Here is a 71,545-nt window from a genome sequence, read left to right as displayed (position 1 = left end):
GGGCAGCAATTACCTGAAATCTAAAACCATTCCTTTGTAGAGTTCTCCACCCTCCCACACAGCAGAAATTGACAGACTAATCCAAGACACACCCTATCTCCACCCATATCTAATCATTTCTTTAGTGGTGCTCCCTCCAGAGAAAATTCCATCTGCTAAACTCTTCCCTGTTTCCTGACACATGGGTAATTTTTCCTTTGTTATTTTTCTGTCCATGTAAATGTCATTTTCTCAGAATCAACTTTATCATGAGCCCCATATTTAATATAAAGACAATCTCTTTTTGTCTAAGAGCTCTCTCTATTCTTCCAACGTAGCCCTTGGCACAGTTTGTAATCATATATTTGTTCTTTGCTTGCTTACATTCTTTCTCTTCCACTAGATCTAATGTCCAAGAGTGTATGCAGGCATGCTCAGTTGAGTCTGAATCTTTGCAACCCCATGGACTGTAGCCCGCCAGGCTTCTCTGTCCATGGACTTCTCAGGCAAGAATAATGGAGTGGGTTGCCCTTTCCTGCTTCAGGGGATCTTCCTGACCCAGGGATCGAATTTCATCACCTGTATCTTCTGCCTTGACAGGTGGATTCTTTACCACTTTGCTACCTGGGAAGCCCAATGTCCAACAGAGTGGCCTTATTAAAACCATATACCTGAGGACTTCCCTGGTGGCACAGTGGCTAAGACCCTGAGCTCCCAATGCAGGGGGCCTCGGTTTGATCCCTGGTGAGGGAACTAGATCTCATAAGCCACAACTAAGAGTTCGCATGCTTCAGCTAAAGATATCACATGTCACAACAAAGACTGAAGATCCTGAAGGCCATAGCTAAGATGCAGTGCAGCCAAATAATAAATAGAAATAAATATAAACATATATTTAAAAAACCATCTATATCCAGTCACTAGCTCATCACATTGCAAAGCATTCTGAGTGTGAAGAAATTAATGAGTATGGATTCCACCCTTCATCTCTTCCCCAAGTCATCACTTTTTTCTACTTTGCAACCATCAAGAGTCTAGATTACTGTCACTCATTCCTAAAATCTACTACTAATCCTTCGTCTTTTCTCTGACGGTCAAGCTTGCCCTTTTGTACTCCATCCTCACCACACAGCTAGCTCTGCTAAACACAAGTCTATAATCATTGTGCCCCTGCTCATAATGGCTTTCCACCTGTCTTAAATTAAACCCTGAATTTGCTTTCAAGACTACAAGTCATGTGGCTGGGGCTCCTGCAATCTAATTTGATTTCCTCCCCTCTTGCTTCTTTTTCAGCCATGTCCTGTCTTGCTCACTTCTTGGTACAATCCAGAGTTTTTAGCTGCTACAGGGATTTTGCATGTGCAGAGTCCTCAGGCTAAAATGTTCACCTCCCCCCTCCACCCACCCCCAGGCTTAGCCCATTGTCTGCTGGTATCCTAGTCATTTTCTAGATTGTGCATTGAGGCTTCAGTAACTTTTTTTCAAGAGGCTTAATGAACCCTTAGATTGAGTCCTCCACTGACGGGCTCTCATTTAGGAAGGGGCTTCCCTGGTGGTCCAGTGGCTAAGACTCTGTTCTCAATGCAGGGGGTCCAGGTTCGATCCTTGGTCAGGGATCTAGATCCCCACATGCTGCAACTAAGACTTGGTGCAGCCAAATAAAAAATTTTAAAAACAAACCCAGGGGACTTCCCTGGTGGTTCAGAGGTTAAGAATCTGCCTGCTAATGCAGCAGACATGGGTTTGATCCCCAGTTCAGGAAGATTCCACATGCCACAGAGGAACTAAACCCATGGGCCACAACTACTGAATCCAGAGCCCATGCTCCACAAAAGAAGCCACTGCAACAAGAAGCCCATGGACCACTAGAGAGTAGCCGACTTGCAGCAAAGAAGACCCACCCAGTGCAGCCGAAAAGAAGTAATAGAATAATAAAAAGTTTTTAAAATAAAAAAAAAATGCAGGAAGCCCAGCCTCACACTCTGCGATAACCTAGAGGGGTGGGGTTGGGAGGGGAATGGGAGGAAGACCCAAGAGGGAGGAGATATACATACAGTTAAGACTGATTCAAGTTGTGTGGCAGAAACCAACACAACAAAGCAAGTATCCTCCAATCACACTAAAATTCAGTGACTAAATGATAAGAATTACTAAAATGTATGTAATAAATAATAACAAGAAGCTTGTGAGTTGTTTAAATAATGTGAATTCTATTTAAGTAAAGGAAGCATCAGATTCTATAAGAGGGGCTTTCCTGGTGGTCCAGTGGTTAAGACTCCACACAAACGCTGCATGGTCACGAAAAAAGAAAAAGAAAGAAATTCTGTAAGGCAATGCTATTTTATAACCAAATCCCTTGTATTTAAAGCCAAAGCAGATGCCTAATTTGCCTTTATTATGTTTTATCTCCTTTGGGGGATAACAAATACTTAATGAACACAACACTAGGTCAAAACTCCTTCCATATAGAGTCAACTGAACTCCAATTCCAGGTAGAACCTTAGTGAAATCTGCATCACTTTTTCATGGACCTCTTGACTTTCGAGTGTTGGGGGCTGTCATGTGAGCTGAGCTCTCTTGAAAAGAACAATGTGTATGCTCACTCAGTTGTGTCTGACTCTTTGAGACCCCCCTGGACTGTCTGCAGCCCTTCAGACTCCTCTGATGGGATTTTCCAGGCAAGAATACTGGAGTGGGTTGCCATTTCCTTCTCCAGGGGAACTATTTGACTCAGGGATTGAACCCGCATCTCCTCCGTTCTTTTGGCAGGCGGATTCTTTACCACTGTGCCACCCGGGAGCATACAGCTGACCTTAACAGGAGAACTTATGGTTAAAAGGTAATAAAATTGCCCATTCTGACACCCTGTGAACAAAACCTATGTGGTTGAAAAACTACCATCTGCCTCTGTATGGATGAAGTCACTGGTCACTGCAGTGGCTGACCTTCAACACACCCTGAAAGGAGTTCAGAGCAGAGTTCAGGAACGAGGAGCTCCATGCTCCTGGAAAAACTGGCAGAACAGGACTTTAGATATTCTTTAGGAGAAGATTTTATAAGCCCAATATCTTGTATTATCTTTTTTTTTGGCCATACCACAGTGGCATGTGGGATCTTAGTTCCCTGACCAGTGATCAAACACACACACCCTGCAATAGAAGGGAAGTCCCCTTGCATTTTCTTTTATCTAAAAAGGACTAAAATAATTAACAGAGACATCTGCTCCTCATGAGTAGTAGCAACCCTCTGCCAAAATGTTGCTTGATGGCAGGTATATCCCTTCACCAAAATCACGCTGACCTCCCCCCTACCTTTTGGGAGTAGTTCTTTAGAGATATCTGAGAGGCGGTCTCCTAGGCTATAGTCCTCACTTTGTCCCAAATAAAACTTAAAAACTCACAACTCTCACATTGTGCGCTTCTTTCAGCGGATGCTTATGCAACATAAATAACTGAACAATTTCATTTCACAAGATATCTCAACCTCAAACGCACCCGGATGCCCACCATCAAGAGAAAAATATTCTGCAGGTTAGAAATTATCTTACAAAGTGAAGGGTAGTGGGGAGCCCGTGCTGCAAGTTCTTATTCATTACTCACCAAAAGACACAGAAATCCACAGGTCAGCGAGGTAAGGGCTTGGGCCTGGCTGTACTTCTCAGTTACCGCAAGCTTTCTGTCTGGAGAAATGCACAAGGTCACCGAACTTTATCTATTATACAGCTAAAAGGGCTAAAGGATTAGAAGACACACCTTGTTCTCTTTGACCAGGTTTACACAGTGAACTTTATATTGGATTATTGTTAAACCAAAAAGTAGGCCCCCGTTTACCCTAATGGTGGTAGTTTAGTCGCTAAGTCGTGAGTCCGACTCTTTCGACCCCATAGATTGTAGCCTACCAGGCTCCTCTGTCCGTGGGATTCTCCAGGCAAGAATATTGGAATGGATTGCCATTTCCTTCTCCAGGGTTATCTTCTCAACCCAGGAATCAAACCCGGGTCTCCTGCCTAGCAGGCAGATTCTTTACCAACTGAGGTAAGGAAAGCCTGTTTACCCTAAATATTCCTTTTAATTGTCAAGTAAAGATGCAAGTTCAGCCTTCCCTGGGTATCTGCGGAGCACTAATTCCAAGACCACCACTCCACCCATACCAAAAGCCAGGGATATTCGAGGCCCTCCTGGAACACGGTGTAATTTACATCCTGCCCTCGGATTCAGCGAGTTCCGCATCTGCAGGGGTCCGCATCTGCGGTTCCGGAACTGCGGGTTCCGCAATTGCAGATTCGACCAAACGCCAACCACTCTGATTCTGAGGATTCCGCAACTGCAGATTCGACCGATTGCGGATCCGCAGATCCCAGGGTCGATTGCATTCAGTAAATTCTATAGAATGGTTCGCAGCCTACGGAAGTCTAAATTGTTGCGTATTTTAAATATAAATTGTGTATTTTTACAGGATAATTTTCATTCATTGAATTAATGTTTATTGAGTATTACTATATACCATGCACTATTCTGAATACCAGGAATGTAAAAAAAAAAAAAAAAAACACAAACAAACGCGACATACACACAGGAAAATCAAATAAGTAAGACGGCTTTTGTAGACAGTGAATGCTAGAAGAAAAGTAAATGGTAATGGGATACCTGAATGACTCGTAGAAGTTGAACAGGGACACTCTGGGAAGATGAAGTTCCTGGGGAGACCTTGACACAACCTAGGCTGGATTGACTTAAGACAGTGAGAACCTTTATTTATGAGAAATTCCACTCAATTCTTCCATACAGAGAGTTTAAAGTGAAAGTCGCCCAGTCGACCAGGATACTAGAGTGGGTAGCAGTTCCTTCTCCAGGGGATCTTCCCAACCTAGGGATGGAACCCAGGTCTCCTGCATTGCAGGCAGATTTGTTACCAGCTGAGCTACAAGGGAAGCCCCATATAGAGAGTTTGCCTTTCTCCTAAATTCAGCTCCCTGAATGCAGGTTGGTTTGGCAGAAAAGAATATGGTTTAGGTGTCTTGTGAATGGAGTTTCACTTAATGCATTCAAATCTGACTTTACTCTCTCTAGCCCTGGGCCTGATAAAAATTATGTTAAAGTCATGTGTTCCTGTCCTCAAGTGTAAAATAATAATAAAGCAGGTTGTTTTCTGTTGGAGGGTGATAATGCAGATAAAGGGCTTTCCTGGTGACTCAGACTATGCGAGAGACCTGGATTCAGTCCCTGAGTTGGGGAAGATACTCGGGAGAAGGAAATGGCAACCCATCCCAGTATTCTTGCCTGGGAAATCCCATAGACAGAGGAGCCTGGCGAGCTACAGTCTATGGCGTCTCAAGAGTCGGATGCGACTTAGCTACTAAATCCCCACTACCACCACCACCAGTCCACCACGGCCAGTACTGTAACTTGTTTGCTCTACTGTCAATCCCACCCCTCCTCAATGTTCCTGATGACAAACGTTTCCTGCCTCATCTTTTCCTGTTATTGCAATCTTTTTTTCTAAATTTATATTGCAGTTGTTTAAAGCAGTTTGTTAAGTTTCCAGACACTCCCCTACTTCATCTTGCACTTACTCTCCCCGCCCTACCCTCATTCCCAGCCCCACCCAGCCCCGCCCACAAACTAGTTTTCAACGAGCCCCTCCCTCTCTCCTTCCCTCTCCAGTCCTGTGTGTTAGTTGCTGTTATTTTCGACTCTTTGCAACCTCATGGATTGTAGCCCGCCAGGCTCCTCTGTAAAGAGATTCTCCAGGCGAGAATACTCGAGTGGGCTGCCATTACCTTCTCCAAGAGATCTTCCTGACCCAGGGATTGAACCCAGGTCTCCTACATTTCAGGCAGATTCTTTACCATCTGAGCCACCAGGGAAGCCTCAATTCAGTTCAGTTCAGTGGCTCAGTCATGTCCGACTCTTTGCGACCCCATCAACCGCAGCAGGCCAGGCCTCCCTGTCCATTACCAACTCCCAGAGTTCACCCAAACCCATGTCCATTGAGTCGGTGATGCCATCCAACCATCTCATCCTCTGTCGTCCCCTTCTCCTCCTGCCCTAAATCTTTCCCAGCATCAGGGTCTTTTCAAATGAGTCAGCTCTCCGCATCGCCAGGGAAGCCTGCTGCTGCTGCTGCTAAGTCGCTTCAGTCGTGTCCGACTCTGTGTGACCCCATAGACCGCAGCCCACCAGGCTCCTCTGTCCCTGGGATTCTCCAGGCAAGAACACTGGAGTGGGGTGCCATTTCCCTCTCCAATGCATGAAAGTGAAAAGTGAAAGTGAAGTCGCTCAGTCGTGTTGGACTCCTAGCGACCCCATGGACTGCAGCCTACCAGGCTCCTCCATAGGATTTTCCAGGCAAGAGTGCTGGAGTGGGTTGCCATCGCCCTCTCCGCAGGGAAGCCTAGGCGTCTGCAAATTAAAGCTTTGTTGCTCCCCTCCTTCCCTGAGACATTTTAGGTTAACTAAGCATTTCTTCCTGTTGCAGTTGTCTGCTTTAGTAAAGGCATTTAGTAATCACTAACATTTGAAGTAGTGGCTTTTTTTGAAATTTGACAATCTGAATTACAAAAGCCACCTGTGGGAAGATCTGGGAGAAGACATTTCAAAAGAGAGAAATACCAGAAATCCTGATACAAAAGCCTTCAGGCATGAATAAGCTTGGAGTTTGAAGATGAAGGAATCCTCAGTAGTGAAGTCCACCCCTCAGAGTGGATCACATAGCTCTTTCCAACTCTGCCTTCCGGGACTGGTAGCTCGAATTTATCATGTGAGAATTAACACCTTTGAAATTGACCAAGGTTGGGATTTCCCTGCTGGTCCAGTGGTTAGGTGTCTGTGCTCCCAATGCAGAGGGCATGAGTTCCATCCCTGGTGGGGGAACTAAGATCACTACATGCTCCAATACTCCACCATGGCCTCCACCTACCCCGCCCCCAGCCCCCCCACCCCCACCCCCACCCCCACCCCCACCCCCGGTCCCCGCCGGAAATTGATCAGTGGTACAAATCAGGTCTTTTACTGACTTCCCAGCAAATCATTGCCTCTAATCACTGGCTGTATGTGAAAGTGTTAGTCGCTCTCTTGTGTTCGACTTTTTGCCACCCCATGGACTGTAACCTGCCAGGCTCCTCTGTCCATGGGATTTCCGAGGCAAGAATACTGGTGTGGGTAGCCATTGCCTTCTCCAGGGGATCATCCCAACCCAGAGATCGAACCCAGGTCTCCTACACTGCAGACAGATTCTTTACCGTCTGAGCCACCAGGGAAGACCATCTCACCTCTTTTGTGGTTATAAATCATTGCTGCTGCTGCTGCTGCTAAGTTGCTTCAGTCGTGTCCGACTCTGTGTGACCCCATAGAGAGCATCCTACCAGGCTCCTCTGTCCCTGGGATTCTCCAGGCAAGAACACTGGAGTGGGTTGCCATTTCCTTCTCCAATGCATGAAAGTGAAAAGTGAAAGTGAAGTCGCTCAGTCGTGTCCGACTCTTAGTGACCCCATGGACTGCAGCCTACCAGGCTCCTCCATCCATGGGAGTTTCCAGGCAAGAGTACTGGAGTGGGGTGCCATTGCCTTCTCATTATGGCACCTAATTTATGGGTTGGAACAGTTTCTTGACTCACATCAGTAATACATTATCAGCTCCTATTAGAGTCTGGCACTGTGTTAAGTTATGCTCAGTAAAAATTGTTCTCTTGTAATTGCATTTTTCAGGGCAAAATGGCCTTTCATCATCAAAATAATCAAAAGAGTCTTGGATCTCAGTACAGTCATAGGTGAGTGTCACCAATGAGTAGAACCCCAAATCAAGAACCCTGGCCCTGACAGGGGTGTTGGAGGAAGTCACCTGAGCAGGTACTCCTAATGCAAAAATCTAGAAACTGTAGAGATGTACTTATTAGTGTTTCCAAAACAGGATGCAGACAGTATGTTAAAAACTGTATGTTTTGCTTGGCCAAAAAGTTCATTTGGGTTTTTCTGTAAGATGTTATGGAAAAACCCAAATGAACTTTAAAATATGTGTGTGTGTGTGTGTGTGTGTGTGTGTATATATATATATTTTAAATTTATTTGACTGCATTGAGTCTTAGTCATGTCATGTGTGATCTAGTTCCTGACCGTGGATGGAACTTGGACCCCTTGCATTGGGAGCTCTGAGTCTTAGCCACTAGTCCACCAGGGAAGTCCCTTGAATGAACTTTTTGGCCAAGCCAAATATTTTAACATATATTATAAAATATTCCTTGATAGCTCAGTTGGTAAAGAATCTGCCTGCAATGCAGGAGACCCCAGTTTGACTCTTGGGTCAGGAAGATCTGCTAGAGAAGGGATAGGCTACTCACTCCAGTATTCTTGGGCTTCCCTGGTGGCTCAGCTAGTAAAGAATCTGCCTGCAATACAGAAGATCTGGGTTCGATCCTTGAGTTCGGAAGATCCCCTGGAGAAGGGAAAGGCTACCCACTCCAGTATTCTGGCCTGGAGAATTCCATGGACTAAAGTCCATGGGGTCACAAAGAGTTGGACACGACTGAGTGACTTTCACTTTCACAGGTGGCTCAGTGGTGAAAAAATTCACCTGCCAATGCAGGAAATCTAGGACATACAGGTTTGATCCCTGAGTCAGGAAGATTCCCTGGAGAAGGAAATGGCAAACCACTCCAGTGTTCTTGCCTGGAAAATCCCATGGACAGAGAAGCCTGGCAGGCTACAACCCGTGGGGTCAAAAAGAGTCGGACACGACTGAGCAACTGAACACACACACACTTTACAAAATACATCGCGCACACACACACAAAAACAACTTTGCTGAGTTTAACAAAAGAGCCAATTAAGAGTCACTTCCAAGTCAACAGGAGTATTAGCAACAACCATGAAGATGAACGGGAATGGCTCATTTTGGGAGACTGCTTCCTTGATAAGGGAGTGATATTTGGTAAAGGACGACTATCTCTGCTGTCGGGCATCTGGACCAACCTGGGCTGTGAACTTTGATACCCAAAAGAGGTAGGAAGAAAGATCACATGCTTATCCCCACTCAGAGACTTAGCAAGCCAGTAGTTTTCTTCTTCCTGCTGCAGGACTTAAGTGATGAGAGAGCAATTTGGCTAATGAGAAACTTTGGAGATAACACTCCAAGGGCCAGAAAAAAACAAAACAAAACAAAACACAAAACTGTAAATTTGCCCCCTGTCCCATATCAGTACAATCTTACACTTACAAGACCGGATAGGAAGATACCTTGTTACTTCTTAGAGAATGTGTCTTATCTGGAAACTGCACACATGACTGTCTCCTTGAAATTTTCAAACATCTATTTGTCTTCAACATCTACCTCCTGGGGAGAAACTCACCCCCTGTAGTCTTCTATAGGGCCATCCTGGAGATACGGAAACCCTTGTAATTTCTAGAGGAAAGGGAAAACATTATTATTATTATCATTATCAGTATTATTCTCATTTGGATGTGGTCTTGGGTTAATTAAGCAGGAAATCTAAACCAATGGTTCTCAAAATGTATCCCTAGGACTGCCCTGGTGGTCCAGGAGTTAAGACTCTATGCCTCCACTTCAGGGGCCTCAGGTTCAATCCCTAGTCAGGGAGCTAAGATCTTGCATGCTGTGCCAAAAAATTAAATAATAAAAAAAGAAAAAGAAATGTGTCGGGACTTCCCTGCTGATCCAGTGGCTAAGACTTCATGCTCCCAATGCAGGGGGCCCAGGTTCAATCCCTGGTCAGGGAACTAGGTCCCACAAGCTCCAATTAAAGATCTCACACTAAGACCTGGTGCAGCCAAATAAATAAATAAATGTGTATGTTTGTATTAGTCGCTCAGTTGTGTCTGACTCTTTTGCAAACCTATGGACTGTATCCCACCAGGCTCCTCTGTCCATGGGATTCTCCAGGCAAGAAGACTGGAGTGGGTTGCCATTTCCTTCTCCAGGGGATCTTCCCCACCCAGGGTTTGAGCCCAGGTCTCTTACACTGCAGGCAGATTCTTTACATCTGAGCCACCAGGGAATCCCAAAGAAATACCTAGAAATAAATAAATATTAGAAAGATAATGTATCCCTTAAATAATGTGACCAGCAGCCAGAGCTGGGTTTGTGGGTGTGCAATGAGAAGGGCCACAGAGGACCCTGCTCTTGGTTGAATGCTCTGCTATCACTGTCTTGACATTTTCACAACTTGGGGTTCCAAATTTTCATTTTGCGCTGGGACCTGAAAATTATGTAGCAGGTTCTACCAGTTGTATCAGCATTACCTGGGGAATTCTTTGAAATGCAGTTTCTTGGACTTCACCTAGAGATGCTGAAACTGGGGTGGCGCCCAGCAATCTCTGTTTTAAGAAACCCTCCAGGTGACTCTGACACATGGTCAAGACTGAGAGTCACTGTCTAATGGGCCTCTCGATTTTTCTGGCCTATTCCCAAGTCCCTTGGCACCAGGTTTGCCATTGCTCCTGGCTCTGCTGAGCCCATTCTCTCGCCCTGAAATTTTATGGACCAATTTGCTATTTGAAGGAAATCAATACTTCTTAATATTTTCTGAGAATTTCAGATTGCTCCAATGCATCCCTTTATTTCAGGAAGGGAAGGAGGAGACCTGTGGTATTGACTCTGATGTGATTCTACCAAGAACAGGAGGAGGTAAGATCTGAGTCTCCATGAATGGTGTTAAATATTCCCTGATCTGCAGAATTCCCTGACTGAGGGAGAAGCCTGAAACAGAAGTGGGGGTGGGGCTGTGTTCCTAAGAACATCCATGAAGTTCAAGAAATGAGGGGGCAGCTGGCTGATTTCTCAAAGCATAGAGGACAAGCGCATGAGTAAGCAAAACAGAAAGAGTTTCTTCAGTCCTTCTTATAAATTCATTTATTTTCTAATAGTGACAAAATATAGAAAATAAAATGTACCCTTTTAACTATTTTAAGTATGCAGTTCAGTGGCATTGAGTTCAATTCCATTTTTTTTTTAATTTTTTTTTTTTCAATTCCATTTTTGTGTAACCATTACCACTGTTCATCTCCAGAACAGTTTTCATTTTTCAAAAGTGGGAAACACATGTATACCTGTGGCGGATTCATTTTGATATATGGCAAAACCAATACAATATTGTAAAGTTAAAATAAAATAAAATAAATTAAAAAAAAAAAGTGATTCTTGGTCCCCTTGAAACACTAAACACCTCCCCTCCATACTGCCATCCTCCCATCCCCTGACAACTACCCTTCTTCTTTTTTAAATTTATGAATCGAAACCTTTCATTTTGTTAGGTTGTTGTTCTTTGGTTGCTGAGTCACGTCTGACTCTGCGACCCCATGGACTGTAGCCCACAAGGCTCCATGGGATTTCCCAGGCAAGAATACTGGGATGGGTTGCCATTCCTTTTCCCAGGGATCTCCCTGACCCAAGGGATCGATCTTAGATCTCCTGTGTTGGTAGGCAGATTCTTTACTGCTGAGCCACCAGGAATCACATTTGTTGGGGAGGTACAAATCATTTTTATAATGAAAAAGATAAATCATAGTACCTTCCTCTAAAAGAAAGGAAAATTACCAAATATTAGAGAATAACCACAATGGTTTCAGATTTATGATACCAAGAGTTAGAAAATATCATTAGGCCTTTGAGAAATCTTGGTCAAGGAAAATCAAACAAAAAGAAAGTTAATTTTTTGAAGAGATTGGTTTATGTGGCTCAAAATTCAAAAGGTACCAAAAACAGTGAAAAATGTCCCTTTTATTCCTATTTCTTAGCAGTAAAGTCCTCTTTTTGAGGCTAACATTGCACTAATTTTGTATGGATTCTTGAAGAGAAATTTTATGCACAGATAGACATCTATGTTACTTCCTCAACTCTTGTCTGCACACTAGTAATCATACTGTTTTTTTTAACCTAGCAAAATAGCTTGCAAATTGTTCCCCACAGTGCAATAGTGTTAGAATATTTAAAGGAATGGATTAATGATATTATTTTTTACCTTGAGATAGAAGAGAATCTGAGCTTATAATTTTCAGCAATACCTGAGATTTGCAAATCTGAGCAGGCTCAGTATAAGGTTAACCACAGAGTTAAAAATCCTCTGAGAAAATAAAGTCATCCAACTAAGCTTGAGAGCTTCCCTGTTAGCTCAGCTGGTAAAGAATCTGCCTGCTATGCAGAACTGGGGGAGACCCTGGTTCAATTCTGGGTCAAGAAGATCCTCTGGAGAAGGGATAGGCTACCCACTCCAGTATTCTGGCCTGGAGAATTCCATGGACTGTATAGTCCATGGGGTCTCAAAGAGTCAGACATGACTGAGCCACTTTCATTTTCACTTCTTAACCAGGCTTGATGTGTATAAAGAACTGACTAGAATTTAATCATAGATTTTAAAACGCCTTGGGATTTCCCTGGTGGTGCAGTGACTAAAACTCTGTGCTCCCAATGCAGGGGGCCCAGGTTCGATTCCTAGTCTGGCAACTAGATCCCACATACTTCAACTAAGAGTTTGCATGTCACAGCTAAAGATCCCAAGTGCTGCAACTAAGACCAGGTGCAGCCAAATAAATAAAATAAATAAATTAATACTAAGAAAATAAAGTGCTGGAGGCATGATGCATGCATGTGTGCTAAGTTGCTTCAGTCGTGTCCGATTCTTTGTGTCCCTATGGACTGTAGCTTGCCAGGCTCCTTAGTCTATGAGATTCACTAGGCAAGAATACTGGAGTAGGTTGCCATGCCCTCCTCCAGGGGATCTTCCCGACCCAGGGATCACACCCACATCTCTGACATTTCCTGCATTGGTAAGCGGGTTCTTTACCACTAGCACCACCTGAGAAGCCCATGATGGTTCCTAGAAAAAAACAATAGCACTTGTTTTCATTTGTTAATTGTATTATTGGAAAAAAATGTACAGTATTTAGAAGTTATTCAAAAATTACTTGGAGAAGGAGGAAATGAGTAGAGGAACTTGAAGTGAAGAATTATTTACATTAAAAAAATTTTTTTTGGCTGCCTCACCCGGCATGCAGGTTCCTAGTTCCCCGACCAGGGGTCGAACCTGTGCCCCTTGCAGTGGAAGCATGGAGTCTTAATTCCTGGACCACCAGGGAAGTCCCTAAATATTTTTAGAATTTAAGGCATAGAAGAAAATTTCTCTCAAACAAATGATGTCTGTGTATCCACTTCATAGTAACTCATGTCTATATTTTCCAGTACACTTATCAACAACATAGAATCAGAAAACCAGACAGACGTCTCAGAATTCCTCCTCCTGGGCCTCTCTGATAATGCAGACCTGCAGCCCCTCCTGTGTGGGCTCTTCCTGTCCATGTACCTGGTCACCATGCTCGGGAATCTGCTCATCATCCTGGCCGTCAGCTCTGACCTCCACTTCCACACTCCCATGTACTTCTTCCTCTCCCACGTCCTTTGCTGACATCTCTTTCATCTCCACTATAGTCCCCAAGATGCTGTCGAGCATCCAGACAGAGAACAAAGCCATCACCTATGCAGGCTGCCTCACTCAGATGTATTTTTTCATGGTTTTCATTTGTACAGACAATTTACTCCTGACCATCATGGCCATCTGCCACCCACTGTATTATGTGATCATCATGAACCCCTGTCTCTGTGGTCTGCGGCTGCTTCTCTCTTTGTTCGTTAGCATTCTGAATGCCCTGATCCACAGTCTGATGGTGTTGCAGCTGTCCTGCACAGACTTGAAAATCTCCCACTTCTATGAACTTGCTCAGATCCTCAAACTTGCCTGTTCTGATACTCTTATCAAGGACATCCTGGTGTATCTGGTGACTAAGCTGTTACATGTTGGTCCTCTCTCAGGCGTAATTTCCTCTTACATGCAGATTGTCTCCTTCATCCAGGGAATCCCATCCATTGGTGGGAGGTATAAAGCTTTTTCCACCTGTGGATCTCACCTCTCTGTCATTTTCTTAAATTATGAGACCTGTGTTGGGATCTACCGTAGTTCTGCAGCTACTCTCTCTCCCCCAGGAAGAGGGAAGTGTGATGTACACTGTGATTATTCCAATGATGAACCCCTTCATCTACAACCTAAGGAACAGAGACATAAAGGTAGCCTTGAGGAAATTCATCTCCAGAACGTTTTCTTTTTCATGATTCTGTCATCAACTTTTGGTGTGGGCTTCTAGAATGAGTCAAAGGGAATGAAATATTGGGTATGCCAGAATTTCTGTTTCTTTCAAAATTTAATTCTAGTAAAGTTTTCAAGTCACGTATTTTAAATCCTACTATCCTGGGAATTCCCTAGCAGTCCAGTGGTTAGGACTCCATGCTTCCACTTCAAGGGGAATGGGTTTGATCCCTGATCAGGGAACTAAGATCTCCCAGTTTGCTGAAATGCACACTCCCCAAAAAATCCTTCTATCTTGTGTTTTACTACCTGTCATTTATCAAGCAACTTAACTGAGTTCAGTTTGATATCTATAAAATAGGCAAAATATTACATACTTAATAGTGAAACAGGAAATATATGTGTACAGAAATTTATCTAGATTAAGCACTAGTAAAATCAAATGTGTAATTATCAGGTGCCAACAGAAGTCAATTAATCTCCATAAAGCTGGAGGAAAAAAATCATTATTATCAGGTGTGCAGTTCATGTGTTTGTATACTTGTGAACACGCATTTGCTTTAGCATTATACATTGATAAGCCAATTCTCATTTCATCCTCTTCCTTTTGAGTCATCTTCATTTTCCTCATTTATACAGATACATTGATTAGAATAAAGTGAATTGAGAGTTTTTTTTTCATCCATAAGTTATATAGAAATGCGTTTCTTCGTTTCCAAATATGTGGAGAGGATCTATTTTTATCCCTTTGTTAGTGGCTTTTAGTATCATTGCATTGTGGCTAGAGAACATACTCTGCACAATTTAAATTCTTTGAAATTTAAGTGTGGAATGCAGCACTTGTGCTCAAACTTAGTAGATGATCTGTTTGTGCTTAAAGATTATTTCAGCAGTGATCAAGTGCATTTTCTGTATATGCCCACCCATTAGGTCAATCATGTTGAAATCTGACTTTTTTGTCTCCTTGTTGTATCAATCATCAAGTCAGTTCAGTTCAGTTCAGTTCAGTCACTCAGTCGTGTCCAATTCTTTGTGACCCCATGAATCGCAGCACGCCAGGCCTCGCTGTCCATCACCAACTCCCGGAGTTCACTCAGACTCACGTCCATTGAGTCGATGATGCCATCCAGCCATCTCATCCTCTGTCTTCCCCTTCTCCTCCTGCCCCCAATCCCAGCCAGCATCAGAGTCTTTTCCAATGAGTCAACTCTTCGCATGAGGTGGCCAGAGTACTGGAGTTTCAGCTTTAGCATCATTCCTTCCAAAGAAATTCCAGGGCTGATCTCCTTCAGAATGGACTGGTTGTATCTCCTTGCAGTCCAAGGGACACTCAAGAGTCTTCTCCAACACCACAGTTCAAAAGCATCAATTCTTTGGTGCTCAGCTTTCTTCACAGTCCAACTCTCACATCCATACATGACCACAGGAAAAACCATAGCCTTGATTAGACGAACCTTTGTTGGCAAAGTAATGTCTCTGCTTTTGAATATGCTATTTAGGTTGGTCATAACTTTCCTTCCAAGGAGTAAGTGTCATTTAATTTCATGGCTGCAGTCACCATCTGCAGTAGATGATCTGTTTGTGCTTAAAGATCATTTTGGCAGTGATCAAGTACATTTTCTGTATATGCCCACCCATTAGGTCAATCAGCTATTTGTTGTTATTCAGTTGCTAAGTGGTGTCTGATGCTTTGCAACCCCATGGACTGCAGTGCCCCAGGATTCCCTGTCCTTTACTATCTCCCAGAGGCAGATATAAGTATACATGTATCCCCTCCTTCTTGAACCAAATCACCCCACCCACCCGACACATTGAATTTGACTATTTTTGCTCATAGTTCAATCATTAGATACTGAATACAAATTCAGAATTGTTATATCTTTCCTGTGCATTCAGTCTTTTATCTTTATGAAGCTGCCTTTGTTATCCCTGGGTGTATTATTGCATTAAAATCTACTTTGTCTGATAGTGAAAAGTGAAAGTGAAAAAGTTAGTTGCTCAGTAGTGTCTGACTCTTTGCAGCCCCATGGACTATAGACCACCAGGCTCTTTTGTCCATGGAATTCTCCAGGCAAGAATCCTGGAGTGGGTTGCCATTCCCTTCTCCAAGAGAAAAAATTTTAGAGAAAAAATTGTAGCCTTAAAAAGTGTGTTAAAGCTTGAAATTTTATTTAATAAACATAGTAAGGTATTAATAAGAATAAATGTAGCAAACTCAAAGAATAAAGCAGGAAACAATGATCACAAAAGAACAAATTAAATTAATTTTGAAGAAGTGGAGTAGTAGAGAGAAAAAAACTGAAATTTGGTTTCTTGAAAAAATACTAATAAAGCAATCTCTAGCAAGAATGATAAATTTAAAAGTTTACACAAATTAGTATTGGTATTAATTAGTATTAGTATTAATTGCCAGTCCAGAAGTTAATTCAGAAAGGTGAATTCTCCAGGCCAGAATACTGGGGTGGGTTGCTATGCCCTCCTCCAGGGGATTTTCCCAACCCAAGGATCAAACCCAGGTCTCTTATGTCTCCTGCATGAGCAGCTGGTCTCTTTACCATTAGCGCCACCTGGGAAGCCCAGAAAGGTGGGACATGGATGTTTATTATATTAGGGTCCTGCCCTCTTTGTGTTCAACATATTCCACAATATGGAGAAGGAAATGACAACCCACTCCTGTTTTCTTGCCTGGGAAATCATAAGAACAGAAGAGCCTGATGGGCTACAGTCCATGGGGTCACAAAGAGTCAGACAACTGAAGTGGCTTAGCACACACACATGCATGTCATAGTCCAGGCATTGCCTATCGCCCCTGTATTCTGTGTAGTGTGCTTGAACAGGTACCAGTTCTCTCCTCTTCTAGTGCATCTTGTTCCAAGTGACTCATACATTCTTGCTTTGAACAGGCTTGATACTTGAAATCCCAGCAGTTGAAGCAGTGGCAGGGTCAAAATGTGAAATCAACAGAATGAATGCCTTTAGCAGTGGTTGGAGAGAACAAGACTCCTACTCACACATGGTCAAAATAGATGGATGCACAATGGATCAAAGTCATGGCTGGTCTAGGGACAGTTTCCATGGAAGGCATGGGCTTCCTTGAGGCCTCGTATCCCCAGCCACCCCAAGATTCTCCAATTGCTTTTCCTTATCTGGTTGATGTTATTATTCCTCCCTTTGGCATTTCCTGGGCTTCCCTAGCGGCTCAGCTGGTAAAGAATCCGCCTGCAATGCGAGAGACCTGGATTCAATCCCTGGGTTGGGAAGATCTCTTGGAGAAGGAAAAGGCTACCCACTCCAGTATTCTGGCTTGGAGAATTCCATGGACTACAGTCCATGGGGTTGCAAAGAGTCGGACACGACAGAGTGACTTTCACTTCACTTCTCCAAGGGATCTTCCTGACGTGGGGTTTGAACCTGGGTCTACTATATTGCAGGCAGAGTCTTCACTATCTGAGATAGTAATGCACCATAGTTACCCAAGGTTTTTCTGGCATCTCCCAGGTGGTGAGCAACCTGGCTGTAGCCCACACTGGTTTGCTTTCAGTTCCTCCCTATTCCCCAGAGACATTCCTTTGGGCTGCTAGCCTAAAAGGAGATCCTTACCCTCACTGTTCACCCCTGATCCTGCAGCACTTAAAGCTCACACTGGTCCCTCAGCTTCCCTTGTAGACCACCTCAAGGGTGAAACCAGCACCAGCGTCTGACTCACCACACTCTGGAGCCCTTTCTTCTAGTATACATGCAGCATTTTCTTTTTTTGTGTAAGTTTAATGTGTACAAGGTACTAATTTGCAAAATGCTCATATCTTGCAAAACGGTTACATTCATAGTATTAGCCATCATCTCTACCATACCACATAATTACCACATTTTTTTGTAGTAAGAACATTTATGATTTACTTTCTTAGTAACTTTCAAGTATAAAATACATTTTTTTTGCTTTCCTTAATATTTTAATATAATTTGTTTCCTCTGTAATTCTATGTATTTTATTAAATGTGTAAAAATACTAAACTATTAAATGCATATAAATATAAATTACTCTAAGAAGGGGTTGATAAAGTTTTGCTTTTGTTGTTTTTTGTTGTTTTGGCCACACCCTGTAGCGTGTGGGTTTGCCAGGTTGCCTTAGAGGTAAAGAACCGCCTGCCAATGCAGGAGACATAGAGACACAGGTTTGATCCCTGGATTGGGAAGATCCCCTGGAGGAAGAAATGGCAACTCACTCCAATATTCTTGCCTGGAGAATCCCATGGACAGAGGAGCCTGGCAGGTTACAGTCCACGGGATCACAAAGGGTTGGACGTGACTGAGCAACTGAGCACACACACAATGGTATCTTATAGTAAACTAGGCATTTATATGCATGGCTCAAATATTAACATATAAAAGTGAGTGATAATAGCAAATTTTACCTGTGCTGCTGGAAAATGCTGAGAAGATGCTGTCATGCTGTACCATGTGGAATCTTAGTTCCCTGACCAGGGTGGAACCCTTTTGTCCCTCTGCATTGGAAGCACAGAGTCGTAACCATGGGACTAACAGGGAAATTCCACAAGTGAAGCCTTCTGGGAGGAGCAAGACTCATTATTGCCTGGAATTACCCTTTGACTTTTGAGTCCAAGGAGACTTTTTGCCATGTGTAGTGTCTCCCTTGGGAGAATGCAATGACACCCCACTCCAGTACTCTTGCCTGGAAAATCCCATGGACAGAGGAGCCTGGTAGGCTGCAGTCCGTGGGGTCACTAGGAGTCGGAGACGACTGAGTGACTTCACTTTCACTTTTCACTTTCACATACTGGAGAAGGAAATGGCAACCCACTCCAGTGTTCTTGGCTGGAGAATCCCAGGGACAGGGGAGCCTGGTGGGCTGCTGTCTATGGGGTCGCACAGAGTCAGACACGACTGAAGTGACTTAGCAGTAGCAGCAGTGTCTCCCTTATCCTTTACTCAGACAGGGTTTTTGCTTCTCTTTGTCCTTGTCATGGTTATTCCCTTGAGGTGTTTACGAGAGAAAAAAAATGGCTATTTACCCTGTTTCCATTGTTACTTGCATTTTTTAGATCAATCAGGGGGCTGTTTGTAAATTCCTCAACTGGAGCCCACCTATCTCTTGCCTCAGGAAATGCAAAGTGGAGGCTTGTTGTTCAGTTGCTCAGTCCTGTCCGACTTTGCAACCCCATGGACTGTAGCACACCAGGCTTCCCTGTCCTTCACTGTCTCCCGGAGCTTGCTCAAACTCATATCCATTGAGTTGGTGAAGCCATCCAACCATCTTGTCCTCTGTTATTCCCTTCTCCTCCTGCCTCCAATCCTTCTCAGCATTAGGGTCTTTTCTAATGAGTCAGTTCTTTGCATCAGGTGGCCAGAGTATTGGAACTTACTCAGCATCAGTCCTTCAAATGAATATTCAGGATTGATTTCTTTTAGGATTGACTGATTGGATCTCCTTGCAGTCCAAGGGATTCTCAAGAGTCTTCTCCAACACCACAGTTCAAAAGCATTAATTTTTTAGTGTTCAGCCTTCTTCATGGTCCAACTCTCACATCCGTACATGACTACTAGAAAAAGCATAGCTGTGACTATACAGCGCTTTGTTGGCAAAGTAATGTCTCTGCTTTTTAATATGCTGTCTGGGTTTGTCATACCTTTTTTTCCAAGGAGCAAGTGTCTTTTAATTTCATGGCTGCAGTTACCATCTGCAGTGATTTTGGAGCCCCCCAAAATAGTCTGTCATTGTTTCCATTGTTTCCCTATCTATTTGCCATGAAGTGTTGGGACTGGATGCCATGACCTTCATTTTTTGAACGTTGAGTTTTAAGCCAGCTTTTTCACTCTCTTCTTTGACCTTCATCAAGAGGCTCTTTAGTTCCTCTTTGCTTTCTTACATAAGGGTGGTTTCATCTGCATATCTGAGGTTAAAGAGGAGGCTGGCTAATTTTAAATGTCCAACTGGAGTCCATTTATTTCTTGCCTCAAACCTAATAGGTTGGGGTTCAGGGAGCTTCCAGGTTGGAACGAAAGAACTCATCTATGTGCTCGGACAGTGGAGCTCCCTAAACTCTCAGAGAACAGAATTTCCTGTGCTAAAGACCCTCTGGACCCTGACCTGTGTATATATCTATCTGATAGTACATTCGTATTCTTTAGTATCCTTTATAATAAAGCAGTGATCTAATAACTTATTTTCTTGAGTTCTGCGAGCTACTCTAGCAAATTGAGCAAATCAAGGATGGCTTTGCGGGAACTTGCAATGTATAACCAATTAGTCAGACTTATTCTCAAAAGGTGTGCTGCTATTTTACCATTACCCTATTGCCACACCCTGACTCTGCCTCCAATCGTCATTCTATTCACGTTTGGCACCAGATAAAGTCTTTTCTGGGAGATTATCCTGTGCATTTTGAGAAGTTTAGCTGCACCCCCAGATGACACCACTAGATGCCAGTAGCACTCCACCCAAAACCAGTTGTGCCATTTAACAAAAGTCTCCAGTTCAGTTCAGTCGCTCAGTCGTGTCCGACTTTTTGTGACTCCACTGACTGCAACACGCCAGGCTTCCCTGTCTATCATCAACTCCTGGACCTTACTCAAACTCATGTCCATTGAGTCGATGATGCCATCCAAACATGTCATCCTCTGTCGACCCCTTCTCTTCCCGCCTTCAATCTTTCCCAGCATCAGGATCTTTTCCAGTGAGTCAGCTCTTCGCATCAGGTGGCCAAAGTATTGGAGTTTCAGCATCAGTCCTTCCAATGAATATTCAGGATTGATTTCTTTTAGGATTGACTGGTTGGATTCCTTGCAATCCAAGGGACTCTCAAGAATCTTCTCCAAAACCACAGGTATACCTGTGGCGGATTCATTTCGATATTTGGCAAAACTAATACAATATTGTAAAGTTTAAAAAAAAAAAAAAAAAGCGTCAATTCTTTGGTGCTCAGCCTTTAAGCTCCAAATCTCACATCCATAAATGACTACTGGAAAAACCATAGCTTTGACTAGATGGACCTTTTTTGGCAAAGTAATGTCACTGCTTTTTAATATGCTGTCTAGGATTGTCAGGAAGCAACAGTTAGAACTGGACATGGAACAACAGACTGGTTCCAAATAGGAAAAGGAGTACGGTCAAGGCTGTATATTGTCACCCTGCTTATTTAACTTATGTGCAGAGTACATTTAGAGAAACGCTGGATGAAGCACAAGCTGGAATCAAGATTGCCGGGAGAAATATCAATAACCTCAGATATGCAGGTGACACTGCCTTTATGGCAGAAAGTGAAGAAGAACTAAAGAGCTTCTTGATGAAAGTGAAAGAGGAGAGTGAAAAAGTGGCCTTAAAGCTCAACATTCAGAAAACTAAGATCATGGCATCTGGCCCCATCACTTCATGGGAAATAGATGGGGAAACAGTGGAAACAGTGGAAACAGTGGCTGATTTTATTTTTGGGCTCCAAAATCACTGCAGATGGTGACTGCAGCCATGAAATTAAAAGACGCTTACTCCTTGGAAGGAAAGTTATGATCAACCTAGACAGCATATTCAAAAGCAGAGACATTACTTTGCCAACAAAGGTCCGTCTAGTCAAGGCTATGGTTTTTCCAGTAGTTATGTGTGGAAGGATGTGAGAGTTGGACTATAAAGAAAACTGAGCACCAAAGAATTGATGCTTTTGAACTGTGGTGTTGGAGAAGACTCTTGAGAGTCCCTTGGATTGCAAGGAGATCCAATCAGTCAATCCTAAAGGAAATCAATCCTGAATATTCATTGGAAGGACTGATGCTAAAGCTGAAACTCCAATACTTTGGCCACCTGAGGTGAAGAGCTGACTTATTTGAAAAGACCCTGATGCTGGGAAAGATTGAGGGCAGGAAGAGAAGGGGACGACAGAGGATGAGATGGTTGGATGGCATCACGAACTCAATAGACATGAGTTTCTGTAAGCTCCGGGAGTTGGTGATGGATAGGAGGCCTGGCGTGCTGCAGTCCATGGGGTCACAGAATCGGACATGACTGAATGACTGAACTAAGGCTTGTCATAGCTGTTCTTTAAAGGAGCAAGTGTCTTAATTTCATGGCTGCAGTCACAATCTTCATTTTGGAGCCTCCCAAAATAAGTCTGTCACTGTTTCCATTGTTTCCCCATCTATATGCCATGAAGTGATGGTACCAGGTGCCATGACCTTCATTTTTTGAATGTTGAGTTTTAAACCACTTTTTTCACTCTCCTCTTTGACTTTCATCAAGTGGCTCTTTAGTTCCTCTTTGCTTTCTGCCATAAGGGTGGTGTCATCTGCATATCTGAACTTATTGATATTTCTCCCTGATATCTTGATTCCAGCTTGTGCTTTATCCAGTCTGGCATTTTGCATGATGTACTCTGCATATAAGTTAAATAAACAGGGTGACAATACATAGCCTTTGCAAATTTGTAACCAGTCTGTTGTTCCATGTCTGGTTCTAACTGTTGCTTCTTGACCTGCATACAGGTTTCTCAGGAGGCAGGTAAGGTGGTCTGGTGTTCCCATCTCTTGAAGAATTTTCCATAGTCTGTTGTTGTGATTCACACAGTCAAAGGCTTTGGTGCAGTCAGTGAAATAAGACTTTTTTTTTTAATTCTCTTGCTTTTTTGATGATCCAGCAGATGTTGGCAATTTGATCTCTAGTTCCTCTGCCTTTTCTAAATCCAGCTTGAAGATCTGGAATTTCATGGTTCATGTGCTGTGAAGCCTGACTTGGAGAATTTTGAGCATTACTTTGCTAGTGTGTGAGATGAGTGCAATTGTTCAGTAGTTTGAGCATTCTGTGGCATTGCTTTTCTTTGAGATTGGAATGAAAACTGACTTTTTCCAGTCCTGTGGCCACTGCTGAGTTTTCCAAATTTGCTGGCATATTGAGTGAAGCACTTTCACAGCATCATCTTTCAAGATTTGAAATAGCTCAATTGGAATTCCATCGCCTTGTTCCTAGTAATGCTTCCTAAGGCCCACTTGACTTCATGCTCCAGAATGTCTGGTTCTAGGTGAGTGATCATACCATCATGACTATCTGGGTTGTGAAGATCTTTTTTATATATTTCTTCTGTGTATTCTTGCCACCTCTTCTTAATATCTTCTGCTTCTGGTAGGTCCATACCATTTCTGTCCTTTATTGAGCCCATCTTTGCATGAAATGTTCCCTTGGTATCTCTAATTTTCTTGAAGAGATCTCTAGTCTTTCCCATTCTATTGTTTTCCTCTATTTCTTTGCATTGATCACTGAGGTAGGCTTTCTTATCTCTCCTTGCTATTCTTTGGAATTCTGCATTCAAATGGGTATATCTTTCCTTTTATCCTTTGTTTTTCACTTCTCTTCTTTTTTCAGCTATTTGTAAGGCCTCCTCAGACAGCCATTTTGCTTTTTTGCATTTCTTTTTCTTGGGGATGGTCTTGATCCCTGTTTCCTGTACAATGTTATGAACCTCCATCCATAGTTTATCAGGTACTCTGTCTCCCACATTTTGGCCACCTGATGTGAAGAGCTGACTCATTTGAAAAGACCCTGATGTTGGGAAAGATTGAAGGCAGGAAGAAAAGGGGTGGATAGAGGATGAGATGGTTAGATGGCATCATCGACTCAATGGACATGAGTTTGGGTGAACTCTGGGTGTTGGTGATGGACAGGAAGGCCTGCTGTGCTGCATTCCATGGGGTCACAAAGAGTTGGACACGACTGAGTGACTGAACTGAACTGTCTATCAGATCTAGTCCCTTGAATCTGTTTCTTATTTCCACTGTATAATTGTAAAGGATTTGATTTAGGTCGTACCTGCATGGTCTGGTGGTTTTCCCCACTCTCTTCAATGTCAGTCTGAATTTGGTAATAAGGAGTTCATGATCTGAACCACAGTCAGTTCCTGGTCTTGTTTTTGCTGTCTGTATAGAGCTTCTCCATCTTTGACTGCAAAGAATATACTCAATCTGATTTCAGTATTGACCATCTGGTGACGTCCATGTGTAGAGTCTTCTCTTGTGTTGTTGGAAGAGGGTATTTGCTATGACCAGTGCATTCTCTTGGCAAAACTCTATTAGCCTTTGCCCTGTTTCATTCTGTACTCCAAGGCCAAATTTACCTGTTACTCCAGGTGTTTCTTGACTTCTTACTTTTGCATCCCAGTCCCATATAATGAAAAGGACATCTCTTTTGGGTGTTAGTTCTAGGAGATCTTGTAGGTCTTCATAGAATCATTCAACTTCAGCTTCTTCAGTATTACTGGTTGGGGGCATAGACTTGGATTACTGTGATATTAAATGGTTTGCCTTGGAAACGAACAGATATCATTCAGTCATTTTTGAGATTGCATCCAAGTACTGCATTTTGGACTCTTGTTTCTCCTCAATTTCTTCTAAGGGATTCTTGCCTACAACCTAGAGGGCATATTAAAAAGTAGAGCCATCACTTTGTCAACAAAGGTCCGTATAGTCAAATTTGTTTTTCCACTAGTCATGTAAGGATGTGAGAAAATGGGAGTGAAAGTGTTAGTTCCTCAGTCCTGTCTGACTCTCTGTGACCCCATGGACTGTAGCCCACCAGACTCCTCTGTCCATGTGCTTCTCCAGCCAAGTTCCAGAGTGGGTTCCCATTTCCTTCCCCAGAGTGTCTTTCTGACTGGGGTATTGAACCTGGGTCTCCTGCATTGCAGGCAGATTCTTTGCCCTCTGAACCATCATGGAAGCTGCACAGATGTGAGTGCTGAGGGCCAAAGAATTGATGCTCTCAAACTGTGGTGCTGGAGAAGACTCTTTTGAGTCCCTTGGACAGCAAGAAGATAAAATCTATCAATCCTAAAGGAAATCAACCGTGAACACTAATGGAAGGACTGACGCTGAAGCTGAAGCTCCAATAACTCTGGCCACCTGATTGGAAGAACCATCATTGGAAAAGACCCTGATTCTGGGAAAGACTAAAGGCAGGAGAAGAGGGCAACAGAGGATAAGATGGATCCTGCTCGGTTTCAAGAGCTGCTGTGACCTTTCTTGACTCAGAAAGAGGAAAAATATTTCTTGCAAAGCAGTAAGATTCATGGCTGATGGTCAAGGTAGAACTGAGCATTCCCTGTTGGAAGGAGAAGAGTCCAGCCTGTTGTCAAGTTTATAATGGAAATACGGAAAGATGGGGTTGCTATTATTTGATATCGGTAAGATGGAGTCAGGAGTTTGATTTGCAGCATTTTAATGTATCCATTAAAAGCACTGTTTACTTAAAACGGTAAGATTCAGTGCTAACATAGACATAGGACGAAAAGAGGCCTGAAAACTGATTACCGAGGGACTTGAACAATTATAAGTTGGAGAAAATGTGCCTGGTTCGGAGATCACATCTAGGCAACCCGCTCAGGCCCGCTTTAATTCCAAAACTACATTTCCCAGAATCCTTTCCGCTCTGTGCTTCCTTGTTCGCGTCCAGTTTTGAAGTCCCGCGACACTTAGAAGGCGGAAGTGAAGCGGAAGCCATTACTCTTGGGAGGAGAGTGCTGCTATACACATGGGAAGAGGAGTGGTCCACCGTAGCGTCTTACAAGCTCTTGGTCCCCGCGGCCGATCGGACTTTCCGTATTAACTTGTCATCCCTTCGGCCGCAGCTTCCGTGACCTTTGCTTCCCATGATTCTACTGTCGGTGATGTAAGTCCTGCTTTCCTCACTTAACCCTTTACTCTTGGCCTTCATGAGAACCCGGGAGGCCCAGAAGGCCGGCGGAGTTAACAGGGGACGGGACCTGGGACCGAGAAGCCAGGCAGGAGTGTGTTTTAGACACTGTGATAAGCGGTATGAAGTGCTGGTGACGAAGTTTAGGACCCGGGTGAGGCACCAGTGATGTGGTCCAAAATAATTGACATCTTGGGGTGGGGACAGAAAAGTCCATTCCAGATGAGGTCAGGACGTTATTGAGGTGGATATGTGAGTCAGGAATTGGAGACCCAAGGATAAACTACCTACCTTTTGCTTTGTGGTCATTTTTGTCTAATGTTAATAGCAGCACACTGGTTTTCTTTCAGTTAACATTTGTCTTGAATGCTTTTTTACACTTAAATTTCTCTGTTATTTACTTTAGTTGACTGTCGTGAAAATAGTCTATGACTAGATTTAAAAATGCACTTCGACATTGTTGTTTAACTTGAGAATTAGTCCATTAATATTTAATGTGATTACTAATATTTGCATTGAGTTTTGCCATTTTATTTGGTGCTTTGTATTTTCCCTTCGAATAATTTTTAAAATTAGAATATAAGACATATATGTCCCCCCCACCCAAAGTATGAAAACACACAAAATTAAAAGAAGAAGTGATTCCTCAAACTAGGACAAGAAAAATAAGATTATGAAAACTCAGAAACCTGTATTCTTCTGAACTGTATCCACCTCCTTCTCCATGATTTTTTCCCTGGATTTTACTGCTTATATGTTTTCTTAAAAATGTATTTCCTAATTTTGATAATTACTTACTATGAATTACATGCACCCAAGTATTTTCAGAGATATGCGCCTACCATTCTTTTTTAGATACATAGTGACTTAAATTTTAGTCTACAAAGCTCCATATACTGTGGTTTTATTTGCAAACTGTGTTATACACACACACACACACACACATATACATACACACACAGACACACACACACACCTGTGCGTGTGTATAAATTTTGAGAACATTGACATTATTATGCCATTGAGTTTTACAGTTAACTGGTTACATCTTCTATAATGCTTTTCAGTCAAGTTTTATGAGTATCAGCAAGAAAGATATAATGGTTTTTGTTATTGTTAGTTTTATTCCTTGGAAAGTACTGATGTATATTTATGTTTTTCTTTCGTATCACACATTTATTTTTATTATTTACTTTCTTTGCTGGACTTCCAGTAGCACTGAATGGAGGTCGAAAAGCCAACTTGAGGCAGTCCTGTTTTCTTTCTGACCTTAAGGGGAATTAACTTGAGTGTTAGCTGAAAGCTTTTTTTTTAAAAAAATAGAGTTGGGTGAAGGAAGCTCCTTTTTCCTAATCTTAAGAGTTTTTTGTCATGAAAATCACTCTTACCAAATGATTTTTTTTTCCAGCATCTACTTTGATGTGTTGATGCACTTCAGTCATCTCAAACTATTCCTCATCTGTAGGTTCTAGTTCTGTTTGTGCTTTAAATGAATAAGTGAAAAATATGATTATCTTATTTACCTGGTAATAGTATTAAACCAATTACAGAATTAAACCAATCTACATTTGAGTGAAATTGGTTTGTAATTTTCCTTTTCTGTTTCAGGTTTATGCCAGCCTCATAAAATGGGGTGGGAGTGTTCTCTCTTTATTTCTAAACTCTGGAATATTTTACCTAAGAGTAGAATCACTTTTTCTTTACAAGGGAATCGTACCAGGAAAAACCACTGGGGTCTGGAGATTTTTTTTTTTTCTAAAGCTGTTGTTTCAGTTCTCTAAAAGTCAAAGGGCATCCAAGTTCTCTATTTAATTGTGGTAAATAAAATTTCTTTAGGAACTTATTCATTCATCTAAAGCTAAATTGTATAATCAAAGTTGTTAAAATATGGTCTTGAATTGAGTTCAGTTCAGTCGCACAGTCGTGTCTGACTCTTTGTGTCCCCAGGGACTGCAGCATGCCAGGCTTCCCTGTCCATCACCAACTCCCGGAGCCTACTCAAATTCATGTCCATCATGTCAGTGATGCCATCCCACCATCTCATCCTCTGTTGTTCCCTTCTCCTCCTGTCTTCAGTCTTTCGCAGCATTAAGGTCTTTTCCAGTGAGTGGTTCTTCACATCAGGTGGCCAAAGGATTGGAGTTTCAGCTTTAGCATCAGTCCTTCCAATGAATATTCAGGACTGATTTCCTTTAGGATGGCCTGTTTGGATCTCCTTGCAGTCCAAGGGACTCTCAAGAGTTTTCTCCAACACCACAGTTCAAAAGCATCAATTCTTTGGCGCTCAGCTTTCTTTATAGTCCAACTCTCACATCCATACATGACTACTGGAAAAACCATAGCTTTGACTACACAGACCTTTGTCTCTGCTTTTTAATATGCAGTCTAGGTTGGTCGTAGCTCTTCTTCCAAGGAGCAAGTGTCTTTTAATTTCATGACTGCAGTCATCATCTGCAGTGATTTGGGAGCCCCCCCAAAATAAAGTCTGTCACTTTCCATTGTTTCCCCATCTGTTTGCCATGAAGTCATCTCTTACTATGTTTTTAATGCTTGATACATATGTAATGTTACCAGTTTTTCATTCTCATATTTATATGTTCTTTCCTTTATTTTAAATAAGTCCTGTCAGAATTGTGTCAATTCTGTTTTTCTCTTAAAACTTTTGGCTTGATTGAACCACTTTATAATATGCATGTTTTCTATTTCATAATTTTGTGTTCTTCATAATTTTCTTCTTTTACTTTCTTGGCATGTTTCTTTACAATTTCTTACATTGGATACCTGCACATCGTAAAGGACTGAAGTGAGTATTCTATTGTATTTCAGTTCTAAGTATTATCAAATTCTATAACTTCTTTGACATGAAAGTTATTTAGGACTTTTAGTTTCAATTTCTGTGACTTTTTTTCCGGTTATCTTTTGGTTATTGTTTGCTAACTTACACTGTAGTCAGCTTGATGCCATTTTCTGAGACACACATTGTACCCCATGTGTGGTTGGATTTTATAGTTAGGAAATACTATTTCATCTTGTGCAGTCTGCATATAGTTATTGAGTTGTCTGCTCGAACGTATTATTGAGAGCTCTGGTAGTGGCTTTGTCCATTCTCCTTAAAGACCTACCACCCTCTGCCTGTATTTTTGAGGCTAAAACATATATAGTATATAGCTAAAACAGTATATATCTTTTTCAGGGGTTATACCTTTTTTCATTATGCAGTTCCTCAGTTTTTACTCTTAGCCTTTTTGCTTTAATTCATTCTGGTATTAAAAGATTTAAACCAGATTTTTAAAAAAGTATTTACCTTGTATGTGAAGCGAAAGTCATTCAGTCATGTCCGACTCTTTGTGACCCCATGGACTATACAGTCCATGGAATTTTCCAGGCCAGAATACTGGAGTGGGTAGCCTTTCTCTTCTCTAGGGGATCTTCCCAACCCAGGGATTGAACCCAGGTCTACCTGCATTGTATGCAGATTGTTTACCAGCTGAGCCACAAGGAAAGCCAATTTACCTTTCCATTCTTGCTATATCCTTATTTTTAAGACGTTCTTGCAAACACCATATAACTGGATTGTTTTTACTCCATTTTGAGAATCTCTCTACTGTAGTTGAAGCATTTGGTCAGCTTTTTTATAGATTTTTCTTTCCCTGTCCTCTAGCTTTTGATTTGAGAATTTTGTTCACTCCACATTTTTCTCTGCATGTTTTGAATTTATCATGTGTGTATATATATGTGTATATATATAGAATTTATGTGTATTATCTTAGTAGTTGTCTTGGAGAATTCTTATCCTTGTTTGTTCATGAAATTCAGATTTTTGATACCTTATCACTCTCCTCGTTTACACGGTTTTGTGATCATCCATTTTATTTTATTATTTTTAAAAAATATTTATTTAATTATTTGGTTGTACCTGGTCTTAGTTGTGGCAAACAAGATCTTCAATCTTCATCTTTATTTTGTGGCATGCAGGGTCAAGTTCCCTGACCAGGGATTGAGCCTGGTACCCCTGCATTGTGAGCAGAATTTTAGCCACTGGACCATCAGATCATGCCACTGATTATGCATTCTAATTCTGTCTTTTTTTTAAACTCAAAAGAGATTATCGTGTATAGTCATGTTTAGTTTCATTATACCCACACATTTTCCTTGTTGTGTTCTTTCTTTGGTTCTTGGACCCTTTGGTGTAAGTTCTTAACAGTCTTTGCTTCCTTGAATTTTCCTTTCTCCCTAAAATATTTGTTTTAGAATTTCTCTTTTCTGTGAGTGGCAATTCAAATATGATGTTATTTTGCCATCTTAATGGACATTTTGATTTTTAAAGTATATTCCAGAGCCATGAAGATGTTCCACTATCTTCTGGCTCCCATTATTGCTGGCCAGAAGTCATGTGTCAGCCTATTGTTTTACTTTTTTAAAGCAGTGATTCTTAAAGTGTGTTCTTCAGACCAACAGCATCATCATCACCAGGAATTTGTTATAAATGCATATTCTTGCATTTCACACCCCATATCTTCGGAGTCAAAAACTGGGGCTAGGGCCTAGCAACGGAGAAGGCGATGGCACCCCACTTCAGTACTCTTGCCTGGAAAATCCCATGGACGGAGGAACCTGGTATGCTGCAGTCCATGGGGTCGCAAAGAATCAGACATGACTGAGCGACTTCACTTTCACTTTTCACTTTCATGCTTTGGAGAAGGACATGGCAACCCACTCCAGTGTTCTTGCCTGGAGAATCCCAGGCTGGCGGGCTGCCGTCTGTGGGGTCGCACAGAGTTGGACACGACTGAAGCGACTTAGCAGCAGCAGCAGCAGGACCTAGCAATGTGAGTTTTTTAAAATACATTTCCAGTTTTAACAAGCTCTCCAGGTGATTGAGATGCAACTTGAAGTTTAAGAACCATTGCCTTAAAGGATTTTCCTCCCGGGCTGCTGTTCAGATATTCTTTTGCCATTTTTGTTCTCTGATTCAGTTTAATTGTATATAACTGTGATCTGTTTTTATCTTCAGTGTCTTTATATTTGTCTTTTGAAATGAGAAATTCACAGCTACTGTGTTTTGCAATAATTGCCTGGACTCCTTCCTTCTCCTTTTAGAATTCTGTTAAGAATCAGTTCAGCCATTTTCCTCTGTCTCCCATGGCTCTTTATGCTTATCATCTCTTTATCTGTGTGCCCTCATGTTTATTCTCTAGAAGTGGTTTTTAAATTTAAGCCTGTGTAAAAGTCACCTATAATGCTTGTTATTAATAAAATAGATTCATCAGTCTGCTTCAAAACTCTCATTTAATTGGGCTTGGATATGAACTGGGAAGTAGAATTATTAAAGTTCTCTAGGTGATGTTTATGCAGCTGGCTTGAGGACCACACTTTGTGTAAGACTCTGGAAAATGGTTTTTTTTTTGTTTTTGTTTTTAAGAGGGGGACTGTGTAATCTGATGAAACTCTTTATTTCAATATTTTGCCTTTATTTTAACAATTGTAATTGTCCTTTTAGAAATTACACATTTTAAAATTTCTGCATATTTATTACCAGTGTGTGAATGATTTTAAAAAATACCTGTGTTTATTTTGAATTGCACTTAAAATAGTTTTGAATGGAAGATTTAACCAGTATATGTAGATTGCCTGTTGGAAACAGAAGTATTAATCTGTCCTTTTATCCCCTGGGACATTTCATCTGATTAGTTGAAAGCTTACAGATAGTGAAGTATAGAGATGTTAATTTATGAGTGTAACACATTTCTGGAGTAAAAAAAAATGGCTTGCAATATTCTCAAAACTATTGTTTCTTTGGGCCTACAGGAATGACTGGTAGAAGCAATTCTATCAGGGGCAGAAATACCACTCAATAAAAGTAACGGAAAGATTATTCTCTCTGTAGTAGTTCCACCTGCAAATTCTGAATATCTCTGGGTTGTATTACAAAATTGAATATGGAGATTTTAAATCAAATATTGGAGGAATTATGGCCACAAAAGGAGAAATCATAATAGAACAATTGTGAAGGATAGAATGTGTTTTGGACTCAAAAACGATGAAGGTAGGTCTTTTGTAATTGTGAGGAGCAGTGGTAAGATTAGGGTGAGGTAGAAATGCATGTGAGCATGTAGAATACATGATGGCTTTAACTCTGTGCTCGTGTGATGCTGAGATCTGTATCCAGGGTCACCAATTCTAGCTCAACAAGTGGTATAATTGCTCAGATGAGAAATACTCCAGAACCTTGCTCTGGCCTATAGTTTACATTACCATGAGACTTTGAAAATATCCCACAGATTTGAAATTGATGTGAGTGCATTCTCCATCCAGGCTTTAACCACTTGTGTACCTTGCCCCATATTGCAGATGTGAACAGTGAGGGCCAAGGCGTGCCTAAGCCACATGGCTGTGTCAACATATATCTCATAGGATCTGAACAGGATCCCCCTCCCCTCCAAGTTCCATCCCTTGTGATCTTCCCAAGACCCCAAGGCCCAGGGATGTCATCTCAATATGAAGAGAAACGTGGATCAGCTTATTTGTCACCATTCATTCTTTCACTCACTTTAAACCTGTTTATTATTTGAGGTGCTGTTCCAGACACTGTGTACTCAGTTGCTTAGTGACGTCCAACTCTTTGTGACCCCATAGACTGTAGCCCGCCAGGCTCCTCTGTCCATTGGATTTTCCAGACAAAATACTGGAGAGCGGGTTGCCATTTTCTTCTCCAGGGGATCTTCCTGACTCAGGGATTGAATCTGCATCTCTTATGTCTCCTGCATTGGCAGGTGGGTTCTTTTACCCACTGAGCCACATGGAAAAGACACTGCAGCAGTGAACAAAACAAAGACGTGAAAAATCTTTGTCTTCCTGGCACTTCTTGTCTAACGGTGTACATTGCATAGGAGATGTTGTCCAGAGAGCAAAATTTTGAATCATTGTTAGTGAGGTGAACCTGATTCTAGTGATGAAAAGCCCTGAGCTGTAGCTCACAGTTGTGTATGGGGCCAAAAGGCATTGGAGATCAGAACACATGGTCCTAGACGGATCCTCCTCATGGTTACTTGAACCATCATAAGCCAGGATGAGCCTTGAATAAATCTGGAGCTTAAGTGTTTAGTGAGTGACAGAGTTTAGTATAATTGTAATTGGTAACATGGACTTCTCATGTGGCTCAGTGGTAAAGAATCTGCTTGCCAAGCAGGAGATGCAGGTTTGATCCCTGGGTTGGGACAGTCCCCTGGAGTAGGAAATAGCAACCACTCCAGTATTCTTGCCTGGGAAATTTCATAGACAGAGGAGCCTGGTGGGCTATGGTCCATGGAGTCGCAAAGAGTTGGACATGGCTTAGCGACTGAATAACAATTGGTGACACATTACTTGAGAGACTGACTCTGAGTCTTAGTTGAGGTGGGTCCAGGACCTCCACCATGTTGCCTGGAGGTTTTACCTAAGCAAGGTTAAGGCCCAGGATGTGACAGAACTTGCTGCCCAAAAGAGGAAATGCTGAAAAACAAAAGTCAGAATTGTCATGTGAGTGGGAGAGACAGAAAACCTTTGGCTACACCTAGTAGTCTTTCTCTCATTTCCTACAGATGTCCGCTCCAGGAGACCCATGAGAGAGAAAGTAGCTTCCTGGTCCAAGGCCCTGTTCTTCAGGCAGATTTACTGTCATTCTCGCAAGATGGCAGCTCTCGGCCTGGCTCCCACATGTGGTAAATTCTTTGGGTGTCGAATGCCCTCAGAAATCAAGCTTCTGTGGCTCCTGCCACCTCACTGAGGGCAAGGATGTGCATAGCTGGTGGGAGGGCTGCCAGGTCAAAAATGGTAGAGGATGTGTGAACTGAAGTGGGTGGGGCAAAGTCCTGAGAGCTCCCCTGGCAACTATGTCTGATTCAGGGTCTTTGTGAGTTTGGGTGAGGCAGGGAGTGTTTGTAGTTGGTGAGTTAAGAAGGCTACAGGTAATTGATAACCCATTTATTATTTTGACAAATCTGAGCAAAGTAATAGCTCCATCTCTTAGAGCTTTCATTTCTTCACTCATAAATTGAGAATGTATATAATTTTCTTTTTTTTTTGAGAACGTATATTAGTTTCTTTTTTATTTTTTGAGGATGTGTGTCATTTTCTTTATGGCTATGTAGGCCCACCACTCTTTTTCCTATCCTTGAGTGGAGCAGGGTTGCTCTGGCTTGTCACACAACTTGTGTATGTGTGTGTGTGTGATTGTGATTGGGGCATGTGCACTGCCTACACACATAATTAGTATGGGATCATTTCCTGATTTGCGAGTGTCAGGTGGGCTTTAATCCTCATGGGTTCTCTCTTCTCTAGCTATGCCCAGTCAGGAGCCTGCTTATATCCATGAGTCAGAAGTTCCTCTTTCTTCAAAAGACCATTCCTGTCCCCAGGATGTGGACCTGTTTGCATGCAATGGCCTGGAGCCTCATACATCAACCAGTGTTGAACCATCCCAGGTATACCAAGCTCTTTAAGACCCCTGAAGGTGGGGGAGGGTCTCATCTAGGCTGATGGATGCCTGATTAGAGTGCAAGAGGCAGAGCCAGAGAAGGTTGTGAGGTTGGTATCAGGGATGTTAGGGAAAATGACATGTAACAGGTTGTTTTTTCATCATACAGCTCAAAGCTCTCAGGCCAGGCTGGAAGTGAAAGGAGGTTTGATCCCATGTCAGAGTTGGATTTGAAGCAATGAGATAGGATGAAATTATCTTATAAGGAAGAGAAGACATCTAAGGACTGTCTTCTAAAATAAATGTTTAGACCTCAGAGCCCTGTATTGAAAATCCTGTGTTTAGAGTCTCTCACACGTAGTCTTTGTCCTCAGCCATCTAGATGAGTTCTCACTGGCTGGGTTCTCACTGACCCCAAATGTGTGTGGTGTTTCAGGAATCAGTGACTTTCCAGGATGTTGCTGTGGACTTCACTGAGAAGGAGTGGCCCTTGCTGGACTCTACTCAGAGAAAACTATACAAAGATGTGATGCTGGAGAACTACAGCAACCTTGCTTCAGTGGGTAAGGCTGGTGTCATTTCTTCATTTGTTCATTCATGAATCAAATGTCCTTGTTACAAGAGCTTGCTGTGGCTCAGGAACTGTGTGGGGATTTAGAATACAGTTATGAACAAGTTGACCTGGTCCCTGCCCTAGTGGTATCTCCCTTTGGATATTGAGATCTGTCCACTGCATTGACCTTGGAGGTTATGTGTGTCTGAGCTTGGGCATAGTTTTCTGAGTTAAGAAATCCTCATTCTTTTGAAGGGCAAAGTGTGGGAATATTTGGGATTTTGTGTTTTATGAAAGCCTTTCACTGTGTTCCTTAGAAATGTGGCACCGCCGTTTTGCTGCTCCTAAGTCAGACTTGTCCATCCTCAGAACACTGAAGACCAAAACACTGACCCCAGACTATTGGAAGGGGTGGTCCTCTGCACGATCTGCCCTCAACATATGTCTTTCCCTGTGAGTAGGGTGCCAGGTGGGCAAACCCAGCCTCATCTCCCACTTGGAGCAAGAAGAGGAACTGAGGACAGAGGATCGGGAACTTCACCGAGGCCCTTGTCCCGGTAAGCACCAGGCAGACAGAAGTGCTGCCGAGAATCTGCCCTTGCCAGCAATGGGGATGAATGGAGTTTCATTGGGAAACCTCACCCAGGTTGAAAATGCGCTTTCTCTTTCACTGCACCTCCATCCTCTTAAAAGTCTTTTGGTTTCCGTGTCCCTTCATCTTTAAATTTGAGGTGGCCATGTGGGCTCTTTGTCCCATTCTTTCCGATTCAACATTCCTGGTCATACTCTTAATATCATTATCAATGTCAGTATTTGAAGAGTTAATTCTTAGTGAGTCAACTTACATTTCTACCCCCTTCATTGCCAAATGTCTCACACGTCCAGATTTCTCAGTCCTTTTTACATATGTGTGTTCTCCCCTCTTACATTCCCTTCTCTTCTTTATGGTTTGTATCTGCAAAGAAAGCCACCTCTGTTTTTGTCACCGTCATCCCACCATTTTCCTTCACCAGCAGGTTGATATTTTCCCAATTTGTTTCAGATTGGGCAACGCCATCTAAAACCAAATGGTCAATTCTTATGGAAGATATTTTTGGGAAGGAAACATCTAATGGTGTGACAGTGGTAAGATTTCCTTGGAATAATTCCGACTCTTCCATATTGGGAGAGGACAGGGTCAGCCTGAGTTAGAAAAGCTTCTCAAAACCAGGCAGGTCCCCTACACCCCTCAGCCACCCTGAAGAGCAAACAGTGATAGAGATAGTATTACCAGTTTGGGGAAAACCCTGAATTTGGCCCCAGACTTTTCTTAAAGTCCTATTGAGTAATTATTTCTATAACTACATCTCAGATGTTGAGTGTTGGCTTCATTTAGTTTTAAACAGTTAACAAAGTATATATGCAAGAAGCTTTGTGAAAGTTACATTCATGGCATTCATTTATTTCCTTTTTTGATGGAGTCCATACAGGGCAGGAGCAGTACTTCTGCTTTGCAGATTGTGACATCATTAGTAATTACAGTATGCTTCTACTTATATCAGTTTATGTGGGGATAGTCTTAGGAATGTAACAAACATGGGAAATGCCTTAGTCATTTCCTGAATGCCTTAGTGCTCCCTTTCCATCAACAGGAAAACAGTCAGCTTGGAGAGGAGTCTGCGGAGTACACTAACCTGTTTGACGTCTTCAGCATAGGCGCTCATCTCACTCAGCAGATGGGAAGGCACACTGGCAAGAGACCGTACCACCACCGGGACTGCGGGGTGACTTTCAGGAACAGGTCCCATGTAACCCAACATGTGAGCATTTACAATGGGAGGAAGATGCATGAATGTCATCAGTGCCAGAAAGCCTTCACCACAAGTGCTTCCCTCACACGGCACAGGAGAATACATACTGGGGAGAAGCCCTATGAGTGCAATGCCTGTGGGAAGGCTTTTAATGACCCCTCAGCCCTTAGGAGTCACTCAAGAACTCATCTCACAGAGAAGCCCTTCGACTGCACTCAGTGTGGGAATGCCTTCCGCACCCTCTCCTCCCTGAAGATACACATGAGAGTCCACACTGGGGAGCGGCCGTACAAGTGTGACGAGTGTGGGAAGGCTTATGGCCGGAGCTGCCACCTCATTGCCCACAGGAGAACACACACTGGGGAGAGACCCTACGAGTGTCATGATTGTGGCAAGGCTTTCCAGCACCCCTCCCACCTCAAAGAGCATGTCAGGAATCATACTGGGGAGAAGCCCTATGAGTGCACGCAATGTGGAAAAGCCTTCCGGTGGAAGTCAAACTTTAACTTGCACAAGAAGAACCACACAGTGGAGAAAACCTACGAGTGTAAAGAGTGTGGGAAATCTTTTGGGGACCTCCTGTCCCGGAGGAAACACATGAGAATTCATATTGTAAAGAAGCCTGTTGAGTGCAGACAGTGTGGGAAGGCATTCAGGAACCAGTCCATCCTCAAGACGCACATGAATTCCCATACTGGAGAGAAGCCATATGGGTGTGACCTCTGCGGGAAAGCCTTCAGTGCGAGCTCCAACCTAACTGCGCATAGGAAGATCCACACCCAAGAGAGACGCTATGAGTGTGCTGCCTGCGGGAAGGTCTTTGGAGACTATTTATCCCGGAGGAGGCACATGAGCATTCATCTCGTGAAGAAGCGTGTTGAATGCAGACAGTGTGGGAAAGCCTTCAGAAACCAGTCGACCCTCAAGACACACATGAGAAGTCACACAGGAGAGAAGCCCTACGAGTGCGACCACTGTGGGAAGGCCTTCAGCATCGGTTCAAACCTCAATGTGCACAGAAGGATACACACTGGGGAGAAGCCCTATGAGTGCCTGGCCTGCGGGAAAGCCTTCAGTGACCATTCATCCCTCAGGAGCCATGTGAAAACTCACCGGGGTGAGAAGCTCTTTGTGTCATCGGTGTGGAAAAGACTCCAATGACACATCTTTTTTAAAGAAAAACATGAGAACTCAGATTGGCAGGGAACCTGACAGGTGTCAGAAAGGCAGGAAGCTTTGAGGAACTCATCTCACTGGGTATAAATTGTTAACTTGGGAGAAATCCAGTTTGTATAAAAACTATGGAAAGACTTGGATTTTACCATGTTACATTGGAACTATGAGAACTCAAGGTGGTTGAGAAAACGTATATCTGAGGTGTGAGGAAGCCGTCAGTGTACATGTAGCTCTCAACAAACAGGAGAACTTTGAGAGGGAACCCCTAACCTGGTATTTAATGTCAGAATGACTTTAGTACCATCTTGTACCTCTGGGCACAAGAACAAGCTCATCCTGGAGGATCTCTGTAAATTCCATGACTGGACAAACCTTTCCTGGTCTGATTGTATCCTTTATGAGAGAAATCACACTAAAGAGGAAAATCTATGAAATAAGGACCATGGGGAAGCCAGTAACAGGTTGGCAAGCTATAGCCAGCTGTCTGTTTTAATGCAGCTGGCAAGTTTAGAATAGTGGTGGTGTTTTTAAAGAAGAAAAATATGTGATGGAGACCACTTTTGGCCCACAAAGCCTAAAATACTCATCTCTCTGGCCCTTTACAGAAAAAAAAAAAAAAAAAAAAGCCAATTCTTTATCTACAGCAGTGGGGATAATTTTGCTCCCTGGGGGACATTTGGCAAATCTAGAGACGTAGTTGGTCTTTAAAAGTGGAGGGGGGGTTGCCATTGGCATGTTTTGGAAGACACCAAGGATGCTGCTAAATATCCTACAATGCACAGGGGCTTTCCTCAAGAGGGAGAAAGTATGTGCCCCAGAATGTCAGTACTGCTAAGGTTGAGAAATTTTAACCAACAATTCCTCATATTTTTGTGAAACACGTGGGTACTCACATTATGAGAAATTCCTATTTACAGCTTCAAAACTATACTCAGTGTAATTGTTTTAGGAATCACATGAGAACCCACACTGCAGACAATCCCTCTGTGGAGTTTCATCCACAGCCTTCTCGTGTGTGTATCAGAATTCTTTCCCCATTAGGATTTCTCAGTACATGTGGAATTGCACTTATCAGTCAGTCTTCTATCACGAAAATGGACCCCAGCTCATTAATTTTTCAGTCTTTAATTTTAATGTTATGCTCTTGCAAATAACCCTCATGCCTCATCACAGAAGGTTTGTACATAGTAATTCTACTATAATTTCATTTGTGATATGTGTTTATTTCCTTTTGGACAACTTATTTTAAACAGTGGGTTTTTTGTTTGTTTGTTTAGAATAGTGTCATGTGCTGTGTAACTTGTGGGTATTTTTAGTACCTGTTTGTTACAAATATCTAATTCAAATAAGTTGTGATCAGAGCAGGATGTCATCATCAAATTGGTCCTTTGAAATGTTTTTGGCCTCCTGTCCAGCCACAGGTAACCTAAACTTGTAGTTGCATCTTCAGTATCTTTTTCTTTCATATCAGAAAGATCCAAGTTCTGATTAGTAAGGTATGCTATTTTAGAAAATCTCTTCCAAGTTTTCCTGCAACTAGTAGAGTCCATGTCCACAGCCTGGCCATTGACAAAAAAAGCAGATGCCATGATACAGACTGGAGAAAGCGCTTGAAAAAGTCTTACCTGGATTCCTCTCTACATTTTCTGTGTGTGCTCCCCCCTCCCCCCCCCCCCCCCCCACTTTATTTCCCTTACTTCTCACCTTGAGAAGAGATCCAGTACCTAGTGTTAAAGATCCATCTTATGACCATGAGGATGCAAGCCACAGGCTAAGCAAGAGGGGTGGGGCAGTTTACTGCAGAAAAATCACAATAATCTTGGCTTCCTTGGTGGCCTCTTTGAGTGTCTGCACTAGCCTTGGATTTGTTATTTCCATACTTACTATTACATGAGAAAAAATAAAACTGGTTATTGGTTTAAGCTGCTTTGGATATTTCATTGTTTAATCTATTTAATAATTATTTTATTGGTGGTGGGAATGTTCTTCTGTACCAGATTGGATGTTGTCTGTAACCCATGCATCAAGTCATTAGTGGGGTTGGGTAGCTGCTGCTATACATGTTGGTATAATCTGCTTATAATTGTTGGATTTGGGTTTTTAAAAATCCTTAAGGGCATCCCCGGTGGCTTAGTGGTAAAGAATCCACCTGCAACGCAGGAGACCTGGGTTCCATCCCTGGGTTGGGAAGATCCCATGAAGAATTAAGTGGCAACCCACTTCGTTATTCTTGCCTGGGAAATCTTATGGACAGAGGAGCCTGGCAGACTACAGTCCATGGGATCGCAAAAGAGTCAGACATGACTTAGTGACTAAATAACAAAAATCCTGTACCCCTGTTTTTATAAAATTGTATTTCATGTCTCTGATGTGCTTAAGTATTATTTCTTGACTTGTGTTGAAGTAAGTGTATTGGTTTTCGCAAAAGCCCTGAGAAATAGGTACTGCCAATAACACCCTTTTGCATATGGGCAATCTGAGGCAAGGAAGTTGAATGTTACTTGTTTTAAGTCAGCTCATTAACAAGTTGTAATGCCTTTTTTGTTGTTTATTTGTTTTAAATATTTATTTATCTGGCTGTGCCAGGTCTTAGTTGGGCATACAGGATCTTTAGTTGCATCATGTGGACTCTAGTTCAAGGGATGGAACCTGGGCCCCCTGCTTTGGGAACACAAGTCTTACCCATTGGACCACCAGGGAGGTCCCTGTGCCCGTGTTTCAAGTTCATTCTTATGTCAGGCCCTGTTCTGTGCCCTGAGTCTGTAGCGATGAATCAGGATTTTTGCCTTTATGGTGATCACATTCTACATGGGATGAAGGCACGTGATAAACAAATGAATAAATATGTGGTAAATCGGCAGTCAGTTCAGTGCCCCCAAATTTAAGCACGGTGATGATGACAGGGATGTGGGGGTTCATTGAATCTATTTTATGGATAGGGAAAACCTGTTGCTTAAGGGGACATTATAGAGCAGAGATGTAAATTCCCTGCAAGTGTGTGCCACGTTCTAATGTGCGCAAGAGCACCCGAGGCAGTTCAGAGGTCAGGAAAAAAGAATTTTGCTTGCTAGGGCCAGTGTGGCTGAAATCTGGCAAGCTTAGGAGTCACAGAAGGTGGTAAGGTCAGAGCTGGATTGGGATCCTTTTCACGGAGGCATCTTGTAGGTCGACTGGAAAGACTTTGCCTTTTATTCTCTGTAGAAGGTCAGTGGAGGGTTCTGTATAGAGAGGTAACAACTATTCCATCTCTGTTTTAAAGAATCATATTGGCTTCTGGGTTGGTTGGCTGAGTAGAGGGATAGGATACAAAAACAGAAATCTGTTAGAAGTTCATTGCTGAGTTCAAGTTAAGTATAATGATGTCCAGTTGCTGTATTTAAAATGGATAACTAACAAGGGCTTACTGTATAGCACATGGAACTCTGCTCAATGTTATGTGGCAGCTTGGATGGGAGGAGAGTTCAGGGGAGAATGCATCCATGTATATGTATGGCTGAATCCCTTCACTGTTTATGTAAAATTATCACAACGTTGTTAATCACCTATAGCCCAATACAAAATAAAAAGTTTATAGAGTTTGAAAATAAAATTACAGTATTAGTATTGGGTTGGCCGAAAAGTTCACTTGGGTCTTTCTGTAAGATCTCAGGAAAAAGCCAAATAAACTTTTTGGCTAACTAGCAAGGGTATTTTGAGAGTCACATTGCATATGGCTGTAGTTTCATTTTCACTTCGGATAAGTGGTTCCTTATCATCCCACAATTTGTTTAACAACAGCTGATGTACAGTTCCTGGACTGTTTCCACTTTCCCCGATTATGAACAATGCTGTTCTAAGAAAATGTATAACACGCTTTCTGGAGTGTTGGTGAGTTATTCCAGGAGTATGAAGTTGTTAGGTTGAAGGTCTGTGCATGTTCAGTTTATCTTAATGCCAAAGGTGTTTCTAAGTGTCTGTGTAATGCTTTTTGTGTGGTATCATTTAAAACAGGTATTGGTGAACTTCAGAAAAGTGTTTAACTCGTACTTTGTTGTTTACTTGCTAAGTCATATCCGACTTCTTTGCACCCCAAGGGACTGTAAACCGCCTGGCTCTTCTGCCCATGGGATTTCAATTTCCCAGGCAAGAATACTGGAGTGGGTTGCCATTTTTTCTCCGGGGCATCTTTCTAAACCAGTGATCAAGCCCATGTCTCCTACATTGGTAGACAGGCTTTTTTGCCATTGAGCCACCAGGGAAGCCTTAACTCATGTCCCATAAATTGTCACATGAACTCATCCGTGTAAGCAGGCAAGAAAAATGTTTTACATGTTTTAGCATTCCTGATAACTCCTTCTCGCCAAATAACAAACCTTGCCTAACTCCCCACGAGTGACCGGTATTCTGGCTCTGACAACATGGCTTGGATTTTTATTTTTGGACCCTATACAAATGGAGCCAAACAGTATACGTTCTTTAGTATCTATCTTAATTTACTCAAAATTTTTGTGAAACTGATCCATATTGTTTTGAGTTCCTCTAGATAGTAGTACATTTTATTGTGTTCCATTGTTTGAATATTCCAGTTTATTTAAGCAGTTTGTGTTGGTGGACATTTGACTTCTCAGTTTGAGGCTATTGTAAATAATGCTGCTATGAGCATATTTTAATATTTCTGATAGTGCATAAATGCGTGAGTTTCTGTTGGGTTTATATCCTGGACTAATATCACTGGGTCATATGCGATGCATATTTCACAAATGATGCCAGTTTTCCAAAGTGTTTGTAGACAGTTTTCCAACAGGCTCTTTTATGGAATTGGATCAGATGATACCAAATTTGCCTGCCTTTTTGGTACTGATTTATATATTCCAGATGTGGGCCTTATGGCTGGATGTTTTGCAAGTAATTTTCCCCATTCTGACTTGTCTCTTCAGTGTTTTAATTGTTATCTTTTGATGAAATAAGTTCCTAATTTTAATGTCATCTAATCTTTATGGCATCCTCCTCTTGTGTAAGAAATGTTTACCTACCCTGAGGGCAAGAAGATATTCCACATTTTTTTCTGTAAGTTTTATTGTTTTTGTGTATACATTTAGATCTGTATCTTGGAACTGATTTTTTGTGTTAGAGTATAAAGTAGGATTGTTTTATTTTTTCCTTATTAACCCAACATCATTGATTTTAAAAGTACATCTTCACCCCAGGAATTTTCCACCTTTGTCGTATACTGAATTCCATAGGCGTTGGGTCTAAATTTAGGCTTAATTCTATTCTACTGTTCTGTTTGTTCACACACCATGCCACAGTGTTTAAATTATAAAAAAGAAGCTTTATAATAAGTCTTGGTATCTGGATGGACTAGTTTCTCCTCATGGTTTGTCTTTTTCAGTCTTTTCCTAGGTATTGTGTGTGTGTGTTTGGGGGAGGTTATGTGTACTTATCTGTTAACTTGTCCATCTCCATAATACTAGCTTGTTGGTATTTTTATTGGCATTGCCTTGAATTTTTAAGTTAACTTGGTCGGGAATTAATATCTCTATAATGTTAAGTTGTCTTATCCAAGAACAAGGGATGTTTTCCCATTTGTTCAAGTCTACTTTAGTGTTTTTCAGGAATGTTTAAAAATTTTCTTTTACAAGTATTCTAGTCTCATTAGGTTTTCCTTAAGTATTTAATCTTAGATTGTTAATTAAAATTTCTCAACCATTATGTCTTCACAGCTTTTGTATGTGAGAGCTACTAATACTGTATCTTGATTTTATAATTTGCTGCTTCACTGAATTCTTTCATTTTTTTGAGTTCATTTTATTATTTATTTTCTGGGATATTCCAGGCATACTACTGTATCATCTACAGATTGAGTGAGCTTTGCTTGTTTATCAGTCTTTTAAAAAATACTTATTTATTTTTGCTGTGCGCTCTTAGTTGTGGTTTTGAACTCTTAGTTTCAGCATGCAGACTCTTGGTTACAGCATGCATATGAGATCTAGTTCCCCAGCCAAGGATCAAACCCAGGCCCCCTGCATTGGAAACATGGAGGCTTGCCCACTGGACCATCAGGGAAGTCCCTGTTTGTCAGTTCTTAAGCCTCTCGTTTTTTTTGCCTGTGTGGTTGCATTGGCTAATACCTCTAGTATGATAATAGAGGGCATTTTTGTATTGTTCTAGGGGTAATACCCTGTTTTTCCATTGATTAAGATAAATGTCTTTTAGAATGAAGTATACAATTGACCCTTGAACAACATGGGGGTTAGGAACACTGACACTCCACATAGTAAAAAATCCGTGTATAACTTTTTTGGTCCTCCATATCCATGATTCCACATCCAAGGATTCAGTTGCAGATTGTGTGGTACTGTAATACGTATTTTTTTGAAAAATCCATATGTAAGTGGACTCCTGCAATTCAAACTCATGTTTTTCAAGGATCAATATTTTATTATATTGAGAAGGTATTCTATGTTCTTAAATATTTTATCATAGATGTGTACTGTATTTTGTCAGTTTTTCTGAACATCTGTGAGGAGAATTGTGATTCTCTTCCTCTGATTTATTAATATATTAATAAATTTTCAACACTCAATAAATTTTGTGTCCCGAGAATGAATTTCATTGGCCATGGTATATTATTTTCTTAATGTGTTGTTGGATTGTTTGCTAGTATTTTGTTGAGAATTTTGCATTGGTATTCATGAGTAATTGATACATGGTTTCTTAGAACTGTCTTTCTGGTTTGGGTTTTAGTATTATGGCTGCTTCATGAGAGGACTTAGAAATTTTTTCCTCTTTTTCAGTACTCTGGAATAGTTTGTACAGCATTAGGACTATGTGGTTTTTGGAAAATTTGGTAGAATTCCCTATGAACCATCTGGGTGAATTGTTTTTTAGTGGTATATTTTCTTAGGAAGTTTACTTCTTTTATGGAAGTTAGTCTGTGTTAAATTTTCTAACCTGAATGGAGTCAGCATTGGTAATCTGTATTTTTGGGGAATAGCTCATTTCATCTAGCATAGAGGTCAGTAAAGTCGTCATATGATTTAAAAATATTTTTTGATTCAATGGTCATCACAAATGACCATCACATTTGATGGTCATTTCTCCTTTGCTGCATCCTTTCTACTTGCAGTGCTCCATGCAGGTCTTTGGGTGCTTGGTGTCAGTAATTGTGCATCGGTGAGTGAAGGTGCTGAGTGTTTTGCAGATCAAAAGTTTTCCTCAGCTCACTAGTGAAGGAATAGCAATTACTGACAAGCTCTTGCCTAGATTTGGAGGAAAAAATAAATGTACCCTAGAGGCCAGGCCCAAGGGGAGAAGAGTACTTTTTCTCAGCATTGACTAATGTAAGACTGTTTCTTTAATTAGGAGCCCTGGGAATCCAACACAGCTACTCCATCAGCCCAGTTCCAACATCATGTCAGTTAACAGGACAGAAGGAAACTGAATTCCCACCTGCAACTAAGTGCCCCAGAGCTCTTGCATCTCATTGCACTTTTCTGCCAGTTCTTGGGACAGACCTGCTACCTTACACAGTCTCTCTGGAGGGGACTTCTAATTATATTCTTACTCAGTCTTCATGTCTCATTATGGCCTGAGTTCTTGGGACTTCTCCTACAAAAACCAGCTCTATCTTGTGTGATGTCTGGGTAACTCCAACCCACTCTGAATTTTTTCCTCTCTAAAGAACCAGTGAATATCGATTAAGGGCCTTATACTGGATTAGGCTTTGGGAAGAAAGACATGATGCTGTCCCTAAAGGAGTAAAGATCTAAGAGGAGAGATCAGATCAGATCAGTCTCTCAGTCGTGTCCGACTCTTTGCGACCCCATGAATCGTGGCATGCCAGGCCTCCCTGTCCATCACCAACTCCCAGAGTTCACTCAGACTCAAGTCCATCGAGTCAGTGATGCCATCCAGCCATCTCATCCTCTGTCGTCCCCTTCTCCTTGCCCCCAATCCCTCCCAGCATCAGAGTCTTTTCCAATGAGTCAGCTCTTTGCATGAGGTGGCTAAAGTACTGGAGTTTCAGCTTTAGCATCATTCCTTCCAAAGAAATCCCAGGGCTGATCTCCTTTAGAATGGACTGGTTGGATCTCCTTGCAGTCCAAGGGACTCTCAAGAGTCTTTTCCAACACCACAGTTCAAAAGCATCAATTCTTCGGCGCTCAGCCTTCTTCACAGTCCAACTCTCACATCCATACATGACCACTGGAAAAACCATAGCCTTGACTAGACAGACCTTTGTTGGCAAAGTAATGTCTCTGCTTTTGAATATGCTATCTAGGTTGATCATAACTTTCCTTCCAAGGAGTAAGTGTCTTTTAATTTCATGGCTGCAGTCACCATCTGTAGTGATTTTGGAGCCCAGAAAAATAAAGTCTGACACTGTTTCCACTGTTTCCCCATCTATTTGCCATGAAGTGATGGGACCAGATGCCATGATCTTCGTTTTCTGAATGTTGAGCTTTAAGCCAACTTTTTCACTCTCCACTTTCACTTTCATCAAGAGGCTTTTGAGTTCCTCTTCACTTTGTGCCATAAGGGTGGTGTCATCTGCATATCTGAGGTTATTGATATTTCTCCCGGCAATCTTGATTCCAGCTTGTATTTCTTCCAGTCCAGCATTTCTCATGATGTACTCTGCATATAAGTTAAATAAACAGGGTGACAATATCCAGCCTTGACGAACTCCTTTTCCTATTTGGAACCGTGTAAACAATAAATAAGATGGCTAATATGGCCTGTTAATCCATTAACAAGGACCCGAGGAGGTATGTTGAACTTTTGGAGTTCAAAGAGAGCTATATTGAAGAGATGACACAAGCTAAGCTTAGAAGGCTTATTTATAGTTTTCAGGATCAAATTTGAGTAAGCATGTCAATCATGAGTGCAAAAGCAAAGAAAATCATGCATCACATTCTCTGACATGTAAAAAAGGACAGTCTTGGAAGTAGAAGATAAAACTAGAGGTGTAACATGCGACATTATATAACACACACACACACACATCAGGACTTTATGAATCTCAGTTTCAATGTTAATTGAGGTTGATAGAAATATGTTGACATTTGGTGAGATTCAGTTTAGAAAAGTAGCCTGTGCATGCTTTTTGGTAGAATGGAATTGAAGGGAGCCTGTTCATAGTTGCTGCATAATAAACTACCTGAAACACAGTGGTGTAAAACAACCACCACTTGTTTACAGGTCTGTTGGTTGACAGTTGGGACTGTGCTTAGCTGGGCTTACTAAGGTGCTTGCAGTCGACTGCTTGTTTGGCTTGGGGGTTCCTTGCTCCTCATTCTGGTCTCATCCTCCAACAGTCTAGATGGCCCTTGTGAGGTGGGGCTTTGTACATATGATGCTGGAGGGTTCTAGAAGAGCACAAGCTCCACTGTGCAGGTGCTTTTCAAGTGCCTGTATGTGTCATGTTTGCCTGCACCCCATTGCCCAGTGCTGGTCACGTGGGTGAGCCCAGGGTGGAAGAATCTTCAGAGCTACAAAGAAGGGAAGTGGGTACAGGAAAGGGAAGAAATGGTACCTTTTTTGCAGTCACCACAAGCCCAGTGTTATAGTGCAAGGATTTCAAATGAGAGAGGATAACTTTATATAGATGTAATTGACATATAAGGAAGGGGCTTTCCTGGTGGTTGAGTGGCTAAGAATCCACCTTGCAATGCAGGGGACATGGGTTCGATCCCTGGTTTGGGAAGATCCCACATGCTGCTGGGCAACTAAGCCCATGCACCACAACTACTGAGCATGCATTCTGGAGCCTGTGCTGTGCAAAAAGAGAAGCCACTGCATGAGAAGCCCATGCATCACAATGAAGAGTAGCTCCTGCTTTCCGCAACTAGAGAAAGCCCTCATGGAGCAATGAAGACCCAGCGCAGCCAAAATAAGTCTTTAAAAAATTGACATGTATAAAGCTGCACATTCTTAAAATATATACTGAGATAAGTTTTGACCTATATATACACTTGTGAAACCATCACAGAGTCAAGATGGTGATGCCCCCAAATATTTCCTCATGTCCCTTTTAATGCTTCCCCATCATTTCCCAGGCAACCAATGAACAGAAAAGGTTCATGTCCTCTGGAACTAAAATTTGTTCATCAGTTCAACAAATGTCCATTAATACTTCTGTACCAGACCTAAGGCCCCATTCTTCCTGTAAGAAGAGGCTTGTATCTTAGGTCCGTTCTACTTGGGGCCTTTGGAAAACCAGGGTCTCAGTTCAGTTGAGTTCAGTTCAGTTGCTCAGTCGTGTCCGACTCTGCGACCCCGTGAATCGCAGCATGCCAGGCCTCCCTGTCTATCACCAACTCCTGGAGTTCACTCAGACTCACGTCCATCGAGTCAGTGATGCCATCCAGCCATCTCATCCTCTGGAGTCCCCTTCTCCTCCTGCCCCCAATCCCTCCCAGCATCAGAGTCTTTTCCAGTGAGTCAACTCTTCGCATGAGGTGGCCAAAGTACTGGAGTTTCAGCTTTAGCATCATTCCTTCCAAAGAAATCCCAGGGCTGATCTCTTTTAGAATGGACTGGTTGGATCTCCTTGTAGTCCAAGGGACTCTCAAGAGTCTTTTCCAACACCACAGTCCAAAAGCATCGATTCTTTGGTGTTCAGCTTTCTTCACAGTCCAACTCTCACATCCATACGTGACCACTGGAAAAACCATAGCCTTGACTAGACAGACCTTTGTTGGCAAAGTAATGTCTCTCCTTTTGAATATGCTATCTAGGTTGGTCATAACTTTTCTTCCAAGGAGTAAGCATCTTTTAATTTCATGGATGCAGTCACCATCTGTAGTGATTTTGGAGCCCCCCAAAATAAAGTCTGACACTATTTCCACTGTTTCCCCATCTATTTCCCATGAAGTGATGGGACCAGATGTCATGATCTTAGTTTTCTGAATGTTGAGCTTTAAGCCAACTTTTTCACTCTCACTTTCATCAAGAGGCTTTTGAGTTCCTCTTCACTTTGTGCCATAAGGGTGATGTCATCTAGATATCTTAGGTCACTTTATTTTTTTCTCTTCATTTTCCTTTCATCAGTTGTCTGAGTCATGGTAAATCACTGATTTTCATTCAGGAGTGATTTTGTTCTTAAGGGATATTTGGCAATGTCTGGAGATAATTTTTTTAAAATCTTTTTTGAATGGGATGTGAGAGTTGGGGAAGCTACTGGTGTCTAGTGTATAAGGCCACGAATGCTGCTAAGCACCCTACAATGTATAGGGCGGTGCCTCTGCTCCTCCCTCACCCTCTGTCCCAAGAATTATCTGGCCCCAAATTTTAACAGTAGCCAGGTTGAAAATCCCTGTGATATAGTAAATGTCTCTACACTTGTAACTAATTGAAAGATGGAGGGCAATCATACTGTTCAGGCTTATTAGGATGGTCCTATCTTGGCTTCATCTTATTATAATTCTCCAGGTCACCAGGGCCAGGGGTTCCATAGAATGATTGGAAGCTAAAACGTTCTATTGAATAAAGTGATTTTTTTTTTTTTTTTTTTCCACCAGTAGCAATCAATTTGTAGCTCAGCCTCAGACCCCTGCTGGAGAAGAATGCAGCTGTGCAGACCTTTCTGGAGTCCAGGATCCTGCCAATAGGTGTACCTCTTTTGGTACAAGATGGGGGCATAAATAAACATGTTCATAAATATGGTAGCCACTGCTTTTTGCAAATGTGTGCATTTGATGTTAATTTTCTATAATCAACCCAGCAATTATTTAATACCAATGAAGAATCTGAGACTACTTATAAACAGTACTAAATTGCTTTAGTTATGTCCAACTTTTGTGACCCAATGGACCGTATAGCCTGCCAGGCTCCTCTGTCCAAGAGTAAGTGAGAAAGTTATAATTCAACCATTGGAGTCTGCCAGGATCCAAATCAGGTATTCACCAAGAGGGTTCAACATTCCTCAGGTCAACCCAAGGCAGGTTTTAATGTTTTACCCTCATTTCAAGAGAATCTCCCCTTGGGGCTGAACTGTATAAAGGATGCTCTGCCTTCCCAGTTAACTGTTGCAGGGAGTCCTGGTCCAATTCTTAGTCTCTAGATCCAGGGAAGTTCTCTCCTGGACTCTGCAGATCTGATCTTCAGCATGACTGAGCCTTGGACAGGCTGCTGCTCCTACATGATGTCCTCAGTGCTATGAGTCAGCTCTGAGAATTCCCTCAGCTTCTTCTAAACCCATAGCCTGATCAACCCTCTACAGCTTTTCCACCTGGTCTGTGATAATGGATCCCTTTGTACCTTCACCATGGTGAGCATGGACCTAGATGGCCCTCATGGATCTTCTGATACTTAATGCCAGACACTGTTCTGAATTATCTTATGTATAATGTTTAATCTCCATTGGAACTCTGAAGGAAATATGGTGCACAGAGACACAAAGAGGTTAAGTAACATGCATGAGATTGTGCCCTTAGTGAATGATGAAGAGAGATTAATCCAGAGCCCTCTTGACCTCTGTGATCTGCCCCACCTCAAAATACGGTAAGTGCTATGGAAATGAATGAACAGTAGGATGGTGGTCAGGTTTGGGCTCTCTGAAGAGCTGACAGTTTCTATTTGAAGCCTAGCATGTGACAATTCAGGGAAGTGTGGACCAGCAAAGGAAGACAGTGAGGAGAATGCTTTGGACCTTTATTTTAGATCAAATGGGTCAACAGAGACCAGAGTTTCCTTTTTCTGAAAGTAGAAACTGCACTGAGTTTCCTAAAGAAGTTTCTCATTAAAGTCCCGAGTATAGGTCAATGGCCAACACCAAAGCATGACTCAGTAAGGGTAAAATCTTACAGGGTGAGGGAGGTTGGTATGAGACAGTCCAAACAATGGTTTTCAGACCTAGACTAGGGAAAAGCATAGTCCAGTAGGCATAGTGCTAGAAGTTTGAACATAACTGAGAGGGTTTAAAGGTGAGCCAATGTGTCAATTTTTGTGGTCATTCTTGTCCTCTCCCCATCTGCATTTCTTGACTTGCTTTTTCCTCCCTTGATGCTTATAGGAATCAATCCTTGGAATGATTTGTTTCCATGAGAAGTTTAGTTATTGATTGGTCATTCTTTTTCCTTGGTAGATGGCGAGCATTTTAGTGTGCTGCTTCAACTTTGTCTTTGGCTCAGAAATATTTTCTTCTAGTATATCATCAGTAGTGTTCATTTTCTATGTCTTCAGATTACACCTTCATGGACACCAGTTATCAGCACTTGGGATCTCCGTTGCCTGCCCTTAACTTCCATTATCTCACTGAGAGTATGTTCCTCTAGTGCAAAGTCTCCTTAGAGCCCCCTTCATGTCCCTGTTCCTCAGACTGTAGATGAAGGGGTTCAGCATGGGGGTGATTATTGTGTACATCACCGAGGCTATTGAACCCTTTCTGGAGGGGTGGGCTGTTCCTGAAGTGAGGTAGACCCCAAGGCCTGCGCCATAGAACAAGGAGACAACCGAGAGGTGAGACCCACAGGTGGAAAAGGCTTTATACTTCCCCCCAGAAGATGACATGCCCATTATGGAGAAGATAATTCTAGAATAAGAGAAAAGGATCCCAGTCAGGGGAATAATACCCAGCAAGCCAGTTACAAAATACAGCACAATGTCATTGACAAGGGTGTCAGAGCAGGCAAGCTTGAGAATTTGAGCAAGTTCACAGAAGAAGTGGGGGATTTCTGTCTCTTTGCAGAAAGATACCCTCAAAACCATCAAACTTTGCAACAAAGAATATGTCAGGCAGATCAGCCAAGAAAGCAGAAGCAGGAGACCACAAAGGCGAGGGTTCATGATGACTGTGTAGTGCAGCGGGTGACAGATGGCCACGAACCGGTCATAGGCCATCACTGTCAGTAGCAAATTATCTAGCCCAGCAAAGGTCATGAAAAAATACATCTGGGTAAGGCATCCTTCATACGTGATGCCTTTGTTCTGCTTCTGGATATTTACTAACATCTTGGGGACTATGGTGGAGGTGAAACAGATGTCAGTGAAGGACAGGTTGGAGAGGAAGAAGTACATGGGGGTGTGGAGGTTGGACTCAGAGATGATGGCCAGGATGATGAGCAGGTTCCCTGTAACACAGACCAGGTACATGGACAGGAACAGTCCAATGAGGAGGGGCTGAAGGTCCGCATCATCCGAGAGCCCCAGAAGGATGAATTTTGAAATAACTGTCTGATTCTCTGTTTCCATATAAGTTACGGAAATTGCCTTATGGAAAGAGGCAAGAATAGTGTTCAAACAATGACAAAACAGGAATGTGGCATATACTTGAAACTCATTCATTCAAGTCTTATGTCTTATCTATGAGTTTTCTTTAGTTAACCAAGATCTCAATAATACCTTCCTTTTTTTTGACCTCTACTCCTTGGAACATCTCTTTAAAAATTGAACATTCCAGGACTTCCCTGGGGGTCCAATGGTTTAGAATCTGCCTGCCAATCCAGGGGGACATGGGTTCGATCCCTGGTCCAGGAGGATTCCACATGCCATGGAGCAACTAGGTCCTTGAGCCACAACTACTGAAGCCCATGTACACTAGAGCCCCTGCTCTGCAACAAGAGAAGTCACTGCAATGAGAAACCTACACACAGCAACTAGAGAGGAACCTTAGCCTGCTGCAACTACAGAAAGCCTGCATGTGGCAGCAAAGACCCAGTGTAGCCAAGAATAAATTAATAAATTTAAAAAAAATGAATGTTATATGAATTCACTGGTGGTCCAGTGGTTAAGAGTCTGCCTTCCAATATGGGGGATGCAGGTTTGATCCCAGGTCGGGGAACTAAGGTCCCATATGGCATGGAGCATGGACTATAGAGCCCATGTGCCACAAGAGCCCAGGTGTTGCAACAAAAGATCCAGTGTGCCACAACTAAGACCAAATACAGCCAATAAATAAATAAATAAATATATATTTAAAAACATGAATGTTGTACACCATGCAGGGCTTTCTTTCATCATCCCTGACTCATGACTGTTCCTTTGCTCCCTAATTCCTGTGAAAGTACCAGCCTCATGACCATCTCTTTCCTGCCTTGCAGTTGTGGTCTCTTCAAGTCCCAGGGAAAGGTGGAGAGGAGATCATTGGGAGTTACAAAATTAAATGATATTTTCTTATCCTCATGCCGTTTGCTTGAAACAGGATCTTTAAGCAGACCATTCTCTGTCTCAAGTTTGACTTGGAAAAGGATACCATGAAAAAGCTTTATAGATAATTCCTCCATTATCATATAGTAGCTTCTCTATTACTATCCCAATTGATCCCTCTATTATTGTCATAGTGATCAATGTAGCATAATGCACCCTAATTCCAAAGGCAAAATCAGAGCCCCACCATAATTGTTCCCAGCAGGTTTGTGTTCTAGTTCTTTACATTTTTTCAGGTTGAGAGGACTATGCCTTTTCTGTTCCATTGGCATTTCACAACCTAAGCACTTAGTATAGTACTTGGTATATAATGTGTGTGTGTGCTTAGTAGCTTCAGTCATGTCTGACTCTTTTTGACCTTATGGACTGAAGCCCACCAGGCTCCTCTTCCATGGGATTCTCCAGGCAAGAATATTGGAGTGGATTGCCATGCCCTCCTCCAGGGGATCTTTTCAGCCCAAGGGTCAAATTCTGTCTGCGTCTCCTGCATTGCAGGTGGATTCTTTCCCCACTGGGCCATCTGGGATATAATAGATGCTCTATAAATATTTGTTGAATGCATAACAGAAATTGTCAGGGTAGAGTAGAGGCAATTCCCTCTCATAAAATCTTTTGACTAAGAACAAAGAGACTATTTATCATGAAATTTTTCAATTGAAAATAAAGAGAATGAGAGCCTTCTGTCTTTTATTGCGTTCCTTAAAATTAAAAAAAAAAAAAAAAGCCTTGGTTTCTCTTTGAATGTTGCACCTCTGCCACAGGAGGGAATTTCTAAACTGAGAACAATTGTCCTCAATTTTATATGCATTTAAGCAAACGTTCCTTCCTGAACCAAGGAGACTTCCCTGGTGGCTCAGATGGTAAAGCGTCTGCTTATAATGTGGGAGACCCGGGTTCGATCCCTGGGTTGGGAAGATCCCCTGGAGAAGGAAATGGCACCCCACTCCAGTATTCTTGCCTGGAAAATCCCATGGATGGAGGAGCCTGGTAGGCTACAGTCCACGGGGCTGCAAAGAGTCGGACATGACTGAGTGACTTCACTTTCACTTTCACTTTCCTTCCTTTGAGCTGAAATGTGTCTTTATAAATTACATGGTTTTAATTCCCCTCTCTGAAAATAATTTCTCTTTGCCATGATAACTTTAGATGTTTGCAGACATTTAAATGATTCTCTAAGTCTCATCTTTCATTGATTTCAGTTATTCGAGTGCCTACTGTATGCCAGGCACTGGATTAGAGCCAAGTATGAAAGGTAAGAGACATGGGCTCTGCTATTCTGTAGCATTGAGTGTTACGGAAATGTTACTGCTTTGGAAGAAAAGTTATGACCAACCTAGATAGCATATTGAAAAGCAGAGACATTACTTTGCCAACAAAGGTCTGTCTAGTCAAGGCTATGGTTTTTCCAGTGGTCATGTATGGATGCGAGAGTTGGACTGTGAAGAAAGCCGAGCACTGAAGAATTGATGCTTTTGAACTGTGGTGTTGGAGAAGACTCTTGAGAGTCCCTTGGACTGCAAGGAGATCTAACCAGTCCATTCTAAAGGAGATCAGCCCTGGGTGTTCTTTGGAAGGAATGATGCTAAAGCTGAAACTCCAGTACTTTGGCCACCTCATGCGAAGAGTTGACTCATTGGAAAAGACTCTGATGCTGGGAGGGATTGGGGGCAAGAGGAGAAGGGGACGACAGAGGATGAGATGGCTGGATGGCATCACTGACTCGATGGACGTGAGTCTGGGTGAACTCCGGGAGTTGGTGATGGACAGGGAGGCCTGGCATGCTGTGATTCATGGGGTCGCAAAGAGTCGGACACGACTGAGCGACTGAACTGAACTTGACTCCTCTGAGGTCATTATTCTGATTAAGACTCTGATGATCCAGCCATGCAAAGAAAGTGATTAGTAGGAGTATTAACTGGTCAAATGTAAGGAACTTAGTTGAAATCCAAGAAAGTTTGTGAAAGAAGATGAATGAGGACAGGCAACTTTTAAAACAGTGAGATGACATGAATACAGAAATATCAGTGGGACAGACTAGACAATCATGAAACAGTTATTAGCCAACGTGAGAATTTAGTTTGTAATATAGATAATATTGGGCTTCCCTGGTAGTGATTAAAGAATCTGCCTGCCAATGCAGGAGATCTGGGTTCAATCCCTGGACCTGGAAGATCCTCTGGAGAAGAGCCTGGCTATCAACTCCAGTATTCTTGCCCCCAGAATTCCAGGGACAGAGGACCCTGGTGGGTTGCAGTCCATGGGGTCACAAAGAGTTTGACATGACTGAGCAAGTGAGCATGAGCAACACTATATATGAGAGTCACACTTTTATTTATTGGAAAATAATGCTTTGATATTAGATACTCAATTACTCAACATTTTATAATTCTAGGAACATCCTGTACAATTTCATAGCTTTGGACCTTTACCCCTCTCATTGGGAGTCCCCTCTCACCTGGAAAAGTCGTATCCCCCCTTCCATACTCTGTCCTGAAATCTTCATTGGCATTGCCAGGCAGCAACGGGCATACTCTCTTTGGACCTTCTCTGTACCTTGTTGAAACTGGACCACACCTGAAGCAAGCTATCACACTGCATCCATGTGTTCATTTCTGGGTTTTTACATCCTACCTGGAGAGCAACACATTATAGTTACCTCTTTATGTGCAGTACCCAGCTCAGTGTTAGGCATAGAGAAGAAGCTCTGTAGATGTAAAAATGTCCTTTTGAAGGAAAAAATGGTGGAAAATTATTCAGGTGGGTACAGAGTAGGCTTCCCTGGTGGTTCAGATGGCAAAGAATCAACCTGCTGTGCAAGAGACCCGGGTACAATCCTGGTTTGGGAAGATCCCCTGGAGAAGGGAATGGCTGCCCACTCCAGTATTCTTGCCTGGGGAATTCCATGGAAAGAGGAGCCTGGCAGTCTATGGTTGACTCATGGGGTTGAAAAGAGTTGAACACAACCAAAGGACTAACACATACACACATAGAGTGGGTTATGAGGGGGTGGGCCAAAACTGAAGGACACTTAGAGTTGACCTAGAAATAGAGGTAAGAGAACACAGATTGTAGTGGGGCTTGGAGAGCTCTGTCCAGCACCAGGGACTTTTCCTTGATTTTGGTGGGCTTTTCTTCCCCTGGTGTCTCAGTCGGGGGAAAAAAAAAATCTGCCTGCAATGCAGGAGACCTGGGTTTGATCCCTGGGTGGGGAAGATCCCCTGGAGAAGGGAATGGCAACCCACTCCAGTATTCTTGCCTAGAGAATCGCATAGACAGATGAGGCTGGTGGGCTACAGTCCATGGGGTCGCAAAGAGACACAGCTGAGCGACTAACGCCTCTTTCCCGTACATACCTACCTGTGTGCCAGGAAAATGTGCAAGGAAAATATTTGGCTCCTTCTTACCTCTTTACCACAGCTGTCTTTGAGCAACATAAGTGCAATGTCTAAAGGTCTGGGCTCTATGATCTTTGCTTCTCTCAGTGGAGGACAAACAAGGACAGAGATCAGAGACAAAGAGCTGAGTCTGGGACTCAGGGCTAGACTGATACCTGGCGTGGCACAGGGTGTTTCTTCCTGCCGTGGGATAGGTGAGCCAGAGGAGAAGAGCACAGGAGGATTACATGGGGCTGTATCTCCTCACTTCCTACTGCATGAGTGGCTGCTTTTGTGGTCTGTTTCTGGAGAGTTCCTCCCTTGAGGGTCTGGGCAGTGACCTGCTCTGCCACATCCACCCACTGGGAGCAGAGCTGGAGCCACACGTGGGGTCTGCTATCCCCTCATCCCCAAGTCCTACAACCCCATACCTCAGCCCTCATTAGCCCCTTTTCTTCCTGAAGCAGTTTTTCTCTTCGGGTGTGGCCTCTAGGGTACCCAGCTTCCCTTAGGGAGCATCTTACTCCACCTCCAGTTCAATTACAAGTCTAAAGATTAAGAAACATCTTGGGTGAAGTCTTCTTCAAGATCCTGGGGACACCTGAGGACCACGCTTTGGAACAGATATGAAACCAGTAGAGGGATTTCCCTGGTGGTCCAGTGGCTAAGACTCCATGCTCCCAATGTGGGGTGCCTGGATTTAATCTCTGGTCAGGGAGCTAGAGCCTACATGCTGCAAACTGAGTTCACATGACCAACTAAAAGATCTCATGAGCTGCAACTGACAGTTTGCATGTTGCAGCTACAGATTCCGCATGCTTCAACAAAGATCAAAGATCCCATGTGCTGCAACTAAGATTTAGTTTAGTTCATTTCAGTTCAGTCGCTCAGTCGTGTCCTACTCTTTATGACCCCATGAATTGCAGCATGCCAGGCTTCCCTGTTGATCACCAACTCCTGGAGTTCACCCAAACTCATGTCCATTGAGTCCGTGATGCCATCCAGCCATTTCATCCTCTGTCATCCCCTTCTCCTCCTGCCCCCAATCCCTCCCAGCATCAGAGTCTTTTCTAATGATATAACTCTTCCTATGAGGTGGCCAAAGTACTGGAGTTTCAGCTTTAGCATCAGTCCTTCCAAAGAACACCCAGGACTGATCTCCTTTAGAATGGACTAGTTGGATCTCCTTGCAGTCCAAGGGACTCTCAAGAGTCTTCTCCAACACCACAGTTCAAAAGCATCAATTCTTCAGTGCTCAGCTTTCTTCACAGTCCAACTTTCACATCCATACATGACCACTGGAAAAACCATAGCCTTGACTAGATGGACCTGAGAGAGTCATTTCCTAGGCAGGTTGATAGGGAGTCTAGGGGTCCCCAAGGAGAGAGGGGTCTGGAATTCTCAAGGAGGAAGAAAGGACAAACTTTTTTTCTTTCTCTACATTCCTTAGGATTATATAACAATAATGTATCCTGCCTAAGGACAGTCTTTGGATTCAACCTTCCGTTATCTTAAAATGTTAATTATGGGAATAGACCTGGTCTTTACAAGGATGTATCTTGCCTGAAGACAGTGTTATCTTAAAATGTAAATTATGGGAGTAGGTCTGATGAGGTCTTTACAACCTCCAGATATTCTTTGGATTATATAACTTCATTGTTAACACTAGCAAGCGGGTACTCTTTCTACCCCCTTCTGATGCCTATGTCAGAAGCTTTCTCTATCTCCTTTATACTTAAATAAAACTCTATTACACAAAAGCTCTGAGCAATCAAGCCTCGTCTCTGGCCCCGGATTGAATTCTTCTCCTCCGGGGGCCAAGAATCCCGGTGTCTTCGCGTGATTCAACCACAGACCTGTCAGACATTTGTTGGCAAAGTCACATCTCTGCTTTCTAATATGCTGTCTAGGTTGGTCATAATTTCCCTTCCAAGGAGTAAGCGTCTTTTAATTTCATTGCTGCAATCACCATCTGCAGTGATTTTGGAGCCCAGAAAAATAAAGTCTGACATTGTTTCAACAGTTTCCCCATCTATTTCCCATGAAGTGATGGGACCAGATGCCATGATCTTACTTTTCTGAAAGTTGAGCTTTAAGCCAACTTTTTCACTCTCCTCTTTCACTTTCATCAAGAGGCTTTTTAGTTCTTCAGTTTCTGCCATAAGGGTGGTGTAATCTGCATATCTGAGGTTATTGATGTTTATCCCAGCAGTCTTGATTCCAGCTTGTGCTTCTTCCAGCCCAGCGTTTCTCATGATGTACTCTGCATATAAGTTAAATAAGCAGGGTGACAATATACAGCCTTGATGTACTCCTTTTCCTATTTGGAACCAGTCTGTTGTTCCATGTCCACTTCTAACTGTTGCTTCCTGACCTGTATATAGGTTTCTCAAGAGGCAGGTCAGGTGGCCTGGTATTCCCATCTCTTTCAGAATTTTCCACAGTTTACTGTGATCCACACAGTCAAAGGCTTTGGCATAGTCAATAAAGCAGAAATAGATGCTTTTCTGGAACTCTCTTGCTTTTTCCATGATCCAGTGGATGTTGGCAATTTGATCTCCGGTTCCTCTGCCTTTTCTAAATCCAGCTTCAATATCTGGAAGCTCATGGTTCACATATTGCTGAAGCCTGGCTTGGAGAATTTTGAGCATTACCTTACTAGCATGTGAGATGAGTGCAATTGTGCAGTAGTTTGAGCATTCTTTGGCACTGCCTTTCTTTGGGATTGGAATGAAAACTGCCCTTTTCCAGTCCTGTGGCCACTGCTGAGTTTTCCAAATTTGCTGGCATATTGAGTGCAGCACTTTCACAGCATCATCTTTCAGGATTTGGAATAGCTCAACTGGAATTCCATCACCTCCACTAGCTTTGTTCATAGTGATGCTTTCTAAGGCCCACTTGACTTCACATTCCAGGATGTCTGGCTCTAGGTCAGTGATCACACCTTCGTGATTATCTGGGTCATGAAGATCTTTTTTATACAGTTCTTCTGTGTATTCTTGCCACCTCTTCTTAATATCTTCTGCTTCTGTTAGGTCCATACCATTTCTGTCCTTTATCGAGCCCATCTTTGCATGAAATATTCCCTTGGTATCTCTAATTTTCTTGAAGAGATCTCTAGTTTTTCCCATTCTGTTGTTTTCCTCGAGGAAGGCTTTCTTATCTCTCCTTGTTATTCTTTGGAACTCTGCATTCAAATGGGAATATCTTTCCTTTTCTCCTTTGCTTTTCGCTTCTCTTCTTTTCACAACTATTTGGGTGCAGCCAAAAAGTAAAAAAAAAAAAAGCAGTGGACAGGAGGACAAGCTTTCAAGGGTCACTGCAGTAACAGGACAATGACCTTGACCATTCCCAGGCCCAAACAGGCATGAGGCAACTTGATACTGTGTGTCTGGAGAGTGAAGTCAGAAGTCAGGGGTCACTGAGTGATGGGATGTCAGGACCTTTACAGAGCCCTGTGGTCTGCTTTGTAGTCGGCCTAGCAGATGTCCCCTGTTCATTCAACTTATAAACCCTTTTAAAGCCCCTTCCTTTTTTAAAAACTTTTTATTTTATATTGGAGTATACCCGATTAACAATGTGGTGATACTTTCAAGTGGACAGTGAAGGGATTCAGCCATAGATAAACACGTATCCATCCTCCTCCAAACTGCCCTCCTAGGCAGGCTGCCACATGGCACTGAGAGGGGTTCCCTGGAGCACCTTCCATTTTTGATAATGTGATAAACAAGTCAGAGTAAGCCTCATGGGATTTCCTTGTGCTTGTACAATCCATTGAGGTTATCCAAGGAGACAAAGGATAAATAAACAGGTAAATAGAAAATAATATATATAGATAATGATGTAATTACATAAATAGATAATGATGTATATGATTTAAAATATTAATGAAGTAGGGCTATGGGCTAGAGTGAGCCTGAGGCTTCTCAGAGGAGGTGACATTTGGAGCTAAGATGGAAATATTCATAAAAGACCTGGAGCCAGGCAAAAGGCAAGGAGGAAAAAGCATACTTGGCACTCTCGGGAGAGGAAAGCACATGTGCAAAAACCCTGAGACAGCAACTGGCTTGATATTTTTGTCACAGGCCAGTGTTTCAGAAGCCAACATGGAAAATATATGAGATGGGTGTGGCCAAATGTTAGGGCTGTGGTCATTCAGAGCTTTATAGACCCATTTCAGAAGTTAGGGTTTTAATCTTAGAGAGATAGGAAGACACTGCAATGCTTTGTAGCAAAAATGATGTGATGTGATGTTCTTTTTTGATTTCTAAATTTTCTCTGGCTGCTGTGTAGAGATTGGGCTGTAGGTGGGCCAGACTGGAATTAGGGAGACCAATGAAGAGACATGGAGACCATCTGGGGGAGTGATGGCAACAATTACCATTACTCTTTAGGAGGTTTTTATTCTGATCAGTCTATCTGTCTTATATATTTTCAGTTAGTTTAATTCTCACCTGATCATCTCAAAGGGAGCACAAAAAATTTTCCAAGATTATGAAATGCCTTGTTGTTGTTTAATTGCTCAGTCAGGCCCAATTCTTTTGTGACTCCAGGGACTGTAGCACGCCAGGCTCCACTGTCCTCCATTATCAGAATTTGCTCAAATTCATGTCCATTGAGTCAGTGACACTGTCCAACCATCTCATGCTCTGCTGCCTTCTTCTCCTTTTGCCTTTAATTTTTTGCATCAGGGTCTGTTCCCATGAGTCGACTCCTCACATCATCTGGCCAAAGTATTGGAGCTTCACCTTCAGTAACAGAGGAGGAAATGGCAACCCACTCCAGTGTTCTTGCCTAGAGAACCCCTTGAACAGTATGAAATGCCTAGGTCACAGGAAAATGCCAACCACCTACAGAAAAAGATGGAAGTGCCAGCTGACCAACCTGTCACCCCATAGTAACCTTTCTCTTCCTTCTAGGTCTGATATCAGGTTTTCATGGTGGGAAACAATGCACCTTTTTAATTATTATTTTGTTTTTGGCTGTACTGTGTCTTTGTTGCTGTGTGAAGATGTCTCTAGTTGCAGTGAGCAGAGGCTACTGTCTAGTCGCAGTGTGCGGGCTTCTCATTTCAGGGGCTCCTCTTATTGTAGATCACAGGCTCTATGACACACAGGCTTCAGTAGCTGCAGCACGTGAGCTGAGTAGTGTGGTGCATGGCCTTAGTTGGCCCTTGGCATGTGGAATCTTCCCAGACAAGTATTGAACCCGTGTCCCCTGCATTGGCAGATGGATTCTTAACCATTGGACCATGAGGGAAGTCCACAATGCATCTTTAAAGAGGTCCATTGGATTTGTGTGAGTCTGGAGGTCCATGGGGTGAATGGGAAGGACAGCTGGGAGCAGTATTTCCTCCTCATGAAGACAAACAGGACAGCTGGGACAGACAGATGCTATGGTAACAATATGCAAGATTTCTGCTCTGAGAACTGCAGTTGTGTTCTTTGTTTTGACAGGGGTCCAAGGAGTCTCCCTCAGAGTTCTGCTTTTCTCCCACACCTATTTGAGCTCCCATAGGTGTCTCAGCTATGAGCAGCAAGTGGGTGCCTCTCAAGTGTCCTCTAAGTGTTCCAAAAAGATGGTGAATGTGATAATTAGAATGAAGACAAGGAGGACAGCAACTGTGTTATGAACCTTTGTGGAGGGCATCCTATGTCCCAAGTCAGAGCTTATATAGCTTGTTTCATTTCATCTGCATAATCACCCTCAAAATCTAGGTGCATGCTCTGTTATTGTTATTGTTAAACTTTTTCTTGGAGTATAGTTAGTTACAATGTTGTGTTGATTTCTGCTGTGCAGCAAAGTGATTCAACTATACATATACATATATCCACTCTTTTAGATTTTTTTCTCATTTGGGTCCACAGAGCACTGAGTAGAGTTCCCTGTGCTTTGCAGTAGGTTCTCTATTTTAAACAGAGTATCAGTAGTGTATATGTAGCAATACCAGTCTCCCAATTCATCTTATCCTTTCTCCCCTTGATATCCATAAGTTTGTTCTGTGACTTTATCTCTGCTCTGAAAATAACTTCATTTTTTAAAGATTCCATGGATAAGTGATATTATGATCCTATTTTTCTGCTTTATTATTATTTTATAGAAAAGAGAAGGAGCTATGAATTTTTATGTAATTTATACAAGTCATGAAGTAGAAAGGTGTGAAGCCAAGTTTAAATCAGGCCGTCTGACTCCAAACACAGGGCAACTGAATGGTATTCTCCCTCTGTCAACTAGACATTTCACTTCCTGGACACTCCAGGAAGAGATTGCCTGCTCACTCTGCTTTCCCTTTGGGGGTTCCTGGGAGACCACAGTGGGGAGCAGTGGATGGCACCTGATGCATCAACTAAAGAGGAATTGCTGTGATCACAGGCAGAGAGCATGGGAAGAGTTGTTGTTCAGTTGACAAAAATTGAGTTTATCATGGATGGGAAGATATTTTTGTTTATTTTGTGTGCAAGAATCCTAGTCATTTTATAGCTGACAAAAGTTATAAACGTAGATCTGTTTTAAAAAAGGTTTAAAACTTCTGTAGGTGGTAAACCCATGTTCATAGCAGCATTATTCAGAGTAGCCAAAAGATGGAAAGAACCCAACTGTCCATAAACATATGAATGGACAAAGAAAATGTGTAATGTACATACCATGGATATTCATTGGAAGGACTGAAGCTTCAATACTTTGGCCACCAGATGCAAAGAGCCAATTCATTGGAAAAGACCCTGATTCTGGGAAAGATTGAAGGCAGGAAGAGAAAGGGTTGACAGAGAATGAGATAGTTGGATGGTATCATTGACTCAATGGAGTCAATGAGCAAATTCTGGGAGACAGTGAAGGACAGGGAAGCCTGGCATGCTGCAGTCCATGGGGTCACAAGGAGTCGGACATGACTGGGTAACTGAACAAGACACACATACACACACACAACTTTATTTTCTTGTTGAGATTCCATTTCACTTTCATAGTATTGTAACGGTTGTATTGTAGTGTCTGTGTCTTGCATGTCATCTAGTTGGTGCAACTGTTTGGTGTTTGTGTATATCCCGTTTTATGTGTGTGTGTGTGTGTTTTGTTGGCTGTTAGAATCTCAACTGTCTCACCTTTAAAATGGGAATAGATTCATTTCTATTGGAAAGATTATATGAGATAACAAAGAGCAGTTAGCATAGGCTTACCATAAAATAAGCACTCAAACATCAATTATATTTTCATATGTATTCAATCATACTTTATCCAATTTAAAAAACACTGATGGTGGTACAAACATATACACAACACAAATCCACAGTGAAACACATAGAAATAAAGTGAACAATCAGGAGTTTAAACATGCTATGCCAACATTGGAGATAACAAAGCTATAGTAAATTTCAAATTGAAGTTTTGAACTCACCAGTGTGGAAGTAAGAAGACCAAAGACATAATTTTTTGGATAGCAGATGGGGCAGAAATTACTGGGAGATTGTTTGAATGTGGGTTAAAACCTGGAAGAGGGAATTCCCTGGTGGTCCAGTGGTTGGGACTCATCACTTTCACTGCCATGGCTCAGGTTCAATCCCTGGTCAGGGAACTAAGATCCTGCAAGCCATGAGACACAGCCAAAAAAAACAAACAAGCAAACAAACAAACAAAAAAAAACTAGGAGAGGGAAAAAAAAATCACAGATCTTACAAGATTGGGTGAAAAAAACAAGATGATTTGAGATATGCAAGAGTAATTCTTTCCTTTTTTGTTGGCTGGGCTTGGTCTTTTTTGCTGCACGTGAGCTTTTCTCTAGTTGCAGCAAGCAGAGGCTACTCTCTAGTTGCAGTGCTCAGGCTTCTTTTGTTTTGGAGCACAGGCTCTAGGGCATCTGGGCTTGAAAGTAGTAATGATGCATGGGCTGAGTTGCCCCATGGCTTGTGGGATCTTAGTTCCTGGGCCAGAAATTAAACCCATGTCCCCTGCATTGCAAGGTGGATTCTTAACCACTGGTCCACCAGGGAAGTTCCAAGAGTGAGAATGTCATCACCGACTCAATGGACATGAGTTTGAGCAAACTCTGGGAGATAGTGGAGGACAGGGAAGCCTGGTGTGCTGCAGTTCATGAGGTCGCAAAGAGTCAGATAGGACTTGACGACTGAACAACAACAACCCACAGAACCTCTTAGTCCTGAAGCCATTGGAATTATCACAAACAAGAGGTTGTTCTGTTGAGGAGCCTTCTGAAGGCTCCCTTCACATCCTTGTTCCTCAGGCTGTAGATGAAGGGGTTCAACATGGGGGTCACCACGCTGTACATCACGGAGGCCACTGAGACTTTCTGGGGGGAGTGAGTCACTGCAGAAGTGAAATGGACCCCCACACCTGTCCCATAAAATAAAGAAACGACTGAGAGGTGAGACCCACAGGTGGAAAATGCTTTTTGCTTTCCCCCAGATGAGGACATCTTCCTTATGGATGCAGCAATTCGTGAGTAGGAGAAAAGAATCCCAATGAGGGGGAAAACACCCAGAACACCAGTCATAAAATATATCAAAGTCCAGTTCAGGAAGGTATCAGAGCAGGCCAATTCAAGAATATGTGTCAGTTCACAGAAGAAATGTGGAATTTCAGGATCTCTACAGAAGGTCAGGTGCTTCATCAGACAAATGTGAAGGAGGGATGTCAGGACACCAATGAGCCAGGTAATAAAAACCAGCCAACCACAGAGGTGTGGGTTCATGATGACCGTGTAATGCAGAGGGTGACAGATGGCCACAAATCGGTCATAGGCCATGGAAGTCAGGAGCAGAGTGTCCAGGATAGGAAAAAGCATGGAAAAATACACCTGAGTGAGGCAGTCCATGTAGGAGATGGCTTTGTTCTCTGTGTGGATGCTCAGTAGCATCTTGGGGACTATGCTGGTGCTGAAACAGATGTCAACCAAGGACAGGTTTGAGAGGAAGAAGTACATGGGGGTGTGGAGGTGGGAGTCAAAAATGATGGCCAAGATGATGAGCAGGTTGCCAAGCACAGTGACCAAGTACATGGACAGGAACAGCCCAAATATGAGGGGCTGCAGTTCTGGGTCCTCAGAGAACCCAAGGAGAATAAACTCTGAAACTCCTGTTCTGTTTCCTGCTTCCATGTAGCTGATATATCTATGAAGGAAGAGACAAGAGCAGCAGGAATTAGCAGCAAACCGGCATCCTCCACATATTAGAAATATTGATCATGCCTTTCACTCAAGTTTTAATGTTTATGAAGTTTGCCATTTTGTCTAAGCATTGGAGCTTTGTTCACTCAAAAGTGAAAACCTGTTTTTATCTTATAGCTTATCCTAATTTCTTGTATTAAGTATCCATTTTATGACAACAAAATGAAAATAGAATCCTATAAAATGGAATCTGGCGTTCCTGACCACTTATCTGAAGGATCTGTTTTATAACAACCCTGTCAGATGGTTATGGATCTTCACAATGGGGACAAATCAACACGATGGAAATAATGTTGCTTCTGTGGGATTGAAATCCTGCACATTTGGGATCCTGCCAAAAGTGCAGGACTTCAGTCTAAAGAGTAGGGAGCATCAGGGCTGCCCTGTGGCTCAGTGGTAAAGAATCCACCTGCCAACACAGGAGACATGGGTTTGATTCCTGGTCTGGGAAGATTCCACATGCCCCAGAGCAACTAAGCTCCAGCACCACAACTACTGAGCCTGTGCTCTAGAGCCCAGGAGCTGTAACTACAGAAACCTGGGTATCCTAGAGCCCATGCTCTGCAACAAGAGAAGCCACTGCAAGGAGAAGCCCATGCACTGCAACTAGAGAGTAGCCCCAGCTCACCATAACAGAAAAGCCTGCACACAGCAGCAAAGACCCAGCACAACCAGAAATAAAAATATAAAGACTAGGGAACATCAGACAAACTCAAGTCGAAGGACATTTTACACCATGCCTAACCTGCCCCTTTCAAAAATGTAAATGCCAACAAATTCAAATAAATTCTAGCAATTGTTCTGGATTAAAGGAGATTAAAAAGACATGTCAGCTGAATGTAATCATAGATGTTCTCTTGCTGCAGATGGAATTATCAGGATAACTGTCAACATAGACATGAGTTCTGTAAATTTAATAATTGTATATAAATTTTAATTTTATTATTTTGATAATTGAACTATGGCTGTGTGAGGCAATGCCCTTGTTTCTAGCGAATTTTGAAGACTTAGAGATAAAGAGATCCCATATGTACAGTTCTATTTTCTCTTAAGTGGTTCTGAAAATTTTCACCAAGAGACACAGGCACACACACACACACTTACAAAAGGAAGAAGGAAAAGTGGATTGAAAAAAGTAAAGATGTTAAAGTGTTAAAATTGGGGAGATCTAATAGAAGATATACATAAGAACTATTTGTTCTTTTAACTTTTCTGTAAATCTGAAATGAGGTTAAAATCAAAAGTTAAAAAGTATCCCCTTCACATTATGCCCAGTAGTACAGGGCAGAAAAACAAGAAGAAAACCCTTTGTGAGATGTTGTCAGAAAAGAGTTAGACTCCCTGGTAGCTCAGATGGTAAAGAATCTGCCTGCAATGCAGGAGACTAGGCTTCAATCTCTGGGTGGGGAAGATCCCCTAGAGAAGGGATGGAATGGCAACCCACTCCAGTATTCTTGCCTGGAGAATTCCATGGACAGAGGAGCCTGTCAGGCTATAGTCCAAGGGGTTGCAAACAGTCAGACACAACTGAGCAACTAACACTTTCACTTTTCAAAAAACACTGCAGCTGGGGTCACCACTCACAGATTTTGGAGCCCACAGTCACACTGTCCTAGAAACCTCAGCCTGAGGAACTTAGTCTAAAATGGTCCCCGATGAACAGTACCCTAGGTCCCAAGCAGGAGCAAACACATCTCTGGAAGGTGCTTTCATCCCAGGATCTTCTCCTCAATGTCCAGAAGGGAGACAGTTTTGCAGTATCCAGAAGGGAGAAGGTCTGCAGTTTTTCTTTCTTTTAACACTCTTTCCAGGTTTTCCTGTACACGTTGCTCCTCCCAACCTCCCAGTCTTATTTAGCATCATACCAGCCTTTCACTCTCAAAGCCCCAACATGTTTGCCTTTAGGAGTCCTAAAAATGCTAGGATTCTTCCCCCAGCCATGCCTGTGGAAGTGCTGCCTTCTCTGATGAGATCCTCCTCCCTGCTTTGGTCATCTTGTGGTGACTTCTGTCCTCATCTCTAAGATGAACCCTCCCTTCCCACCAACTGCAATTCACTAATCCATGCCTTTGTAACCCTTTCTACTTTTCTCCACTAAACAAATCATAGTTATGTTTTTGCATTTACTTATGGAATTAATTGAGCTGTCCCTCTTACTGAATCATAAATCACGCAAGTTCAGATAACACATTACTCACCTTTGTATCCCCAGGGCTGTGTTATCAAAGAATGTGGAAAGCTGAATGAAGGTTGAAAACAAATACCATTAAATGTAACAGAAACAGGAAATCTACAAGTTAACCTCACATTGACTGTAGCTGCACCAAGGTAAGAAAGGAGTAGTGGACACCTTACCTTTGACAAAGGAGGCAAGAATTTACAATGGAGAAAAGACAATCTCTTTCACAAGTGGTGCTGGGAAAACTGGTCAACCACTTGTAAAAGAATGAAACTAGAACACTTTCTAACACCATACACAAAAATAAACTCAAAATGGATTAAAGATCTAAATGTAAGACCAGAAACTATAAAACTCCTAGAGGAGAACATAGGCAAAACACTCTCCGACATACATCACAGCAGGATCCTCTATGACCCATCTCCCAGAATATTGGAAATAAAAGCAAAAATAAACAAATGGGACCTAATTACAATTAAAAGCTTCTGCACAACAAAGGAAACTATAAGCAAGGTGAAAAGACAGCCTTCAGAATGGGAGAAAATAATAGCAAATGAAGCAACTGACAAACAACTAATCTCAAAAATATACAAGCAACTCCTACAGCTTAACTCCAGAAAAATAAATGACCCAATCAAAAAATGGGCCAAAGAACTAGACATTTCTCCAAAGAAGATATACAGATGGCTAACAAACACATGAAAAGATGCTCAACATCACTCATTATCAGAGAAATGCAAATCAAAACCACAATGAGGTACCATTTCACACCAGTCAGAATGGCTGCGATCCAAAAGTCTACAAGCAATAAATGCTGGAGAGGGTGTGGAGAAAAGGGAACCCTCTTACACTGTTGGTGGGAATGCAAACTAGTACAGCCACTATGGAGAACAGTGTGGAGATTCCTTAAAAAACTGGAAATAGAACTGCCATGCTAATGGGTCACTTCAGTCGTGTCTGACTGTGTATGACCCCATAGACGGCAGCCCACCAGGCTCTGCCATTCCTGGGATTCTCCAGGCAAGAATACTGGAATGGGTTGCCATTTCCTTCTCCAATGCATGAAAGAGAAAAGTGAAAGTGAAGTCGCTCAGTCGTGTCCAACTCTTAGCGACCCCATGGACTGCAGTCTACCAGGCTCCTCTGTCCATGGATTTTCCAGGCAAGAGTACTGGAGTGGGGTGCCATTGCCTTCTCCAAGAACTGCCATATGACCCAGCAATCCCACTTCTGGGCATACACTGAAGAAACCAGAATTGAAAGAGACACGTGTACCCCAATGTTCATCCCAGCACTGTTTATAATAGCCAGGACATGGAAGAAACCATCAGCAGACGAATGGATAAGAAAGCTGTGGTACATATACACAATGGAGTATTACTCAGCCATTAAAAAGAATACATTTGAATCAGTTCTAATGAGGTGGATGAAACTGGAGCCTATTATACAGAGTGAACTAAGCCAGAAGGAAAAACACCAATACAGTATGCTAACACATATATATGGAATTTAGAAAGATGGTAACGATAACCCTGTATGCAAGACAGCAAAAGAGACACAGATGTATAGAATGGTCTTTTGGACTCTGTGAGAGAGGGAGAGGGTGGGAAGACTTGGGAGAATGGCATTGAAACATGTATAATATCATATAAGAAATGAATCGCCAGTCCAGGTTCGATGCAGGATACTGGTTGCTTGGGGCTGGTGCACTGGGACGACCCAGAGGGATGGTATGGGGAGGGAGGTCCGAGGGGGGTTCAGGATGGGGAGCACATGTACACCTGTGGCAGATTCATGTTGATGGATGGCAAAACAAATACAATATTGCAAAGTGATTGGTCTCCAGTTAAAGTAAATAAATTTAAATTAAAAAAAGGAGTAGTATGAAGTTATCTGATAAAACCACAACAATATTGTAATTATCCTCCAATTAAAATAAATACATTAAAAATTAATCTGAAAAAATCCAACATAGCCCATTATGAATTAATATCAATCTGACAAGTGCAAAAAATATTTAATATTAGTAAGTCAGATAACAACATATTTATGTCAATAGATCAATGCACAAAATAATGATAAGTTTCAAACCAAGTTTCATTTAACAAAATTTAAGTCATTGATGGGAAGGGAACAGAGCAAAACTTCAGTCACCTAAGAACAGAAGAGTACTGCCCACAGATGATAAAGTACAGCTATGTTAACCAAGTGTGAAAGAAAGTGAAAGTGTTAGTCGCTCAGTCACGTCTGACTCTTTGCAACCCCATGGATCATAGCCAGCCAAGCTCCTCTGTCCTTGGAATTCTCCAGGCAGGAATACTGGAGTGAGTTGCCATCCCTTCTCCAGAGGATCTTCCTGACCCAGGGATCGAAACTGAGTCTCTTGTATTGCAGGCAGATTCTTTACTGTTTGGGCCACCATGGAAGTCTGAGAGTCATTAAAACTTAAAAAACCCAAAACCAACCAATAAAATGCAGAAAGGGGAAACTGTGCCAGCTGTTATAACTATTTAACATTGTTTCTATTAATTCAAAAGAAACACCTTAAAAAAGTAAACAAGGTTTAATATTAGGAAATGAAAACAAAATTGGTCACTATCAGTTGCTGATATGATATGAGACACCAAAGAAGGTCAATTTAAATAGAATTTGAACTAATCAGTGTCATCAGCTTTCTTGGATTTTCAAATAATCATTACAAAAGATAAGAGAAAAAGAGGGACTGTTCATAATTGCAGTGACATATAGGCACACCTGGCACAGAAAGGGGGGTTTGATGCATATTTGTTGAACCAAAGAGTGTATGCTGCTGCTGCTGTTTAGTCGCTCAGTCGTGTCCGACTCTTTGTGACCCCTTGGACAGTAACCCACCAGGCTCCTCTGCCCATGGGATTTCCCAGGCAAGAATACTGGAGTGGGTTACCATTCCCTTCTCCAGGGGATCTTCCCAACCCAGAGAGTGAATGTAGGTCTCCTGTGTCTCCTGCATTGGGATTCTTTACCACTGAGCTACCTGGGAAGCCCTAAAGAGTGTACACAACCTAGTAGAAAGCAAGTGACCATGGGGGTGAGGTAGAGAAGCAGATATTTGCTGAAGCAGAGATTCTTCAATGAGAGCCTACATCAGAATCACCTGGAGACCTTGTTAAAATGGACTGTTGGGTCCCTTCCCATGAGTTCCTGTCGTTATGATTGAGCAGGATCTGAGAGTGCATTTCTGTCATATTCCTGGGGATATTCTGCTCCTCCAGGAGCCCCACTTTCAGAACTACTGTGAGTGAAAGTCACAACCCCATGGACTATACGGTCATGGAATTCTCCAGGCCAGAATTCTGGAGTGGGTAGCCTTTCCCTTCTCCAGGGGATCTTTGTAACCCAGGGATAGAACCCAGGGATTGAACCTAGGTCTCCTGCATTGTAGGTGGATTTTTTACCAGCTAAGCCACAAGGGCTTCCCTGGTGGCTCAGATGGTAAAGTGTCTGCCTGCAATGCAGGAGACCTGGGTTTGATCCCGGGGTCAGGAAGATGCCCTGGAGAAGGAAATGACAACCCACTCCAGTACTCTTGCCTGGAAAATTCCATGGATGGAGGAGCCGTGGGCTATAGTCCATGGGGTTGCAAAGAGTCAGACACGACTGAGCAACTTCACTTTAAGCCACAAGGGAAGCCCAAAAATACTGGAATAGGTAGCCTATCCCTTCTCCAGCAGATCTTCCCGACCCAGGGGTCAAACCGGGGTCTTCTGCATTGCAGGCAGATTCTTTACCAACTGAGCTATCAGGGAAGCCTGAGAGGTACTGTACTAGAGAAGAATAAGAAAGGTATTAGCAGGTGGATTGAAAACACTTATTACATCTGAGAGAGTGGCAATTCTTGATACTGAGAAAGTCACTAGTTTCTAGAGGGGCTGAGGCAGACAGAAAACAATTGTAATGGAATCAAAAAATACATAAATAGCCAGGA

General features: G+C 42.4%; 3 protein-coding genes and 1 pseudogene across 4 annotated transcripts; 2 read left to right on the top strand and 2 right to left on the bottom strand.

Annotated features, from left to right (window-relative positions):
• The first annotated feature begins 13,149 nt into the window (after window positions 1-13,149).
• On the top strand, window positions 13,150-14,090 carry LOC113896364 (annotated as a pseudogene).
• Window positions 14,091-25,528: 11,438 nt separating this feature from the next.
• On the top strand, window positions 25,529-39,643 carry ZNF317 (zinc finger protein 317). 2 transcript variants are annotated; one of them, XM_027547817.1, is made up of 7 exons: window positions 25,529-25,723; window positions 33,328-33,447; window positions 34,067-34,209; window positions 34,639-34,765; window positions 35,217-35,312; window positions 35,798-35,880; window positions 36,387-39,643. In XM_027547817.1, the coding sequence occupies exons 2-7, from the start codon at window positions 33,348-33,350 to the stop codon at window positions 37,704-37,706; spliced, it is 1,869 nt and encodes a 622-aa protein (XP_027403618.1). In that variant the 5' UTR covers window positions 25,529-25,723; window positions 33,328-33,347; the 3' UTR covers window positions 37,707-39,643. The 2 variants fall into 2 exon arrangements, with proteins under 2 accessions (XP_027403618.1, XP_027403619.1); XM_027547818.1 differs by lacking the exon at window positions 33,328-33,447 and having other exon boundaries at window positions 25,541-25,723.
• A 9,575-nt stretch (window positions 39,644-49,218) lies between these two features.
• On the bottom strand, window positions 49,219-52,131 carry LOC113895952 (olfactory receptor 7D4-like). The gene has a single exon (XM_027547827.1). It carries the CDS (start codon window positions 51,987-51,989, stop codon window positions 50,958-50,960), a length of 1,032 nt encoding a protein of 343 aa, XP_027403628.1. The 5' UTR covers window positions 51,990-52,131; the 3' UTR covers window positions 49,219-50,957.
• Window positions 52,132-64,323: 12,192 nt separating this feature from the next.
• Window positions 64,324-65,429, bottom strand: LOC113895956 (olfactory receptor 7D2). The gene has a single exon (XM_027547828.1). The coding sequence runs from the start codon at window positions 65,331-65,333 to the stop codon at window positions 64,395-64,397; it is 939 nt and encodes a 312-aa protein (XP_027403629.1). The 5' UTR covers window positions 65,334-65,429; the 3' UTR covers window positions 64,324-64,394.
• Window positions 65,430-71,545: the final 6,116 nt, after the last annotated feature.

The sequence above is a fragment of the Bos indicus x Bos taurus genome, chromosome 7, assembly GCF_003369695.1.
Source record: "Bos indicus x Bos taurus breed Angus x Brahman F1 hybrid chromosome 7, Bos_hybrid_MaternalHap_v2.0, whole genome shotgun sequence".
Lineage (NCBI taxonomy): Eukaryota > Metazoa > Chordata > Mammalia > Artiodactyla > Bovidae > Bos > Bos indicus x Bos taurus.
The sequence above is the reverse complement of the archived record's forward strand: the minus strand, read 5'-3'. Positions and strand labels throughout refer to the sequence as shown.

Excerpts from the sequence above, each read along its gene's own strand:
- ZNF317 (XM_027547817.1), top strand. The coding sequence starts at position 33,348 with ATGAGAGAGAAAGTAGCTTCCTGGTCCAAGGCCCTGTTCTTCAGGCAG. Across the intron at positions 34,766-35,216 it reads CAGCAACCTTGCTTCAGTGG|GGTGCCAGGTGGGCAAACCC; the intron begins GTAAGGCTGGTG and ends CCCTGTGAGTAG. Across the intron at positions 35,881-36,386 it reads CATCTAATGGTGTGACAGTG|GAAAACAGTCAGCTTGGAGA; the intron begins GTAAGATTTCCT and ends TTCCATCAACAG.
- LOC113895952 (XM_027547827.1), bottom strand. The coding sequence starts at position 51,989 with ATGAATGAGTTTCAAGTATATGCCACATTCCTGTTTTGTCATTGTTTG.
- LOC113895956 (XM_027547828.1), bottom strand. The coding sequence starts at position 65,333 with ATGGAAGCAGGAAACAGAACAGGAGTTTCAGAGTTTATTCTCCTTGGG.